General features: G+C 39.8%; 4 non-coding genes across 4 annotated transcripts; all 4 read left to right on the top strand.

The window, feature by feature from the left end:
- The first annotated feature begins 31,295 nt into the window (after positions 1-31,295).
- trnaf-gaa (transfer RNA phenylalanine (anticodon GAA)) lies at positions 31,296-31,368 on the top strand. Its single transcript has one exon. It is a non-coding gene; the product is annotated as a tRNA-Phe (tRNA).
- A 4,719-nt stretch (positions 31,369-36,087) lies between these two features.
- trnaf-gaa (transfer RNA phenylalanine (anticodon GAA)) lies at positions 36,088-36,160 on the top strand. Its single transcript has one exon. It is a non-coding gene; the product is annotated as a tRNA-Phe (tRNA).
- A 4,719-nt stretch (positions 36,161-40,879) lies between these two features.
- trnaf-gaa (transfer RNA phenylalanine (anticodon GAA)) lies at positions 40,880-40,952 on the top strand. The gene has a single exon. It is a non-coding gene; the product is annotated as a tRNA-Phe (tRNA).
- A 4,711-nt stretch (positions 40,953-45,663) lies between these two features.
- On the top strand, positions 45,664-45,736 carry trnaf-gaa (transfer RNA phenylalanine (anticodon GAA)). The gene has a single exon. It is a non-coding gene; the product is annotated as a tRNA-Phe (tRNA).
- Positions 45,737-72,089: the final 26,353 nt, after the last annotated feature.

Genomic DNA, 72,089 nt, shown 5'->3' with positions numbered 1-72,089 from the left:
CACGGAACTGGTAGTGAACACTGTCCTTCAAGTGCATATAAGTGCATACAGTGTTTGAGCCTGCAATCCAGTTCATTACCCTGTCCAACAGGCTCCCAGGTTCCCCTCCACATCTTCCTTGTCAGAGATGAAAATTGATATAAAAAAAATGGGGAACAGTTGAAATGACTGAGCCAATACACTGCACATTTCACCTTGAATACTTTTGGTTACTTTTTTGTTCTTGGCTACCATGCTTTTTTAGGGATTGATTATCTCAAACATTGATTTATCTAAAATAAGCAAAGACCTGTTCTCTCTTGCTGCATTTTGCGGGGTGTTTTGTTTTTTTGTTTTTTTTTCCAAATGAAGCTGTTGTTTTCGTTTTTGGTGGGTTTCATACTATCCACACCAGCTTCCAGGTTTCTGTTCTTTTACATACCAAGCAATCAGCTTCCTTTCTCTTTGCTACAGCGCACCTCTTTTCTGTCCACACCTGCTTGGCTGGTAGCTCTCAGAAGCCTTGCCTTCCTCACCTGTGCTTTTCTGGTTGCGGTGGCCATATGTGGGTCTGGATGTGACTCTGGAGACACATCCTCTCTCCACAACAGCCCGCACACTCTCAGCGGGGGAAACATCCCACCCAAAGAAGCCCACCAAAGTGACATTGAAGCCAAAGCAAACAGCATCACCAAAACTATGCAAATGTGGAATGACCTGGTGGGTATTCTGCCAGAGAGAGGCAATAGAGAATATCAAGCTGATCTGGTAGTCTGGAAGCAACCACCAGATGGCTGTTGCTTCTGTTGGCCTTTTGACTTCCATCAACATCTACTCGGGCAATAAAAAGAAATGGTGTACTGGGAGGTAGTAAATCTTGCTAATCAGTACTTGTTTTTGGCCTGTGAAAATACAAACAAACAATACACATATTCAAACACTTCTGAACTACAATTGCTTATCAGGATTTACACAGGCTTATGTTCTTAATACCTCTTTGCTTACAACTTCATCAAAGCGGTTTTGTGCTACAGTATGTGCAAAGTCTACTTTCCCACACAGTTCACATCAGTCTTGGTTCGTCCTGCTGGTTCTTCATGTCTGTGAATGTGAAAAATCAAACTTTTTTGCTTGGCTTCAAGCAGTGATCCTTTGATTGCATCATTCATGATTCATTTAGGATTACAACCAAGTGGTTCAATATCCAGCCAGAGGTGTACTCAAGTGAGGTAATAAAATGAAATTATTAATGTAATAATATGATGGCAGGAATTGTAAAAGACCAAATTAGGCTTCAGAAGTAAGCAGGAAGTGAGTGACCAAATATGGCCTCTGTGGCAAGTCCGGGATTGAGGCCAGGATACCACCTAAAGATACAATTTTAATAAAAAATGGTTTTGTAACTTGATGAAAATGTATAAAGATTGAACCCACCTGAGACTGTTAGACATTCTGTGGACAATACCTCGTCTGTATGCAACATTGAGCTCAGAATAAAGATGGCACCGGCTATTCCCTTCAATTAATTACTGCCTCTATATCTTTATTTTCTATTTAAAGTGTACTTGAGAAAAGAACTGGAATGTGGGAAAAATCTAGGAACCACACAAGAATGTCTGGAGGTAAAAAGTCAAGGCTGCATAGCCATACCTTAATGTGAGAAATCCTCCATTTCAGAGTCTGCTGTGTGAGAGTCCTGTGCCTTTTTTTCTCTAGCTTGGAATAGGACTGTTGCTTCTGCTTCTTAAGGTTTTCAATCAACAAGGATGGTGGCTCCACCTGCAATGAACCATGAGCTTGTTATATTGAACTGCACAAGACAGTAAATTAACTCTTGTATTCATTCTGTATGAAGTGCGCCTCACTTGAGATGTCAGCCAAAGTTTAGCAGTAAATATGGTTATCTGCAGTTAAGTGTGTTGCTATTGATAGACATCTTCAGCTAAAAATAAGTCTTCCTTGACCCTACTACACCAAGCCCAGATACAACACAGACATGCATGTGCTGTAATTGGCTTCAAAACATTCAATGAACTTGTCAGCAATATGGTCCAGATTCCTGCAGCATGTGACATGCGTCTGCACGCATCCTCCCCCCACAGTCTCTGCCTGGCTCCCCCCACCCTCCTCCACCCCCAGTTTGCTCTCTCGTACTGCCCACCAGCAGCTAATGTCCGCCGCCGCAGCGCAGCACCTCCCACTGTATGCTGCAGGCTCCTCTGTGTGCCTGTGGTAAAACCTCGCCAAGTTTAGTGTTCTAGCCACTGCACTCCCCTCCCCAACTCACACATCAATCTCAGAGGCAGATGGATTCCTGTCTCCCAGCCGCATCCCAACTTTTTGACCAGTGCACATACTTGGATAAATGTTCTCTGTGAATACAAAACAGCAACATTTGTCTAGTGTACCGGAGACCTCTTGGAAGTTTTGTAGACAGATGAGGCCGGGCTGTGCTAGCTGAGAGAGACGATATTTGAGCTTGAATCTGACTAGCACATGCACAGAAGCATAGGGTATTATGAAGGCTCTGTATGATATCGTGACCCAAGGTTGAGCTTACAGTAGGTGGCCATATTGCCTCATATCAAGGGCAGTGTACGTTGGAAGACCATAGCAGAGATGTGTGACCGAACTATGTGCACGAGCGCATAACATGCCGCATTCCTTGTTTTCTCCCATTTTTGAGTGAAGCTAATTGATAGTGCCATCTGCCATCTCCTTTTAGAAAGCCAGTGCAGTGCCTTGGCTGTTGATGTGAGTTGTTTTGTCAAAGGAAAGAATTGAAAATGTGAGCGGTGATCTCCATGTAATACTTAGGCTTTAATGCCCTTTACCACTCATTCAGTGCTTGTCTGTGTTTGTTTTCAGTGTTACAGTGTGATTTTATTAGGTGAAATTTGTTTTCAGTCTATCTGCAGTAGTGCACTTAAAGGGCCAGGAAGGTTAGTGGAACACATTTGCTCTGCCTCTGACCTCACAATTCCACTGTAACAACAGTGTTCAATTCCGTCATTTAAAAAAACAAACAAACTTGGTTTGGTTTAAATTTGTTTAAAGATTTGTTTAAATTGTTTGCCGGTGTATGTGAGCCTGTTACAGTCTCTCTGACCCTCCACACCCATTAGTGCGTTCTTCCACTAGCTTCTCTCTCGTTCCTGCTTCAATATTCAAGGGAGGATTGAGATCCATTCAGGTCATTTTGCAGTCTTCAAAAAATGCATTGAAAGACATTCCAGTAGCTCAGTGGTGCACCTGCGCTCCACTCTGCTCCCCAGTTCGGAGGAGGAGCATTGGCTTTGATAGACTCAGGTTATCAGTACAAATTTACATTCAAGATTAGTTGTCTTTTACATATATATCCCCTCTCCTGCAATCATGGCTAATTAGCTGCATCTGTCATTGTAATTGTTTAATTTTTCATGCTAGTTCATTCACCCTTGTATTAGTGCCATGCATGTGAAACAGACTCTTGAAAGGTTTTCTTTTTGTATCTTGCATGCCTAGCATAATATATCTCCTTTTTATGTATATATCTTGGAAGCAGAAATGAGAAGTTCTAGTTTAGTTTTTTTTCAGTGTAAAAACTAAATGTTTTTGTATTTTTTGTTTGTTTACTGCTTTGAATATCTCTTTTAGGAGTGTCCTATATGAATGGCCATGTCTGGTGCTAGGCCCTTTACCTCTGCTGTTCTGTTTTATTCTCAGTATCGCCACAGTGGCCTTCCCTGCGTGGGACATCCCCAGCAGTACTCCGTCCAGCACACAGGACCCAGTACATTCTGCCCTGGGCTCTTTCCTGCAGACTGCCCACTAGCATATGGTGAGTTTGGACTTCCCTTTCTCTACCCCCACCTGGGAAACCCACATGCGTGCTCTCACCGATAAAGAGACCTTTCTTCTGGGTATTCCTGCTGGCTGAAACTGGTTTTTTGTTTGCTCTCTAACTGAAACCAGTGCTTTTTTTTGGTCACCACTAGTGGCAGGGCCTTCATACTATCCTGGCCAGACCATATACACCAAATCTCCATCCATAATAGTGCATACAGCTCAGCAGCCTCCACCCACTAAGAGGGTAAAGAAAACAATGAGTATTCCCCCTGCCTCAGAGGTGAAATTAATTTAATTGTGGATTGACTAGATGCAAATAACTTGCTGTTCGCTAAGATCCGTATCCGAGACCCTAACCAGGATGGCAAGGATATCACAGAGGAGATCATGTCAGGAGTAGGCATTTGCCAGAACACAAGCCCACCAGTGGGACGTCCCTGCACTACCCTTACTGCTCCACAGGTAAGCCATTCAGTCCCACAGCCCGAGCCCCTGATCGGCTGCAGACCGCTGCTTCGCGTGATCCACTCCACAGGTCAAAGTACTCTCTCATCTAGTCCTCCCTCATAATGAGCTCTGAGCTGATTGTTTGGTTGTTTGGCTGGCTTTCATTGTCTTGTCCCATTAAAAGCATCATACAATCAGCAACAAAATCTGATGGTGTAGTTTGATTTCCGGCCATTCTCTCTTCCTTATTCAGTGGTTCGGTCACACCGTTGACCCTCCTCCGTCATATTTGACTTGTTCCAGTAGCTTGTGTGATTGTGGCTGTTCTGATTTAAGAAGGCTTCTCAGATGTGTTTTGATGTTCCGACTTGCCGTGCCTATTCTTTCGTCTGCCTCCATCTTAGTTCTCCCTCACAGCCACTCGAATCCTCCTGATCTTCCCTCGTGTTCCCTCTACACAGACAGCCCACGTAAAGGCCCTGTAAGAACGATTCAGCCAAAGCCTGAGCACCTCAGCTTCTCTGAGGAAAGGCCTCTCTGTAAACTTTAATTATGCTGTGCTCACCCCCCCACCCTCGTTGCCATTCCCCTTCTTCTGCATGTGTGCAGTCTCTCTCTCTCTCTCTCTCTCTCTCTCTCTCTCTCTCTCTCTCTCTCTCTCTTTCTCTCTCTCCATCTTTTCCGTCTTTTGCTAGTTTTTATGTCCACACCCTCATTATCCTCGCATTTTCTACCTCAAATCCCAGCAGCTGAACAGCCAGGTAGCAGAGCAGGGGAATGTCAGTGTCGGCCTGGCCCTGGAGGCCCACTGTCCGGCGAAGGCTGCAAGTCCAGCAGCCGGAGAGGCGGTTGCCTCAGGCACGCTGACGCCCTCATTGCCTTCCAGCACTGCTGCTCCTTCAGGCCTCACTCTCCCAGGCCAGGCTGTTATAGAGGCAGTCCAGGCCTGTGGAGCCTCCACTGGGGCAGAGCTGAAAGAGACTGGGAAGGAGCCAGAGGTCTTGCTGGAGGATAAAGTGGAGCCCGTCTTACAGTCCAAGCTTAGGCAAAGCTTGAGTCAAGGTAAATAACCACATGCATGACATGCTATGTTAGGACACAAATCAGTCTGGTGTCTTTTTAGTTATGTTTTACAGCTATTAGTTTATCCAACACTGGAAGAACTGGAAGAAGCCAAAAGAGGACACTTCTGTGGGGCAGGCCCAGTGTCCTGACAGAGAGGTGATTCCTCTCTCCAGGTGCTCACTGTACCCCTCTCTGCATGCAGAGCCAGAGCTGAAGGATGGGAAGAGGCAGTATGATAGAGACTTCCTGTTGGCCTTCCAGTTCATGCCTGCCTGCATGCAGAAGCCAGAGGGGCTTCCTCCCATCTCTGATGTGGTACTGGACAAGGTAAGCCTGCTAAAACATTGGCCTTAGGGGACCTTTAAAACCATTCCATGGAGAGGGGCTGATGGACTTCGACTTGACTCTGTTGTTTTCTAGATCAAACAAAACAAGCTGCCCCTGCAGCAGGTGGGCCCTCGCATTATCGCCAGAGACCCAGGCTTCAACCCAGCCTCTGCAGACTTCCGCAGGGCAATTCCTGGAGGCAGGGGTGCACCGGTGGGTCTCTACGCTCATCCCTTCTCTTCTGTCTCTTGCACAAATGAATGAGCGCCTGGTCATCTTATGTGACCGAGGTCTTTGTGACATTGTTACCGCCCATAATAAAGAGCACCCATTCGTTGCTTCAGCTGCTCAGTGTAGGCCCGAGACGACTGTCTCCCCGGAAGATCATCACCAACGTGTCCATGAACGACGAGGTGCAGCTGAAGAAGGCCGAGAATGCCTGGAAACCTGGCAGGAAAAGGGAGAACACCCAGAACCCTGAGACCCAGAAAACTCAGGTCAGCACCTCACTCCGCCATGCCCTGTTTTCAGATTTCAGAGTCACAGCCTGTTATGGTGGGCTTGAAAGCTACTTAATTTTTTTTGCGATATGCTCTTCAAGAATTGGATATTTAAATTATAGAGTCGTTGTTTAATTGGGTGGGTGTGTGGGGAGTGTGCACGAATGTAGCTATTCAGGGGGACATTGGTTTCTAGTGTAAACAGGGGGTGTGATGATACTGAGGGCCAGATCTTGTGTGCTTGTTGTTCCTTGTGTTGATTGTGGTGTTGATTTTGGTGAGAGAGTATTGTAGATTATTGAAGTGAGGTGTTCAGACTTGAGTTAAAAAAGAGTAGTTTTGTTTTTGATGCATGCATAAAACTTTTGCCATTGCAATTCAGTAGTAAGTTTCTCTAGTGTGTAATGGTGCTTTCTTGTTTGTCAGTTCAGAAGTATGGTTTTCTTGGATTAATGGTGTATGCTTTGGAGGCCCTCTCTGTCCCAGTGATTGCTGATGTGTCTCCTAGCAGACACTGCTGGAGATGAGGACCGAAGGATATTTAGAGAGTGTGATAAAAGGTTGGCAGCTTCCTGCCAAAAATGTTTTATGGGTGTACTGTGCCATATGGCATGCATAGTTATCTACGGTGTTTTGTGTGAACAGTAGTGTATTCTGTGGATGATCTTGTATATATTATAGGTTAGCGCCCAGTGGTTGTGTTTAAAATATTCTTGCAAATTTGTGCGCAATTCAGCATTGGGAGAGATTGACAGATCTTCATTGCATTGTCTGGTCGGTAGGGTTATTATTGGATCAGATTTGGTTATTATGTATATATTATTTTGTTTGTAGGAGTTATATGTTGATTAAATCTGAAATTCTTGTAGGTAGTTCTAATGGGTTTTCTTTTAATTTGAATTTGGAGCACATGAGGGGTTTTAGTTGATAAGATTTAATAAACTGTTTGCTGCCAGTACTACACTTCTCGGAAAGTGTGATTGATGTATGATGCCTTTATCGGTCTATATAGTAAAGCTGAGTGATTTTTGTTCATGACAAAGTTCCAAATGGCAGAGTAAATATTTGGTGAAAGTGAGGAGTTAGTCATTATGTGGAAGAACTGCTGAATTTAACAAAAGATTGGGTTCTTTGTAATGGAAAGCTTAGTTGGTAGTCTGTTTTCCTCTCCAGGAGCTTTTCCAGAAGGTGCACAGTATCTTGAACAAACTGACACCACAGATGTTTAACCAGCTGATGAAGCAGGTGATGGACCTCACCATCGACACGGAGGAGCGCCTCAAAGGCGTGGTTGACCTGGTTTTTGAAAAAGCCATCGATGAGCCCAGCTTCTTTATGGCCTATGGCAATATGTGCAGCTGCCTGGCTATGGTGAGTAACATGTTCCCATACATTGCTGCTGAAGTTCCATACAAAAGCAAATGCCACACAGAAGTGAACTCTGTTTGAACCACTCTAAACTGACATGGAGCTTTAATCAGCTTCTATTTAGTAACAGAACTCTCAACACTGTCTTATACCCAAGTGTTTCTCCTACATGTCTTTCCTGTGTAGTTAAAAGTGCCCATGGCAGACAAGCCCACCAGCACTGTGAGTTTCCAAAAGCTGCTGCTGAACCGCTGTCAGAAGGAGTTTGAGAAGGACAAGGTCAACGATGATGTTTTGGAGAAGCTGCGGCACCAGCTGGAATCGGCCACTTCAGTAAGCAGCACTCCTGTCTAGTTTACCTGACTCACCAACCCACAGATCAGGAGAAAGGGGACTGAAATCGGCAGCAGTGCTGGGAGGCGGCCAGGTCGTTATCGGGTCAAAACGCGCTGTTTCTTGCTTTTGTCTTTGTTCTGGTTACTCCTTGCAAGGCCAGCAAGCGGGAGAGGCTGGAGGAGGATCTGGAGGAGGCGAAGGACAAGGCCCACAGGAGGTCCATCGGCAACATCAAGTTCATCGGGGAGCTGTTCAAGCAGCACATGCTGTCGGAGGCCATCATGCATGACTGCGTGGTCAAATTATTCATGAACCACAACGAGGAGAGCCTGGAGCGTCTGTGCCACCTCCTCACAGCCATCGGCAAAGACCTGGACTTGGAGAAGGCCAGGGTAAGCAGGCCGCGGGCCTGGTCTGGGTTGATTTAATATTCTCAGCAGATGCTCAGCACTTGCATCGGTTTATCTTTAATATGTCATGTAAAGGTTTACGGTGCATGTGTAGATGAGTGCTAGTCTGCAGTGCAGCGTCTGTGCACATTTTTCCGGATTTTGTCCATGATGTGTTTTTCACAGCAAGTACTTTACACAACAAAACTGAATGAAGATGTTTTGAATATTGTATCTTGACTGTCCATTTTGTCTCTGGTAGGAACAACAGTTGTAATGTTGACAGTTCAGTCACCACCTAGTGTGACAGTTATTTGTGTTTAATTTTCCTGGTCTTTTTTATTGTATATTTTTTTCTCCATGCACGCTTTTAACCAAAAAACAAGCATGTTGAAATGTTGTCTATAAAAGTTTTGCTGTCAGCGTTTTCTGTTGCTTGCCTGTTGCCTGCACTCTGACTACAGGGTAGCCAACTAATTAGGATCATCATCTATAGTGCGACTAGCATGCTGTGCTGATATCAGTGTATTATTAGGCCTTGGCAATGATTTTAAAAGTGTCCAAGTTCATGTTGTTTAGTGAAGTTGTCAGTGTGGTTGTTAGCTCTGCTCCTACTGCAGCTGACAAAATGAAAGGCTTTTATTCAGGACTGGTCAGCTGTTAGAAGGTTTTGCTCTCACAGCCTCCTCCACGTTTGCCGCCTCCTGCTGCTGCACCCTGGATTCCCCAAAGCCAAGTGCAGCTGATGACAGCACAGCTACACCCACAGTGGCAGTGAACTGCTTTACAGCACTGACCAACGTGCAAGGCAGCAGGGTTTACATAAGAGTCATAAACGTCTTGCGACATGAGTTCAGCTGAGAGCACACCTGATCAAATCGAAAGGGGTAGAATACCTGAAATTTTTCTACGTTTCTCTTACACACTCTCTCTCTCTCTCTCTCTCTCTCTCTCTCTCAGCCAAAAATGGATCACTACTTTAAATATATAGAAAAGACAGTGAAGGAGAGGAGGGGTTCCTCACGCATTCGGTTCCTGCTCCAGGACATCATCGACCTGCGACTGGTTAGAGACTCTGCCTGTGTTTGTGTTTGCCATTCCAGCGCATGGTGATGCAAAAGTATGCATCTGCTGATTTTGCTTTTCTAGCATAACTGGGTGTCGCAGCGAGTTGACCACGGGCCCAAGACCATTGAACAGATCCATCAGTAGGCCAAACTTGAGGAGCAGAGGAAGGTGCACCAGCAGCTGCTGTCCAAACACAACAAGAGGCAAAGGTGTGGCCCTCAAATCCATGACAGCCTTTTTCACCTGGCTGTGTGAGGCCGAGGACAAGTCCAAGGACAATTGACAATTGCTAAAAGACAATATAATAATTCAAAACAATAATAAAACTGTGTGACAAAGAAACAAACGTTCTGACTCTAATGTATTTTTGTTTTTTCCTTTATGAACTGCAGATAAAACTATATTTAACATTTGCAGATGTTCAAAACAAAAGGCAGAGGTGAATATAGAAATAGTATTATTTATTTTTATGTCATTCTTCCTTGGCTTCTCCTTAGTTCGAATAGGCTCTGCCCACTAGATTTCACTTTTTTTGTTTGTTTGGGTTTTTCCTAGGATTTTCACACCAATCTGAGTGAAATTGGTGTCAAAATATTTGCAAGAGTCTGAATCTCAATAATTATTTAAACAAAAACCTGACATAAAAATACAGCTGTCCTATTGCAAAGTAATATTAGTAGTACAAAGTAGTAGTACAAAGGTTAGGCTTTAACCTTAACTTTAACTAGCTGTAACTCCTGAACGACATGTTCAGATTTCATGAAATTTAAAAGACTTATACCAGTGTTGACTTTGAGGTAGCTTACCAAATGTAGCAGTTTTGTCAATATGGGGCATATAATAATATGCAAATAACTTTCTCAACAACTGCTCTTCTGATCAAGATGAAATTTTGCATACTGCTTCTGTAAGCAAGCTGGAGGATTGCTAAGGCTGAGTCAAACATTGGCTAATGTTTTTCAGGTAATTGGCTAATCATTTTTCAGTGGGCTTCAAAGGATGTAATGTAATTTAGTAAGAACTGGCTTCAGTGGATTGCTACATTACTTTGAATTTAAATATCCTACTGCTTTTTATGTTGCTGATGAACTGTAACACACTAGTCGTAGGACCTTTCTCCAATCTTCACAAATTTGGTTTCAAAATATTGATGAGACTGAAACATGTTGATATTTGTATGGAGTATGGCCCCTACATACCTATCAATCCTTCCAAGGTGTACTGATTCATTCAAAACAGCAGAAAAAAAAAATTAAGACTTCTTTGAGTAATTCTTATGAAACTTGACATGAGTATTGATTTATGGACTTTAAGCTAGCATGGCAATTATAGGACATTTTTGCCAACAGAGCCCCTCTGACATATGAAAAGGTATTTAAAAAAAAAAAAGTCAATCCCATTGTGTACCAGTTGTGCATGAGAAATGCAGTTTATACAGTGCAATACTTTGTGACTATTCCATAAAAAAGTTCAATACGTTTCGTAAACCTTTTTTTAGCCTGATTTTTGATACCTAAATTAGTTGGGCAAATGCACCTTTCAAACAAGTCAGTGACCTTTTGATCTAGAGATACCTTTTAAATGTAAAAAATGCAGATCTTCTTGTAAATAATTATCAAAAATATGTGTATTTAACTATCAATCCCCAAGAGCAGGATTTTTATTAATAGGCTAAAACTTAGCCATAGAGTGTTAGATTATCACCAAACTTCAATGGTGTATATGAACATACTGTGAATGCAAGTACATTTGGGGTGAACTGACCTTCTGGGGGAACTATATTTCTTAGTCATGTCGAATCAGAAAAAATATTTATATAAAGCAATTCAGCAGAGAAAATTGAGAGATTGGTTTCAAAATACAACATTCCTGGAAACAAAACCTCAAAACCAACCACAAAGGCTGGTGAACTTAATATGGGATGTCATCAGCAACCAAGTTGTGCAGATGTGATAAAATGATTGGACCCCTTAATTGCCACCTGCAGCTATAATAAATGTAATTCTAATGTATGTCATGAATTCCCTAGATGAAGGAAGTTAGACATTTCAATAGCAACACACCTCCCTTGATGGAATGACTGGGTACAGAAACTAGTTGACCAGAAAGGCCAGAAAAATAGCACAACCACAGCCTTCAAACCAGACAACAAACCTGCTTAATGCTGACAAAGTTTTATTTTTTTTCAAATACAAAATACAGACTCACTCTCAATAAATAACCATTTGATGAACTAATGCAGAATAAAAATTAAGACAGTGACAAAAGCTTTACTGTGGTTACTAAGCATTTAGGTTTGGGTGTTTTTAGGACTTGGTGGGATGGTTACGAGAAAATATTGGCATATTAGATAAGCAGAAAAATACTATGGATGGGTTCAACACATGATGTGCGTATTCATTTGACTTTGGATCTATTGGATCACGCCAATAACTTGAAAAGAAAAATGACCACCTGAATGCTAAAACATATAATGGAAATAAATGTCTTATGCAATACGAGAATTATGGAAATCGGGTCAGCTTTGGAATAGAGAGGAGCGTTAGGCACATACTAATAATATTAATACATTTTCAGAGACACTCAATATCCATCCTGCCAAGGACAGGCAGTGATCAGTGAACCAGGCAGCCAGTAAGAGAAATAAAATCACCAAGAAAGTCAAGCTTTTTGCTGTTTGTTTTCAAAAAAATGTCCTTGACAGAACACAAGATATGACTGAATGAGCAAAGTTACATTTATATAGAGCCTTTCAAAGAACATACAATGCTTTCCAATGAACACACACAGCTTCTACATTCAGTCACATGCCGAATATTGTGTTAAATTGTTAGTCAGTGGCTTACTGCAGGGTGACTGTGTAAAATGGGGAAGAGTAGCTCCACTCCAGCCTCCTCTATCTCACAGTGAGCTGTGTGTGTGTGTGTGTGTGTGTGTGTGTGTGTGTGTGTGTGTGTATGTATGTATGTATGTATGTATGTATGTATGTATGTGTGTGTGAGGTCTCTGGTTGACCATGGAGACGACTGTGCAGTCCTCATTGCTCAGAGTCAGAGTGTGTGTCTGTGTGTTTGCTGTCAGGTCCAGAGCAGAGCTGCAGGAGAAGTCCAGTCTGTGCTGCAGAGCAGAGAGCAGATCTGTTGCTGCTGCCCCCTGCTGGAGGTCAGAGACACTGTAGCAGTGGAGCAGCCTCAGCAGCAGCCTGTCAACACTGAGAAAACAAAACACACACACACACACACAGTGGCAGGGCAGTTAATTTCAGATTAATATAAATATTTCACCTGAATTTACCAATTACCATGGACTGTAATATGTTGATTACCTGACACAGGAGTCTCAATAAAACCTAAACAATGCTGGCACAAAATGACATCTTGGAAACTTTCCAAAACACACATAAATGTATATATAAGTGTATGTAAATGTATATAAGTTTTTATACCATGCCCAGTTTCCTGCTTATTTTCAGCCACTTTTTGGTAACTGCATTTATATTATGTCAAATGAGATTTTAATGCTTTCATTTCTGTGTATTAAGAAATGGTCAATTTATGTTATTTATCCTCATATGGAAAGATTTGCTTCCATATTTTCCATATTTCAAATTTTGTGGGAAAAAGATGTCTGGAGATTTTACACTCTCTTATAGCTTGCAAGTTATAGGACAGTGCCAGACCTGTGAAACAGTGCCACTTCATCCAGTGTTTAGATGATGTTTGATGCTTAGACCTCATTAGTCATATGCTAATAGTAACTTTGATACAATCTTCAATACAGTGTTGAATCAATGTGCTTTGCAATAGTGAGCTTTGATGCCTCAGTATCTAACATCCCATCACTACAGTGGAGTTCTACCATATGTATTCTTGCTCTGCCTGTTCATTTTCCATATTGTTCTCCGTTCCCGTGTTCTTAATATCTGTGTTATCTTACTTTTACCTCTGTGTTTTCTTCTTCCTGGTTAGCCTCACTTTGTTTTTTTGTTTCTCATGTATTCTGGTAACCTGCTCTTGGATAATGTTTCTGCTCCTCCTAATAAACAAAGTTCGACAACACGCTTGTGTCTTGCCCTGCCTGTCTCAGCATTACAGCTAATCTAAAGGTCAAAGGATAAACTTCACTGGCAGATACACCTATTTTTAAGCATTACAACGTATGTACACAGTTTTCTAATTACATTTACATATTAACAAATAAGCAGGCATCTAGTTTCTGAACATCTGAATATTTTCAAAAATTAGATTCTTTAAAAGGTGGGTTTAAATGATACAGCACTACAAAAAGCACGCCAACCATAGGCAACAAGCAATCCTTGAATTAGAATAACTTAATATTTCTGTATGTGGGCAAAATAATAATATGATTCTTAGTCGACGTTATTTTAAATCTTTTATTTAAAAATGAACACATTGTCTTTTTTCACCACTAGTCACTTTGAAACCATTTAAGCCCACTACACTCCATTTAAGATGACCTTAGAGTGTTTTAATGAGGAGTTCCTTCAAGTACAAACTTGCATCAGTTTTCACTGTACTGGCTGCAAGTAAGAAATTATGATATGCAAAATAAATGCTGTTTGATGGAATAAATGAATAACAAATATGAAGTTACAATGTGATCATAAAATGGCTTAGGCTAATGTGTCCATGTGTTCTTACAATCCTGGCAGGTGATGTGTGACTGGGGTTGGAGCTTCACTGAAACAGATGTTTTACATCTTGTTCTGGATTATAATCTGGCTAGTGGAATTCAGAGCCCTTTCCCCAATGGGAGAAAATGATTTTATTGTTTTATGTGAGATCATCCTGAGCAGACCATTCACAAATCAGAACAGTTTCCTGTGGCTACAGTGAGGACCTCAGCTGATACTGGAATATTCACCGACTGCTTTGATATGCTTATCTCACAGATTTCACAACAAAATCCCAGAATATCTACAATGTAGATGAGACAGGATTTGTCACTGGTCCATGACAAATCCTGTAAGATTATGTACCAGACTACAGGTGGAAGTGGGAGGGAACAGATAACCGTCCACATCACTGCGAATGTTGTTGGGCAGATTCATCATCTACAAAGGGAAACGGCTGTACAATTCTTGGTGTCAAGGAGGTCCAGACCGCAACCCCATTTTTGGATGGAACATGGATGGTTGGACAAATCTCTTCCTTAAACTATTCACTCAGATCTCAGACTGAACATTTCTCAGGGTTTTAATATTTGATGGTTAAACCTCGCATGTGACTCTGGGACTGGGGGACTAGGGGGCTTCTTAACATTTTTTCTACTCCTGAACCTCTTACTGAATAAATGTTGGGCTGTTAATTCTTTCAAAACTATACATTTTTAATATTTTGTCAATAAATCATGACATGATCTTACTTGGAACACGTAAATGGACTTAAATGGTCCAACTGTACCTATTAAGCTGATGCCAGACTTTTCACTTATTTAATAAAATATCTTTATTTATATTATAAAACAGACATGAACTAATAAGCACATTTTGAAATAAGACATTCATATTTAAATCAATTCAAAATCTATGAAAAATGCCTGGAAAATTATTTTGGCAGGCTTATTGCATACAGTATAGGAGTAAAGTTATGTTAATATGGAAAGGACATGAAATTCTATACCACAGCTATTTTTGAAAGAAAGACTTAATTCCTTTAAATCCTTTCCATACAATCCTAATTCGAAATCTTTTCTTCTCACATTTTCTTGCTTCCGAGGCTCCATTTGCTTCTTTTGTTGTCTGCTCTATGTCTTTTTGATGACGTTTCAGTTTCTTCTTCTCATGTGTCTTTTTCTCCTTGAACAGCTTCTTCTGTGCATTTGGTGTTGCCCTCACATCTGAGTGAAAGTACAGGGGAGGCAGTAGTGGACGGCAAGGCCTGTAGGGTTTGGATGATGGGGCTTCTTGGAGCCAGTGGGGCTCACCAGGTGCAAATCTGGTAGGCTGTCTGAGGGAGAGTGAGGGAAACCTGTTGTCTCGTGGTTTGGGAGACTCCAGGGGGAAACTGGGCCTTGGGCTTTCCAACTGTGAAAAAGCATTTAATTTAGCATCACTATTAAATACATGCATGTGCACACACTTTGATATACTATCAAAAATATAATGTAAGTGATATTGTAGTGCCATAGGCAATCCATTTGTTGATATGCCCTAACACATTTATGCTCACTATTTACCTGGACTTTAATTATAGTTCCTTATTTCAATCTAAAAGCATCTCCTGTGTATAGCAGAACATTGCTTCATTGGATGTGCACCGCAGTATAACTAAGTGTTTCACTTTTCCTACTTTCTCAAGCTGTGCTCTCAGCCTTCTCAGTTCAGCTTTGATCTCCACATTCTCCCTCTGCAGTTCTCGCACTGCTAGCTCGAGGTCTAGACCTCCAAGACACCGCCCCACACGTGCAGCCTTCCGTCGGTTGTCCTCCCATGTCTTTCTCCGACATTCACCCAGGGTCTCTTCCTCCTCCACCTTATGGTTTCCCATTTGGAACATGCAGAGACATATGACCCAGCAATGTGTATTCGGTCCCTAGAGATCTTCAGCCGACAAAGATTCTATTATTTATATATATATATATATATATATATATATATATATATATATATATATATATATATATATATATATATATATATATATAGTTATTCTGTTCTTCTCTGCGTTATTTCTTTCTTTTTCAATCTGAGATGCTGCAGAGCCTCATTCTAATCCCTAACAGGCAATCTCTATCTAAAAAGGGCCTCATATCAAAATTTAAAGTGGTGTGTTAGCTGTAACAGTCGCCAGCTGTTGATAACTCACTCTACGATGCGCGGACACGGTGGAATCTTCCAGCTGCTTACCGTCCTCCTACAAAACAGAAACCTGCTTAACACACTGATATCCAGCTCAACAGGAGGATGTCTTACAATGTAGGTCGGAGAATTGTGTGAATTGCTGCAACTAACTTCAAAAGGATGAACGCTGTTCTGCCAAAAATGCATCTCACTTTTGTAATCTTATCTTTTTTAAATGTTTGTACTACTGCTTGTCTTCTGTTTATTCTGACTAGCAGTTGCTATCACACCACGCGACTAGAATGTTATACGTATGACGCCGCGTGGTTACAGAATTCAAAAGATTACAGCTCGGACGATATTGAACGCGCGTTAAAATACGCTCATGAATGAGTTTAACAGACACCTGTTCATTTCAACACAATGGCAGAAATTACTCTGCTCACAGAGCTTAGTAACGCGTTAGAGGAAAATTCGCTGCTGCTCTTTAAAACACTGAGCGTTTTTCTTAAAACACATAAAAGGTGCAAGATCACGCGTTGTCGTGTGAGCACCTCAGTCGTAAAAAGGGCTGAGTTGTTATGAATGCGTTATGATCAAGAGTAGTCGGCCGTACTGCTGCGACATCCGGTCAAATCAACTGTCCTCTAAGAATCAGCGCAGTAGTATTTTTGGTAATAGCAGCATCTATGGACATAAACGGCGGCGAAACGGATGGTTTCTTTCTCGTCAACTTTATAGTCCATTACACTTGCTCCTATAGATCGGGATAAAATCTCCATACCAAAACCTCTGTGCATTGGCATGATGAAAATTTAGAGCACGCAAATCCTTCACTTCTGAAACAGTAGAAATTATGTAATTTTACACAGATTGAAAAAAACCTCAAAAAAACGTGTAAATATAGTAGGTTGGGGAAGTGTAACGATGAGCGGTAAGGAGGCGGACGCAGTGTGTGGAAAAGAGTGAGATTTATTAGGGGGCAAATCCAAAGTCCAGGGCCAAATTATTAACATGGAGAGTCCGAGAACTCATGATAAACTAAAGTAAAGTGCAGTGCACGAAGACAAACTAGGGATGCAGGCTATAATAAAGGGGCGAGGATAAACATTCAGGCTTATATTCACATGCACGAAAGCCTCGATTAACAAACAGCAGCTGGACTTACAATAAATAGCAACAAGACTAAACTAAAACAGGGCTTAAAAACATGGTCAAATGAGCATTAAACCAGACACAAGTGCAAATTATGAGGGGTGCAGAAAACGAAACGAAGGAATGGAACCACAACAAGGGAGTAAATCAAAACAAAGACACTAGACAGTAGAATTTAGCTGCAATTCTTTGTTTAACTTCAGAGGGTTAAATGGAGCTCGCTCAGATGATGGTGTTGACTGCTTCAAGGATTTTCACTAGAAGTTATATAACTGCAAGTTATATTACCGATGTCTAAGTGTATGCAGCGCAGAATTCTTTATTCGTAATGTAATACATGTCCTATTTAATTCTACAAGATAAACAGGTTGGAAAATATTTGTGTAAAATAGATTATGATTATTTTTGGAACATAAAGCCATGCAAACATTGTAAGTGGACATCAAGGAAAAATATAAAATAATAGAATAGTATAGCATACAGTTACAGGGTATGCCTGTTTTCATTGATTACTAGGGAAGCTCTTTGTCTCCCTCTTGTGGCCATTGTTGTCTTAGCCAACAACCATATCAACATAAGTGACATGAAGTTATAGAAATTCAAGTTATAGAAAACTATACAAATTCAAGTTATAGAAAACTAAAACGTATTTTTATAAACACGATTTGACAGTGTGTTTTACATATTCTGGTTGAATATGACATTTATGTGTACAAGATTATAAAAAACACAATCATACATTTACCTGATACTTATATCCAAAGTGACTTACGAGTGAGTATATCTTGAGCAATTGAGGGTTAAGGGCCTTGCTCAGAGAACCAACAGTGGCAACTTGGCAGCAGTAGGGCTGGAACTGGTAAGCTTCTGACTACATGTCAAGTATCTTAACCACTGAGCTACCACTGATCACTGCTGGGGGTAACCATAAATGTTAGAATTTACAATGTTGGTTACTAAACTATTTAAAAAACATTTTGGAACATTTATTTATTTCATTTCCCCTAACCTTTGACAGCACAGCTTTTCCAGACCTCTGTATGCATCTTCTTACCCCTTCTCTCTGCACACAAAAAATAAAACGCATTGAGAAGAGACTAATTGCCCAAAGGATAAAAAATAAAATGACATATATAATGATAAAAGGAAAAGGTAAATAGATAACAGTAGATGTGTTAATATAAATTCAAAAGTCGTCTAAACAGAACTCAATGCAATAAGTGTGTTTTGAGATGTTTTTGTTTTGCTGTTGGTTTGTTTTTTTTTGTTTTTTTTTGTTTTTTGCTTTCAAGTGCTAATGCCATTATGAGTTGCTAGACCATGAAGACATTTAAAGACATTTAAGGAATAATAAAATAATCTGATTTTGCTGTAAAAGACAGATGTCATGTTCACACTGTACAACTTCACTGCTTAATGTGATCTCCTGTTTACATCTGGCAGACACGCTTATCTATAGCAACTTACAGTTTCAACTATATTACAGAGCTAGGTCCATATAGCGGTAGGAGTTTGATTCAGTTCAGTTCAGCTCACTCAGACTTTCATTTCTGTTTTCTTGTCTTCAGGTTTTGTTTCATTGTCCCTAATAAGTCCAACTTGTGCTTGTCTACTCATGTCTCACTGTCCTCCTTTGCTTGATGTCACAACTTCATTGATACCTAATGTGAATGTTGAAAGTATCACATGTTCTTTGAGTAGGAATCAAACATCATCGCACTAATACACTGGACTGATAGTGGACTCTGCCGAGGTATGCCTACCCCTGATGTCGTGATGTTACTGAGCCTCATCCTGTCTCAGATGCCTTGGCTACTCCCATCATCCCCTGATGTCCCCTATTGTAACCCACACCACCTCCACCCCAACCAGCTACTCTCTGTTGACCTTAATGGACGTTCTCTTGTGACTTGGGTCTCGGACACATGCACACTATCGGGACAAGTCTAGAACCTCCAGAAAGTTGGACTAAACATTAAATGCTTATTTAATTTTTTCATTTATGTCTCTCTTTAAACAGCCAGAGGAGGATGGGGCCCCCTTTGAGTCTTGGCTCCTCTCAACGTTTCTTTCTAGGCAGCTTTTCCTTGCCACTGTCACCCTTGGCTTGCTTACTGGGGGCTTGGACTTGGACATTTGAAAAGCTGCTTTGTAACAACACCTGTTGTAAATAAAATAAAATAAAATAAAATAAAATAAAATAAAATTTTAGAAAGCACTTTATAAATAAATTTTGAGTATTTGATTTTTATATGTAATCTTAAAATTCATAAGAAAACTAAAATATGTTTTTTAATCATTACATTTTTTTCACTTAAAACAAAAATATAATTTGGATAGTCTCAATAATCTAATAAAATCAAATCTCATCATTACAGTGCCAACAATACATCAACATCACCAGACTTCAAAGCACTTGTCTGAGAGGAAGATTTGTATGCCTGTAATTCTGTTGTTGAAGAGCCTATAAAATCAAAATAGGCTTTTAAATTTGAAATTTTAAACTCAAATAAATACAGCCTTATTTTGAATGCCTAAACACACACACAGAGTTACCTCACAGTCTGAGTATTGTTATTGGTGGAGACAGTATCATAGATCCTCTTTGCTGACACATCAGTGATGTCATTGTGACTGAGGCTGAAATTAGATGGATTATAATTACCACATTGTTCAGGATTCCCAAACACACCTCCCTCTATTAAATCACCGTGTAGTAGTACAAACACCTGTAGATTTATAAATCAATTAATTAAATTAATGAACGAATGAATGAATAAACGAATGACTGAATTAGCAAATGAATGAATAAGCAAAGAAATAAATAGTATATTTGTGTCAGTGGACCTGAGTCATTAATGGCCAGATAATTATGCATTTTGACATTTTAAACAAAATATCATTTCTTTCAGTTCTTGTACACATGACTTGTTATCTATCAGGCATGAAACTGTAAATCATAAAGAGTCTGTTATGCCTTATTTCTCTTTTTAATGAGAACATGTGTTTCTACAAGCAGTCTGGATATTCTGTAGACCACAGAGGTCCATCCTGCCAAGTACAGGCAGTGATCAGTGAACCAGGCAGCCAGTGAGAGAGGTCGTCATTTCCAAATAAAATCACCAAGAAAATCAAGCTTTTTGCTGTTTGCTTTTGAAAAAAATAAGTCCTTGAAGGAAGACAGGATATGACTGAATGAGCAAAGTTACATTTATATAGAGCCTTTCAAGGAACATACAATGATTTACAATGAACACACACAGCTTCGATGTGCAGTCACATGCCGGATTTTGTGTTAAATTGTGAGAAAAAGAGTAAAATGTGTTATATCTATGTTAGTGTTCACTGTGGACTCAACAATCAAGACTCTCTACACATCCCTCCTCCCGCTTGTCCACTCACTCCAGGATGTGGGCTTTGTGCTGGTGTGGGAACAGCAGCTGCAGGCAGTGGTCAGTGAGCTGACAGTGGCTAAGGTCCAGTTCTGACAGCCCTTCAAAATGTTCCAGAAACAGCGCCAGTGACCTACAGGCCTGCTGGTCCAGCCGGGTCTGAGTGAGGTCCACCATCTTACCCAGAGCCCGGGAGGGAGCCACAGCGCATCTCACACACTCCATATCAGTCCCCACACAGAGAAGAGACAGGAACTGGAGCAGCATGGCTTTATTGCAGCTGAACACACTCAACATTCACCAACATGTAGAGTCACAAAACACTAACACACTCACATAACTACTAACATTAATGCAATTTACACAAATTTTGTTTCAAATGATAAAATTATTTCCCCTTTTCCAGAATGTTTCCCTAGTTTGTGTGGTGTTGAGTCAGTGGCTTACTGAAGGGTGACTGTGTGTAAAATGGGGAAGAGTTGCCCTCACAGCCGTGTAGAGTGAGCTCTGTGTGTGTGTGTGTGTGTGTGTGTGTGGGTGTGTGTGAGAGAGAGAGAGCTTGCTCTCTGGATGACCATGGAGACGACTCTGCAGTCCTCAGTGCTCAGAGTCAGTGTGTGTTCAAGTTCAAGCCTGAGACGGGAGACGTGTTAGAGCAGAGGCTCAATGCTCTCCAGCTCCGCCTTTGGTATGGAGGTGAACAGCAGGCTGAGAGAGACTGCTGTGCAGTGCTGGAGGGTGAAACACAGGGCAGCACAGTGGACAGAGTCCAGCTCTCTGCTGTTCAGGTTGATGCAGTTCTCTGCTGAATTCAACAAGCTGGACACACAGTGAGCAGAGCCAGTCTGATAGATCTCTCTGATGATGGACAGTACAAAGCTGGAGCTCAGACTGGGGAGAAGACACACACACACACACAGACACACATTTCCAGGTCTCATGCTGTACAGTATAATTTAAGTGTCTGGACTGTTACAAACTGTGTGAAGAATCTGAGCCACACAACACATGACTGTATTCTCTCACCTTCTGATCTGAAGTCTGGCCAGTACAGGCAGAAGGTCTCTGGGGTTTTGCTACTTAATGTTGGAAATGTGTAGTACTCCCATGAGCTGGTCGAAGCTCGTCTACTTTGCCGTAACGTCACCCATTTGCCTTGCTGTCTGGATGCGCACTTCTGGTGCTAGTCTTCTCTGTCAGACTAGCAATTCATCTACACTTCTCACAGATAAAACTGCCACTAATGACGAAGAATAAACATGCTGCATTCAGTGCTCTGAAGCAGAACATAAGTCATGATGAAAAAGCAAAATGTTAACATTACTTATGTTTGTGGTAGTTCCTTAGATATAGTTAGTGATGATAAAGTAGTTTTCCATGGAAGTTGCCAGTTTCCAGGTAGAAAGTAATTAAATCCAACGAAAAATTTGTTAAACAGATAGAGAGCAGTAAGAGCTAGTATGCTGAAACAGTTTCAAAAACAGGAAGCTTCTTTATGAAGGAAAGAGGTTCTTATGAACCTCAGCATTTTGACAGCAAGTATTAACCATGGCTATAAAACCATGTGAATAATTCAGTTATGGGATTAATCCACAAAATAGCACATCAAATCTAATTATTTGGCCAGTACAGGGTTATGTAATATTTCTTCATCTCAGCAAAATGCAATAGCTTGACTTCCTTAACTGATTAATAATTAAAAAAATATCTTTCTTGACTATACGAATATATCTTACCCATTAGAAAGATTAAAAATCCAGTCAGTGTGTTTCCTGGCATGTTAATGTAAAAGGCAGCTCCTAGTGGATTTGGGGAAAGATTAGTAAAAGATTTCAAGTATCTGCAAAGCAGAAAACTGCCTATTCAACAGGCATAAATGATGTGCTACAGAAGTAGTTGTGTTATTTGCATAGCCTAATTAATATGCATGCAGATCATGTTCTATAGTACCTATATTGTTATATTAAAATTTCACTATTGCTTTTTTGCTTCACAATTGTTACACATAATTGCCACACCCGATACAAGGATAGGAATTCCAATTTATTCATACTGGACAGAAGAATCATTAATGGCTGCTGAGTGAAGCACTTTCATTGAAAATTCATCCAATTAATTTTTTTTTTTTTTTTTGTAACCAGAAACAGGGCACATCAGCCAGGAATACATTCCAGCTCTGTTTTAGAACACTGGCTGTGATTCATTACATTTTGGCAATTGTGAAAACAAACTGGATGATACTTCTAAAAGTAATTGTGTTTGCAGTTTATTTGCACAGTTACATGAACAACACTGGTAGCATAGTCAACAGGCTTGATGGTTTTCCAGTGCACGACACTGTTATACCAGGGCTGGCCCAAGCCTGTGTGGGACCCTATGAAGAAATCTGAGCTGCCACTGACATAACATAGGTAAAAAAACAAATATAAATAAATACATGGTCTTTGGCACCCTCTTGGTGGCCCTAGCAGGCTCTCATTTTGCTTATATGGCAGGACAATTGTTCTGCTGTTATCCTATCTATCGAGCAGTCCTACCTAGATTTAATGCACTTATGTACATCACCCTTAGTCCAGGTTTCTGGTGTTTATTTTAGATGCATTTTTGGTTGTATATATTATAATTAGGCTACTGTGAACAATTGTATACCATATAGCTACAGCACCTGTACTTCACACACATGTAGTAATCGGATCTAGAAAGTTGCCAACCCTATTACAATATTAGGTTTATAGTATAATATTTGAATTAAACAGACAAAGCGTTAATCACAATCATTTGCATGATGATTAAATCTTGAACCAAAAATGTATCAGAGAGCTCTAGTGTTTTTTAGAGACACACACCCAATAAAACTGTGCTTGACCATTTCTTGCCTTCTATATCATTCTCTGCAGTTTACAGAGAAAGACCTGACACTGGGTAATGCCGTTGTCTATTCGAAGGCCAAAACAACAACAATCTTGGTTATCAAAGACTCACTCCACCCTGACGACAGCCTCTTCTTTTAGAAGCCATGAGAAAACCACCATCGCAGCTTGAGAGCACAAATCTAGCCTCTTAAGAGGTGTTATGTTCCACAGGCAGTTTGATATCTCAATGCGGTCCACATGAAAGCAATTTTCTTTCCATGATTGCAATTTGCACTTTTAATGCCTGATATTTCAGCCACTCATTTCTCTCACTACATGACAAAACTCTCGAAACCTTTCTCGAAAAGCACTGAATGTTATTCTAACCATTTATGGCCTTTCTCCATTCATGTACACAAAGTCCAGTATGATTCCAAATGTCATCAAAAGATATATCTGTTTGTAGCTGAACAACTTATACAATGCGATCTTTCTTCTTTGAGTAAAATGAACTTAACAATTGAAACATCCAAAACTGGCTGTGTTTCTTGCCAACCTACTGGTGTTTGGACATGTGGGATTACTTGCATGTCGCTTTCAATAGTTCAGTTGGTAGAGTAGAAGTTAAAACTGTCATTCTTAGGCTGTTGGTTCAACTCTGACTCCCACCAACTTTATGTTTTAATGCAGAATCTGTCATTTTATATGAGCAAAAAAAAGATTTTTCGCTGACTGGGAATCGAACCTGGGCCGTGGCAGAGAAAGCACTGACTACTAACCACTAGACAACCAGTTTTCAATGTCTGCACTCCTACTATTCTGATGTTTGGATGCATACTGGACTTGGTATGCATGAGTGGAAAAAGGCCATAAAGCGAGTTATTTATCTTTCTCTTTGTTCTACAAAAAAATGAAGTTTGCAAGAGTCAGGGCTCTTTTTTACCATCTGGGAAAAGAGGGAACGCTGGTGTCACTAACACATGAAAAGAGCTGTTATAGTATTCCCCATTTGTCCCCTTAATGTTTCTGACATTTTAGCCACTCATTTCTCTGTCTACATGAAAACACTCTAGAAAATTTTCTCCAAAAAGTACGGAATGTTATTCTAAGTACTCGGAAAATAGTGTTTTCCTCCCCCTTCTGACGCGTGAACTTATAGACGCCCTTGATTGCACGGTGTCTCTGTAATTAACAAGGGAGAGAGCGTATGCCACTCTCTCTCTCCCTAAGAGTACAGCCAATTATGCTCTTTTAGACTCCCAGCCACAAATGGCTGTGACACCATCAGTTTCAAAGTTAAACACAACTCCTATAGTACAAATAAAGCTTCACACTCACCTCAGCTGGGACATGGCAGACACTGAAGGAAACTCCTCACTTCACTCTCTTCATCTGACCAGTCATTAAGCTCCACTGGTTTCTTCACTGTTTGGAGTTTCAGTACTTCTAGCACTTGTAATATTAGAATAGAATCCCTTTATTTACTAAGGGTACACAGAAATGTACACAGGTAAACAGAAACTTACTGTATGTAAGAGTGCAATAGTTCAAAGCTGTATTAGTGCAGATAAATACAACTACAGTGCTATTGCAGCTTTTAATGCTGTTTCAGTATCAGGGTCTTCAGGAAGGCTCCACCTGGCAACCCTGAAGTGCCTTGCTATGCTTAAAACCACACACACACACACACACACACACACACACACACACACACACACACACGCACACACACACACACACAAACAAACACAAACACTCAACAAGGTGAGTTCTGCTTATTTGTTATTGGAGATTTGTTAAGAAGGCTGATCGCCATTTAAAATTAGATTTCAAACACTGTAATTGTTACACTGGTGAGTTTGAGGTAGAGATGCACTTTCATTAATACTGCTTACACTGTGTTTCTTTACAACACGCATGGACGTGGTGAAGCATGTCATATGCATGGAACACTACTACTCAGAGCATTGGAAGGTTGAAAACAGAAGCTATCTGGCTCACACAATGCTTTAAATGTGCCAAGGGAAATTCCAAGTGTGGCCATTCTTGAGTGGAGTGGAAGATAAATATGTTTTTTTTGTATTTCAAAGCAGCTGTAAGAGTATAACAGGCAGTTTAGAACATGTCAGTCCCTCCATGTAAATTGAGAGAAAATATCCTATGAAGATTGGACCAAGATTCCTGCAGAGTATTTTCAGCACATAGTGGAAACTATGCCAGAAAGAATTGCCGCAGTTCTGGAGGCTGGATTTCCCAGTTTAAGTTGGGAGTGGAGAAATTGCAGGCTGTTCTTATGGAGGAAGAACAGGATGGAATCCAGCAGACAAGTGAAGCGGCCCTGAAAAAGAAGATGGATAAAAACCTGTCGAACATTCTGAAAAAGATCGAAAAAGCAGAGGAAAAAGTCAGAGAAAAGGAGAGAAAGGTAATAGAAAAAGAGAAGCGAATGGAAATTAAAGAACGTAAGAAACTGGAAAAGGAATGGAAGGAAAGACGGGAGCACCGGGAGAGGGTGATGAGACTGTTCGCAATGTTGGAGGAGATGAATCAGAAACAGTTGCTGAAGCAGCAAGCCAAAGAGCAAAGAAAATCAGCCAAGGAGGCAGAAAAACGCCAGAAGGAGCTGAAAAAAGCCCAAGAACGTAAGGAGAAGGAAGAGATGAGAAAGGAAAAGAATGGGAGGAAAGGAAGAGGATGTTTGCAGCAATTGTGGTTCACTATGAATAGAAGATGAGGATAATAGACTGAACAACACACAATCATGATAAAAAAAATATTACAAACGTAAAGATAAAACACTGGATAATAAAACCATACAACATAAAAACCGATAAAACAGTGTAAAATATAAACAGTGAAATAAAAGTTGTAAGAGGGATAAAACTAGATTTACATTTGTTATTAAAAAAAGGTTTATGGTCCTGCCTGACCGGTCTATGGATTTCACAGTGGTAAAGTCATTTTCTGAATACACACCATATTATTGAAAATTAGCTGAAATAGCTCAATTGGGAGAGCATTAGACTGAAGATCTAAAGGTCCTGGGTTCAACCCTCTGTTTTGGCATCTGTACTTAAAAGAATTCATCATTGAATAGTTTTACTTTTTTAAGTATAATTCATAAACCTTTACATAGCATTCCTGAAAAATGAATGAGATATTCCCCTTTTTTACGTTATGGTTAGATGTCATTGTGTAATTGCGCTCTGTACTTTGAATTCCGTGAACTTAAACTTTTGTGGAAGTCGCGCTGCCTTACGAAATGTATCCTCACTGCACAGAGAGGCACTTGAACAGTGGCTTCTGCACAAATGCTTTTGAAATGTAGTTCATTACTTATCTGCTCGCCAAACAACTGGACAAGAAAAGGGTAGGTGTATATGTCCACAGTCCTTTCCAAATCCTCTGTGTGAACACTGATATACAGTATATATTTCTCACTTTGGGAGCACTGAACATCTTCCAGACATGTTTGTTCTTTTCCAAAATCTATTTCCTGTTGAGGTAATAACGTTTATAAAAGGCTTTGAAGCTCTTTGTAATAGGTGCAGAGTTGTGCAAGACTGAGTTTGAAAGCAAAAAATGAATAATGTTTCTGGGATATCTTAAGGTCAGAGACCTTTTTGATTCTGTACGTGCAGAACAGAGGCTCTGATGGAGGGGGTTTCAAGGCTTCTGTACAAGTCTAAGGAAGAGTACGCTGAACTGTTCCTGTGAGAAATACCTTCAATAGTGTTGCAAAAGATCTAAGTTTTTAATAGACTTGAAAGCCTCTTTGAGAGTTCTGTGGCTAAACAAGGTTTATTATCTTACCACGGGGTGATACTGACCAGCAACATCATCTTGCAGGTGTTTGGTGGTGTGAGTTGAGATCATCTTTGTTTAAAAAAAAGGAAAATCTTCCAAAGGGATATAATGGTGTCAAGCTTCAATTTGCATATATTGAATAATGTATGTTTGAACATTGTGGTGGAGATTTCAAACACTAGTATGTAAAGAAGGTGGGGCAATTACATAATCAGTTCTGAAAACTGTATAAAAAATGTGTGTTCTTTGTGTGATTGTTCGACATATTCCAGACTATGCTTCGTTTGTAACATTGAGCTCATAATAAACATGGGACTGACTATTCTCTTCAATTAATTCTGAGTCTGTGTCTTTATTTTCTATTTAAAGTGTACTTAATAAAATTACTGGAATGTGGGGAAAATCTATGAACCACACGGTATAATTCCCCACCGAGTAAATTATTTATTTTATATATGACATGCCTTATGTGAACGGGGCAGGGTTTAATGATAAACCTCATAGCAGTTTTTCTGTTGCTATGGAAAAAGGTCAAATGAGAACAACCTGCTGGGGATTTCCTAAAAGTAACGTGCATTTTTGACCTGCAATAATGTGGATTTATTTTTCATAAATATTCCTGCTTTTGATTTTAAAAAGCCATTTCGTCGTTACAAACATCACGGTTATATTTTGGAAGTTATTTGCAGTTCCATGCTAAACTAAAGCCAGTACAGGGCTTAGCATGGCAGGCCTAGTGAGTCTAAGTGGCTATCCTAACTATGAAGCTTCTTCAGTGTTATTTAATAAATGCCATGAAATGTAGCCTAAAATTAATTTGTATCCTAAAATTCCTGAAATAATTTTTTTATAAAATAGGTCCGTGAAATTAACTGACGTTCTTGTGAAATTAGTAGAGTCCTATTATAAGCGCCTTCCATTGCACACGGTATTATGACGTCACAATGTTGCCACGTGTCCTCACTATTCGGCTACAAATAGGTAGAAATAGATACGGTCATTTAACTAGACGACATACAAAGCTTTTAAACAATTTGTAACGTGTCCAAGTTGAGACAGGAACGTTCACTGACGGTGAGTATACATAAATTAATATTAGCTAATTATGCTCGTAAATTTCTTATATTATTCAATACCTGGGGGTATATTTACTGTCACATCTTAGGAAATACAAGGTAAACACAATTTCCAGATGCCATTTTTGCTCTCACAATAAGGGCAAGTTTGTGAAAGAGAATAGCACTATACAAGAGGGAAAGGCCTGCGGCTAGATAACTTGGTCATAGTCTAATTTTAATTCTCTAGCTATCCAGCTAGCTAACATTAGCCAGACTGTCATTGCAAAGATAGGCAAGTTGACCATATATAAATGTGTGGTTTGTGTGAATATAATTCTATTGATTTATGTATTTCACTGTCGGCGGGTTTTGTTTTCCTCTTTAGTCTGTAATCTGGTAGGAAATAGCGGACTGTCTTGCCAAAGTGAGTACCAGTAACAATTTTGCTTAGTAGCAGCGCAAATTACTTAGCAACGGTCATTACACGTTTTAAATAGGCGCGTGCGTCGCTACTGGTCTTGGTGCAACAGGCGTAAACTTGTCTGAAAATGATCTTTTAGCTTCTACCAGTTTAGCAATTAATCCCAATTGGTGCAACTGATCCATGGAGACAAGAATTCAGAGCGGGTGTCCAATCAGTTCTGGCGCCCCTCAAGTTCACGTCCCTTTAAGACATCAAATCCTCGGGCACGCGCGTTTACTGAAAAGAAATGAACTCCGACTGAAACAAGTTCATGAAAGGTGTTATGGACACACTGCTTAAGTCTGTCATCGGCGTTGAACAACACAAGGAGTATCGGCACCGTGTCGCTCCCAATCCCCGGACATCTAACGACACCTGCCCTTTATTACCTTGATTCATGTTCGCATATAAAGCCTCTTGTTTGGTATTCCATTTGCGAAGTTTCGTTTGGTACAGCGAGCGCGTTTGATCCCTGTTCGTACGGTTCCTGCCTTTTGGCCTATCGTGTTTTGGATTGTTTTATCTAGTCTTTATTCTGCCCAATAAAGCACTAAATGTGTAGTTGCGTTCGACTCCCGTCTTGCCCACTTCTCCAAACTAAAACTATGGTTTTATATATATATATATATATTTGTAGTAAAATTGTTTTCTATTTATTTTGATTGAACCATAATTCAAGAAACGTCAGTTGTACTGCGTTTATTAGCGTGACAACATATCAGCACGAACGTGTTCTGATTGTCATTAAAAGCATAATAGGATTATACACCAAAACAACACATTAATCGAATTATATTTAATAAATGAAGCAAAAACAAACTTGTGAAAGAAATACAAATATTTTGTTAATACACTTTCAAGAAGTTGTGGGGACAAAATCATGTATTTCACAAAGTGGTGAGGACAGTGTAAATTGCATCTATGGTTTAGGGCAAATGTAGGGCAATTATTGGCAATTGTCTTGGGTATTTCCAATGCTGTGTCTCATGAGCTGAAAACTAACATTGTTTACCATGTTCCACAGGTTTTAAACTGACGGGATTTTTGGCAAAACAGAATGCATGCTTTTAAGGTTAGTAGCAGCAAGTTCACACCTTTTTAGATACAATTTACATGCTGGACACCCTCCTATAGAGCTTGGTATCAGAGGTCAAAGCACATTGCTGTTTTGCAGGAGGATACTGAAACCAACAATATAGATGTTGGCACCATTCCCCCTCATCGCAGTTTGAGTTGCCCCTTGTTCCACATGGGACACCACAAGGCTGCGGATGAGGCAAAGCCAGGAGAGTGGCTGAGTAAGATGAGGGAGGAGCAGCAGACTCTGAAGAAGGAGAGAGATGTGGCAACATCTCCTGCAGATGTGAGTAAATGTATGATAAGATATTTTCATACAGAAGCCATTTTATGCATCATCTCTACTTTTCTGTTTATTTGTCTGGAATTGGTATTTTCAAAGCATCCCATTCTTAATGTCATGGTAACCAGAATGAAGTCATTTTAATAACATTCTATGTACCATGTAAGCATAATCTTTTCTCTGCAATATGAAACATTAATTTTTGTTAGGTGTACAGGTAGCAGTCTAAGCAGTCACAATGACAGCAAGCTTTTAGAGTGTGTGGCAGCAGTTGTCTGGGCTGTTATGAATAGGAGAGCTTAATTGTTGGTTAAGAGGTTAATTAATTGGTATCTGTTCCCTCAGAGAGGCTGGATTTCCCAGTTTAAGTTGGGAGTGGAGAAATTGCAGGCTGTTCTTATGGAGGAAGAACAGGATGGAATCCAGCAGACAAGTGAAGCGGCCCTGAAAAAGAAGATGGATAAAAACCTGTCGAACATTCTGAAAAAGATCGAAAAAGCAGAGGAAAAAGTCAGAGAAAAGGAGAGAAAGGCAATAGAAAAAGAGAAGCGAATGGAAATTAAAGAACGTAAGAAACTGGAAAAGGAATGGAAGGAAAGACGGGAGCACCGGGAGAGGGTGATGAGACTGTTCGCAATGTTGGAGGAGATGAATCAGAAACAGTTGCTGAAGCAGCAAGCCAAAGAGCAAAGAAAATCAGCCAAGGAGGCAGAAAAACGCCAGAAGGAGCTGAAAAAAGCCCAAGAACGTAAGGAGAAGGAAGAGATGAGAAAGGAAAAGAATGGGAGGAAAGGAAGAGGATGTTTGCAGCAATTGTGGTTCACTATGAATAGAAGATGAGGATAATAGACTGAACAACACACAATCATGATAAAAAAAATATTACAAACGTAAAGATAAAACACTGGATAATAAAATCATACAACATAAAAACCGATAAAACAGTGTAAAATATAAACAGTGAAATAAAAGTTGTAAGAGGGATAAAACTAGATTTACATTTGTTATTAAAAAAAGGTTTATGGTCCTGCCTGACCGGTCTATGGATTTCACAGTGGTAAAGTCATTTTCTGAATACACACCATATTATTGTAAATTAGCTGAAATAGCTCAATTGGGAGAGCATTAGACTGAAGATCTAAAGGTCCTGGGTTCAACCCTCTGTTTTGGCATCTGTACTTAAAAGAATTCATCATTGAATAGTTTTACTTTTTTAAGTATAATTCATAAACCTTTACATAGCATTCCTGAAAAATGAATGAGATATTCCCCTTTTTTACGTTATGGTTAGATGTCATTGTGTAATTGCGCTCTGTACTTTGAATTCCGTGAACTTAAACTTTTGTGGAAGTCGCGCTGCCTTACGAAATGTATCCTCACTGCACAGAGAGGCACTTGAACAGTGGCTTCTGCACAAATGCTTTTGAAATGTAGTTCATTACTTATCTGCTCGCCAAACAACTGGACAAGAAAAGGGTAGGTGTATATGTCCACAGTCCTTTCCAAATCCTCTGTGTGAACACTGATATACAGTATATATTTCTCACTTTGGGAGCACTGAACATCTTCCAGACATGTTTGTTCTTTTCCAAAATCTATTTCCTGTTGAGGTAATAACGTTTATAAAAGGCTTTGAAGCTCTTTGTAATAGGTGCAGAGTTGTGCAAGACTGAGTTTGAAAGCAAAAAATGAATAATGTTTCTGGGATATCTTAAGGTCAGAGACCTTTTTGATTCTGTACGTGCAGAACAGAGGCTCTGATGGAGGGGGTTTCAAGGCTTCTGTACAAGTCTAAGGAAGAGTACGCTGAACTGTTCCTGTGAGAAATAACTTCAATAGTGTTGCAAAAGATCTAAGTTTTTAATAGACTTGAAAGCCTCTTTGAGAGTTCTGTGGCTAAACAAGGTTTATTATCTTACCACGGGGTGATACTGACCAGCAACATCATCTTGCAGGTGTTTGGTGGTGTGAGTTGAGATCATCTTTGTTTAAAAAAAAGGAAAATCTTCCAAAGGGATATAATGGTGTCAAGCTTCAATTTGCATATATTGAATAATGTATGTTTGAACATTGTGGTGGAGATTTCAAACACTAGTATGTAAAGAAGGTGGGGCAATTACATAATCAGTTCTGAAAACTGTATAAAAAATGTGTGTTCTTTGTGTGATTGTTCGACATATTCCAGACTATGCTTCGTTTGTAACATTGAGCTCATAATAAACATGGGACTGACTATTCTCTTCAATTAATTCTGAGTCTGTGTCTTTATTTTCTATTTAAAGTGTACTTAATAAAATTACTGGAATGTGGGGAAAATCTATGAACCACACGGTATAATTCCCCACCGAGTAAATTATTTATTTTATATATGACATGCCTTATGTGAACGGGGCAGGGTTTAATGATAAACCTCATAGCAGTTTTTCTGTTGCTATGGAAAAAGGTCAAATGAGAACAACCTGCTGGGGATTTCCTAAAAGTAACGTGCATTTTTGACCTGCAATAATGTGGATTTATTTTTCATAAATATTCCTGCTTTTGATTTTAAAAAGCCATTTCGTCGTTACAAACATCACGGTTATATTTTGGAAGTTATTTGCAGTTCCATGCTAAACTAAAGCCAGTACAGGGCTTAGCATGGCAGGCCTAGTGAGTCTAAGTGGCTATCCTAACTATGAAGCTTCTTCAGTGTTATTTAATAAATGCCATGAAATGTAGCCTAAAATTAATTTGTATCCTAAAATTCATGAAATAATTTTTTTATAAAATAGGTCCGTGAAATTAACTGACGTTCTTGTGAAATTAGTAGAGTCCTATTATAAGCGCCTTCCATTGCACACGGTATTATGACGTCACAATGTTGCCACGTGTCCTCACTATTCGGCTACAAATAGGTAGAAATAGATACGGTCATTTAACTAGACGACATACAAAGCTTTTAAACAATTTGTAACGTGTCCAAGTTGAGACAGGAACGTTCACTGACGGTGAGTATACATAAATTAATATTAGCTAATTATGCTCGTAAATTTCTTATATTATTCAATACCTGGGGGTATATTTACTGTCACATCTTAGGAAATACAAGGTAAACACAATTTCCAGATGCCATTTTTGCTCTCACAATAAGGGCAAGTTTGTGAAAGAGAATAGCACTATACAAGAGGGAAAGGCCTGCGGCTAGATAACTTGGTCATAGTCTAATTTTAATTCTCTAGCTATCCAGCTAGCTAACATTAGCCAGACTGTCATTGCAAAGATAGGCAAGTTGACCATATATAAATGTGTGGTTTGTGTGAATATAATTCTATTGATTTATGTATTTCACTGTCGGCGGGTTTTGTTTTCCTCTTTAGTCTGTAATCTGGTAGGAAATAGCGGACTGTCTTGCCAAAGTGAGTACCAGTAACAATTTTGCTTAGTAGCAGCGCAAATTACTTAGCAACGGTCATTACACGTTTTAAATAGGCGCGTGCGTCGCTACTGGTCTTGGTGCAACAGGCGTAAACTTGTCTGAAAATGATCTTTTAGCTTCTACCAGTTTAGCAATTAATCCCAATTGGTGCAACTGATCCATGGAGACAAGAATTCAGAGCGGGTGTCCAATCAGTTCTGGCGCCCCTCAAGTTCACGTCCCTTTAAGACATCAAATCCTCGGGCACGCGCGTTTACTGAAAAGAAATGAACTCCGACTGAAACAAGTTCATGAAAGGTGTTATGGACACACTGCTTAAGTCTGTCATCGGCGTTGAACAACACAAGGAGTATCGGCACCGTGTCGCTCCCAATCCCCGGACATCTAACGACACCTGCCCTTTATTACCTTGATTCATGTTCGCATATAAAGCCTCTTGTTTGGTATTCCATTTGCGAAGTTTCGTTTGGTACAGCGAGCGCGTTTGATCCCTGTTCGTACGGTTCCTGCCTTTTGGCCTATCGTGTTTTGGATTGTTTTATCTAGTCTTTATTCTGCCCAATAAAGCACTAAATGTGTAGTTGCGTTCGACTCCCGTCTTGCCCACTTCTCCAAACTAAAACTATGGTTTTATATATATATATATATTTGTAGTAAAATTGTTTTCTATTTATTTTGATTGAACCATAATTCAAGAAACGTCAGTTGTACTGCGTTTATTAGCGTGACAACATATCAGCACGAACGTGTTCTGATTGTCATTAAAAGCATAATAGGATTATACACCAAAACAACACATTAATCGAATTATATTTAATAAATGAAGCAAAAACAAACTTGTGAAAGAAATACAAATATTTTGTTAATACACTTTCAAGAAGTTGTGGGGACAAAATCATGTATTTCACAAAGTGGTGAGGACAGTGTAAATTGCATCTATGGTTTAGGGCAAATGTAGGGCAATTATTGGCAATTGTCTTGGGTATTTCCAATGCTGTGTCTCATGAGCTGAAAACTAACATTGTTTACCATGTTCCACAGGTTTTAAACTGACGGGATTTTTGGCAAAACAGAATGCATGCTTTTAAGGTTAGTAGCAGCAAGTTCACACCTTTTTAGATACAATTTACATGCTGGACACCCTCCTATAGAGCTTGGTATCAGAGGTCAAAGCACATTGCTGTTTTGCAGGAGGATACTGAAACCAACAATATAGATGTTGGCACCATTCCCCCTCATCGCAGTTTGAGTTGCCCCTTGTTCCACATGGGACACCACAAGGCTGCGGATGAGGCAAAGCCAGGAGAGTGGCTGAGTAAGATGAGGGAGGAGCAGCAGACTCTGAAGAAGGAGAGAGATGTGGCAACATCTCCTGCAGATGTGAGTAAATGTATGATAAGATATTTTCATACAGAAGCCATTTTATGCATCATCTCTACTTTTCTGTTTATTTGTCTGGAATTGGTATTTTCAAAGCATCCCATTCTTAATGTCATGGTAACCAGAATGAAGTCATTTTAATAACATTCTGTGTACCATGTAAGCATAATCTTTTCTCTGCAATATGAAACATTAATTTTTGTTAGGTGTACAGGTAGCAGTCTAAGCAGTCACAATGACAGCAAGCTTTTAGAGTGTGTGGCAGCAGTTGTCTGGGCTGTTATGAATAGGAGAGCTTAATTGTTGGTTAAGAGGTTAATTAATTGGTATCTGTTCCCTCAGAGAGGCTGGATTTCCCAGTTTAAGTTGGGAGTGGAGAAATTGCAGGCTGTTCTTATGGAGGAAGAACAGGATGGAATCCAGCAGACAAGTGAAGCGGCCCTGAAAAAGAAGATGGATAAAAACCTGTCGAACATTCTGAAAAAGATCGAAAAAGCAGAGGAAAAAGTCAGAGAAAAGGAGAGAAAGGCAATAGAAAAAGAGAAGCGAATGGAAATTAAAGAACGTAAGAAACTGGAAAAGGAATGGAAGGAAAGACGGGAGCACCGGGAGAGGGTGATGAGACTGTTCGCAATGTTGGAGGAGATGAATCAGAAACAGTTGCTGAAGCAGCAAGCCAAAGAGCAAAGAAAATCAGCCAAGGAGGCAGAAAAACGCCAGAAGGAGCTGAAAAAAGCCCAAGAACGTAAGGAGAAGGAAGAGATGAGAAAGGAAAAGAATGGGAGGAAAGGAAGAGGATGTTTGCAGCAATTGTGGTTCACTATGAATAGAAGATGAGGATAATAGACTGAACAACACACAATCATGATAAAAAAAATATTACAAACGTAAAGATAAAACACTGGATAATAAAATCATACAACATAAAAACCGATAAAACAGTGTAAAATATAAACAGTGAAATAAAAGTTGTAAGAGGGATAAAACTAGATTTACATTTGTTATTAAAAAAAGGTTTATGGTCCTGCCTGACCGGTCTATGGATTTCACAGTGGTAAAGTCATTTTCTGAATACACACCATATTATTGTAAATTAGCTGAAATAGCTCAATTGGGAGAGCATTAGACTGAAGATCTAAAGGTCCTGGGTTCAACCCTCTGTTTTGGCATCTGTACTTAAAAGAATTCATCATTGAATAGTTTTACTTTTTTAAGTATAATTCATAAACCTTTACATAGCATTCCTGAAAAATGAATGAGATATTCCCCTTTTTTACGTTATGGTTAGATGTCATTGTGTAATTGCGCTCTGTACTTTGAATTCCGTGAACTTAAACTTTTGTGGAAGTCGCGCTGCCTTACGAAATGTATCCTCACTGCACAGAGAGGCACTTGAACAGTGGCTTCTGCACAAATGCTTTTGAAATGTAGTTCATTACTTATCTGCTCGCCAAACAACTGGACAAGAAAAGGGTAGGTGTATATGTCCACAGTCCTTTCCAAATCCTCTGTGTGAACACTGATATACAGTATATATTTCTCACTTTGGGAGCACTGAACATCTTCCAGACATGTTTGTTCTTTTCCAAAATCTATTTCCTGTTGAGGTAATAACGTTTATAAAAGGCTTTGAAGCTCTTTGTAATAGGTGCAGAGTTGTGCAAGACTGAGTTTGAAAGCAAAAAATGAATAATGTTTCTGGGATATCTTAAGGTCAGAGACCTTTTTGATTCTGTACGTGCAGAACAGAGGCTCTGATGGAGGGGGTTTCAAGGCTTCTGTACAAGTCTAAGGAAGAGTACGCTGAACTGTTCCTGTGAGAAATAACTTCAATAGTGTTGCAAAAGATCTAAGTTTTTAATAGACTTGAAAGCCTCTTTGAGAGTTCTGTGGCTAAACAAGGTTTATTATCTTACCACGGGGTGATACTGACCAGCAACATCATCTTGCAGGTGTTTGGTGGTGTGAGTTGAGATCATCTTTGTTTAAAAAAAAGGAAAATCTTCCAAAGGGATATAATGGTGTCAAGCTTCAATTTGCATATATTGAATAATGTATGTTTGAACATTGTGGTGGAGATTTCAAACACTAGTATGTAAAGAAGGTGGGGCAATTACATAATCAGTTCTGAAAACTGTATAAAAAATGTGTGTTCTTTGTGTGATTGTTCGACATATTCCAGACTATGCTTCGTTTGTAACATTGAGCTCATAATAAACATGGGACTGACTATTCTCTTCAATTAATTCTGAGTCTGTGTCTTTATTTTCTATTTAAAGTGTACTTAATAAAATTACTGGAATGTGGGGAAAATCTATGAACCACACGGTATAATTCCCCACCGAGTAAATTATTTATTTTATATATGACATGCCTTATGTGAACGGGGCAGGGTTTAATGATAAACCTCATAGCAGTTTTTCTGTTGCTATGGAAAAAGGTCAAATGAGAACAACCTGCTGGGGATTTCCTAAAAGTAACGTGCATTTTTGACCTGCAATAATGTGGATTTATTTTTCATAAATATTCCTGCTTTTGATTTTAAAAAGCCATTTCGTCGTTACAAACATCACGGTTATATTTTGGAAGTTATTTGCAGTTCCATGCTAAACTAAAGCCAGTACAGGGCTTAGCATGGCAGGCCTAGTGAGTCTAAGTGGCTATCCTAACTATGAAGCTTCTTCAGTGTTATTTAATAAATGCCATGAAATGTAGCCTAAAATTAATTTGTATCCTAAAATTCATGAAATAATTTTTTTATAAAATAGGTCCGTGAAATTAACTGACGTTCTTGTGAAATTAGTAGAGTCCTATTATAAGCGCCTTCCATTGCACACGGTATTATGACGTCACAATGTTGCCATGTGTCCTCACTATTCGGCTACAAATAGGTAGAAATAGATACGGTCATTTAACTAGACGACATACAAAGCTTTTAAACAATTTGTAACGTGTCCAAGTTGAGACAGGAACGTTCACTGACGGTGAGTATACATAAATTAATATTAGCTAATTATGCTCGTAAATTTCTTATATTATTCAATACCTGGGGGTATATTTACTGTCACATCTTAGGAAATACAAGGTAAACACAATTTCCAGATGCCATTTTTGCTCTCACAATAAGGGCAAGTTTGTGAAAGAGAATAGCACTATACAAGAGGGAAAGGCCTGCGGCTAGATAACTTGGTCATAGTCTAATTTTAATTCTCTAGCTATCCAGCTAGCTAACATTAGCCAGACTGTCATTGCAAAGATAGGCAAGTTGACCATATATAAATGTGTGGTTTGTGTGAATATAATTCTATTGATTTATGTATTTCACTGTCGGCGGGTTTTGTTTTCCTCTTTAGTCTGTAATCTGGTAGGAAATAGCGGACTGTCTTGCCAAAGTGAGTACCAGTAACAATTTTGCTTAGTAGCAGCGCAAATTACTTAGCAACGGTCATTACACGTTTTAAATAGGCGCGTGCGTCGCTACTGGTCTTGGTGCAACAGGCGTAAACTTGTCTGAAAATGATCTTTTAGCTTCTACCAGTTTAGCAATTAATCCCAATTGGTGCAACTGATCCATGGAGACAAGAATTCAGAGCGGGTGTCCAATCAGTTCTGGCGCCCCTCAAGTTCACGTCCCTTTAAGACATCAAATCCTCGGGCACGCGCGTTTACTGAAAAGAAATGAACTCCGACTGAAACAAGTTCATGAAAGGTGTTATGGACACACTGCTTAAGTCTGTCATCGGCGTTGAACAACACAAGGAGTATCGGCACCGTGTCGCTCCCAATCCCCGGACATCTAACGACACCTGCCCTTTATTACCTTGATTCATGTTCGCATATAAAGCCTCTTGTTTGGTATTCCATTTGCGAAGTTTCGTTTGGTACAGCGAGCGCGTTTGATCCCTGTTCGTACGGTTCCTGCCTTTTGGCCTATCGTGTTTTGGATTGTTTTATCTAGTCTTTATTCTGCCCAATAAAGCACTAAATGTGTAGTTGCGTTCGACTCCCGTCTTGCCCACTTCTCCAAACTAAAACTATGGTTTTATATATATATATATATTTGTAGTAAAATTGTTTTCTATTTATTTTGATTGAACCATAATTCAAGAAACGTCAGTTGTACTGCGTTTATTAGCGTGACAACATATCAGCACGAACGTGTTCTGATTGTCATTAAAAGCATAATAGGATTATACACCAAAACAACACATTTAATCGAATTATATTTAATAAATGAAGCAAAAACAAACTTGTGAAAGAAATACAAATATTTTGTTAATACACTTTCAAGAAGTTGTGGGGACAAAATCATGTATTTCACAAAGTGGTGAGGACAGTGTAAATTGCATCTATGGTTTAGGGCAAATGTAGGGCAATTATTGGCAATTGTCTTGGGTATTTCCAATGCTGTGTCTCATGAGCTGAAAACTAACATTGTTTACCATGTTCCACAGGTTTTAAACTGACGGGATTTTTGGCAAAACAGAATGCATGCTTTTAAGGTTAGTAGCAGCAAGTTCACACCTTTTTAGATACAATTTACATGCTGGACACCCTCCTATAGAGCTTGGTATCAGAGGTCAAAGCACATTGCTGTTTTGCAGGAGGATACTGAAACCAACAATATAGATGTTGGCACCATTCCCCCTCATCGCAGTTTGAGTTGCCCCTTGTTCCACATGGGACACCACAAGGCTGCGGATGAGGCAAAGCCAGGAGAGTGGCTGAGTAAGATGAGGGAGGAGCAGCAGACTCTGAAGAAGGAGAGAGATGTGGCAACATCTCCTGCAGATGTGAGTAAATGTATGATAAGATATTTTCATACAGAAGCCATTTTATGCATCATCTCTACTTTTCTGTTTATTTGTCTGGAATTGGTATTTTCAAAGCATCCCATTCTTAATGTCATGGTAACCAGAATGAAGTCATTTTAATAACATTCTATGTACCATGTAAGCATAATCTTTTCTCTGCAATATGAAACATTAATTTTTGTTAGGTGTACAGGTAGCAGTCTAAGCAGTCACAATGACAGCAAGCTTTTAGAGTGTGTGGCAGCAGTTGTCTGGGCTGTTATGAATAGGAGAGCTTAATTGTTGGTTAAGAGCTTAATTAATTGGTATCTGTTCCCTCAGAGAGGCTGGATTTCCCAGTTTAAGTTGGGAGTGGAGAAATTGCAGGCTGTTCTTATGGAGGAAGAACAGGATGGAATCCAGCAGACAAGTGAAGCGGCCCTGAAAAAGAAGATGGATAAAAACCTGTCGAACATTCTGAAAAAGATCGAAAAAGCAGAGGAAAAAGTCAGAGAAAAGGAGAGAAAGGCAATAGAAAAAGAGAAGCGAATGGAAATTAAAGAACGTAAGAAACTGGAAAAGGAATGGAAGGAAAGACGGGAGCACCGGGAGAGGGTGATGAGACTGTTCGCAATGTTGGAGGAGATGAATCAGAAACAGTTGCTGAAGCAGCAAGCCAAAGAGCAAAGAAAATCAGCCAAGGAGGCAGAAAAACGCCAGAAGGAGCTGAAAAAAGCCCAAGAACGTAAGGAGAAGGAAGCGATGAGAAAGGAAAAGAATGGGAGGAAAGGAAGAGGATGTTTGCAGCAATTGTGGTTCACTATGAATAGAAGATGAGGATAATAGACTGAACAACACACAATCATGATAAAAAAATATTACAAACGTAAAGATAAAACACTGGATAATAAAATCATACAACATAAAAACCGATAAAACAGTGTAAAATATAAACAGTGAAATAAAAGTTGTAAGAGGGATAAAACTAGACTTACATTTGTTATTAAAAAAAGGTTTATGGTCCTGCCTGACCGGTCTATGGATTTCACAGTGGTAAAGTCATTTTCTGAATACACACCATATTATTGTAAATTAGCTGAAATAGCTCAATTGGGAGAGCATTAGACTGAAGATCTAAAGGTCCTGGGTTCAACCCTCTGTTTTGGCATCTGTACTTAAAAGAATTCATCATTGAATAGTTTTACTTTTCTAAGTATAATTCATAAACCTTTACATAGCATTCCTGAAAAATGAATGAGATATTCCCCTTTTTTACGTTATGGTTAGATGTCATTGTGTAATTGCGCTCTGTACTTTGAATTCCGTGAACTTAAACTTTTGTGGAAGTCGCGCTGCCTTACGAAATGTATCCTCACTGCACAGAGAGGCACTTGAACAGTGGCTTCTGCACAAATGCTTTTGAAATGTAGTTCATTACTTATCTGCTCGCCAAACAACTGGACAAGAAAAGGGTAGGTGTATATGTCCACAGTCCTTTCCAAATCCTCTGTGTGAACACTGATATACAGTATATATTTCTCACTTTGGGAGCACTGAACATCTTCCAGACATGTTTGTTCTTTTCCAAAATCTATTTCCTGTTGAGGTAATAACGTTTATAAAAGGCTTTGAAGCTCTTTGTAATAGGTGCAGAGTTGTGCAAGACTGAGTTTGAAAGCAAAAAATGAATAATGTTTCTGGGATATCTTAAGGTCAGAGACCTTTTTGATTCTGTACGTGCAGAACAGAGGCTCTGATGGAGGGGGTTTCAAGGCTTCTGTACAAGTCTAAGGAAGAGTACGCTGAACTGTTCCTGTGAGAAATACCTTCAATAGTGTTGCAAAAGATCTAAGTTTTTAATAGACTTGAAAGCCTCTTTGAGAGTTCTGTGGCTAAACAAGGTTTATTATCTTACCACGGGGTGATACTGACCAGCAACATCATCTTGCAGGTGTTTGGTGGTGTGAGTTGAGATCATCTTTGTTTAAAAAAAAGGAAAATCTTCCAAAGGGATATAATGGTGTCAAGCTTCAATTTGCATATATTGAATAATGTATGTTTGAACATTGTGGTGGAGATTTCAAACACTAGTATGTAAAGAAGGTGGGGCAATTACATAATCAGTTCTGAAAACTGTATAAAAAATGTGTGTTCTTTGTGTGATTGTTCGACATATTCCAGACTATGCTTCGTTTGTAACATTGAGCTCAGAATAAACATGGGACTGACTATTCTCTTCAATTAATTCTGAGTCTGCGTCTTTATTTTCTATTTAAAGTGTACTTAATAAAATTACTGGAATGTGGGGAAAATCTATGAACCACACGGTATAATTCCCCACCGAGTAAATTATTTATTTTATATATGACATGCCTTATGTGAACGGGGCAGGGTTTAATGATAAACCTCATAGCAGTTTTTCTGTTGCTATGGAAAAAGGTCAAATGAGAACAACCTGCTGGGGATTTCCTAAAAGTAACGTGCATTTTTGACCTGCAATAATGTGGATTTATTTTTCATAAATATTCCTGCTTTTGATTTTAAAAAGCCATTTCGTCGTTACAAACATCACGGTTATATTTTGGAAGTTATTTGCAGTTCCATGCTAAACTAAAGCCAGTACAGGGCTTAGCATGGCAGGCCTAGTGAGTCTAAGTGGCTATCCTAACTATGAAGCTTCTTCAGTGTTATTTAATAAATGCCATGAAATGTAGCCTAAAATTAATTTGTATCCTAAAATTCATGAAATAATTTTTTTATAAAATAGGTCCGTGAAATTAACTGACGTTCTTGTGAAATTAGTAGAGTCCTATTATAAGCGCCTTCCATTGCACACGGTATTATGACGTCACAATGTTGCCATGTGTCCTCACTATTCGGCTACAAATAGATACGGTCATTTAACTAGACGACATACAAAGCTTTTAAACAATTTGTAACGTGTCCAAGTTGAGACAGGAACGTTCACTGACGGTGAGTATACATAAATTAATATTAGCTAATTATGCTCGTAAATTTCTTATATTATTCAATACCTGGGGGTATATTTACTGTCACATCTTAGGAAATACAAGGTAAACACAATTTCCAGATGCCATTTTTGCTCTCACAATAAGGGCAAGTTTGTGAAAGAGAATAGCACTATACAAGAGGGAAAGGCCTGCGGCTAGATAACTTGGTCATAGTCTAATTTTAATTCTCTAGCTATCCAGCTAGCTAACATTAGCCAGACTGTCATTGCAAAGATAGGCAAGTTGACCATATATAAATGTGTGGTTTGTGTGAATATAATTCGATTGATTTATGTATTTCACTGTCGGCGGGTTTTGTTTTCCTCTTTAGTCTGTAATCTGGTAGGAAATAGCGGACTGTCTTGCCAAAGTGAGTACCAGTAACAATTTTGCTTAGTAGCAGCGCAAATTACTTAGCAACGGTCATTACACGTTTTAAATAGGCGCGTGCGTCGCTACTGGTCTTGGTGCAACAGGCGTAAACTTGTCTATGAAAATGATCTTTTAGCTTCTACCAGTTTAGCAATTAATCCCAATTGGTGCAACTGATCCATGGAGACAAGAATTCAGAGCGGGTGTCCAATCAGTTCTGGCGCCCCTCAAGTTCACGTCCCTTTAAGACATCAAATCCTCGGGCACGCGCGTTTACTGAAAAGAAATGAACTCCGACTGAAACAAGTTTATGAAAGGTGTTATGGACACACTGCTTAAGTCTGTCATCGGCGTTGAACAACACAAGGAGTATCGGCACCGTGTCGCTCCCAATCCCCGGACATCTAACGACACCTGCCCTTTATTACCTTGATTCATGTTCGCATATAAAGCCTCTTGTTTGGTATTCCATTTGCGAAGTTTCGTTTGGTACAGCGAGCGCGTTTGATCCCTGTTCGTACGGTTCCTGCCTTTTGGCCTATCGTGTTTTGGATTGTTTTATCTAGTCTTTATTCTGCCCAATAAAGCACTAAATGTGTAGTTGCGTTCGACTCCCGTCTTGCCCACTTCTCCAAACTAAAACTATGGTTTTATATATATATATATATTTGTAGTAAAATTGTTTTCTATTTATTTTGATTGAACCATAATTCAAGAAACGTCAGTTGTACTGCGTTTATTAGCGTGACAACATATCAGCACGAACGTGTTCTGATTGTCATTAAAAGCATAATAGGATTATACACCAAAACAACACATTTAATCGAATTATATTTAATAAATGAAGCAAAAACAAACTTGTGAAAGAAATACAAATATTTTGTTAATACACTTTCAAGAAGTTGTGGGGACAAAATCATGTATTTCACAAAGTGGTGAGGACAGTGTAAATTGCATCTATGGTTTAGGGCAAATGTAGGGCAATTATTGGCAATTGTCTTGGGTATTTCCAATGCTGTGTCTCATGAGCTGAAAACTAACATTGTTTACCATGTTCCACAGGTTTTAAACTGACGGGATTTTTGGCAAAACAGAATGCATGCTTTTAAGGTTAGTAGCAGCAAGTTCACACCTTTTTAGATACAATTTACATGCTGGACACCCTCCTATAGAGCTTGGTATCAGAGGTCAAAGCACATTGCTGTTTTGCAGGAGGATACTGAAACCAACAATATAGATGTTGGCACCATTCCCCCTCATCGCAGTTTGAGTTGCCCCTTGTTCCACATGGGACACCACAAGGCTGCGGATGAGGCAAAGCCAGGAGAGTGGCTGAGTAAGATGAGGGAGGAGCAGCAGACTCTGAAGAAGGAGAGAGATGTGGCAACATCTCCTGCAGATGTGAGTAAATGTATGATAAGATATTTTCATACAGAAGCCATTTTATGCATCATCTCTACTTTTCTGTTTATTTGTCTGGAATTGGTATTTTCAAAGCATCCCATTCTTAATGTCATGGTAACCAGAATGAAGTCATTTTAATAACATTCTATGTACCATGTAAGCATAATCTTTTCTCTGCAATATGAAACATTAATTTTTGTTAGGTGTACAGGTAGCAGTCTAAGCAGTCACAATGACAGCAAGCTTTTAGAGTGTGTGGCAGCAGTTGTCTGGGCTGTTATGAATAGGAGAGCTTAATTGTTGGTTAAGAGCTTAATTAATTGGTATCTGTTCCCTCAGAGAGGCTGGATTTCCCAGTTTAAGTTGGGAGTGGAGAAATTGCAGGCTGTTCTTATGGAGGAAGAACAGGATGGAATCCAGCAGACAAGTGAAGCGGCCCTGAAAAAGAAGATGGATAAAAACCTGTCGAACATTCTGAAAAAGATCGAAAAAGCAGAGGAAAAAGTCAGAGAAAAGGAGAGAAAGGCAATAGAAAAAGAGAAGCGAATGGAAATTAAAGAACGTAAGAAACTGGAAAAGGAATGGAAGGAAAGACGGGAGCACCGGGAGAGGGTGATGAGACTGTTCGCAATGTTGGAGGAGATGAATCAGAAACAGTTGCTGAAGCAGCAAGCCAAAGAGCAAAGAAAATCAGCCAAGGAGGCAGAAAAACGCCAGAAGGAGCTGAAAAAAGCCCAAGAACGTAAGGAGAAGGAAGCGATGAGAAAGGAAAAGAATGGGAGGAAAGGAAGAGGATGTTTGCAGCAATTGTGGTTCACTATGAATAGAAGATGAGGATAATAGACTGAACAACACACAATCATGATAAAAAAATATTACAAACGTAAAGATAAAACACTGGATAATAAAATCATACAACATAAAAACCGATAAAACAGTGTAAAATATAAACAGTGAAATAAAAGTTGTAAGAGGGATAAAACTAGACTTACATTTGTTATTAAAAAAAGGTTTATGGTCCTGCCTGACCGGTCTATGGATTTCACAGTGGTAAAGTCATTTTCTGAATACACACCATATTATTGTAAATTAGCTGAAATAGCTCAATTGGGAGAGCATTAGACTGAAGATCTAAAGGTCCTGGGTTCAACCCTCTGTTTTGGCATCTGTACTTAAAAGAATTCATCATTGAATAGTTTTACTTTTCTAAGTATAATTCATAAACCTTTACATAGCATTCCTGAAAAATGAATGAGATATTCCCCTTTTTTACGTTATGGTTAGATGTCATTGTGTAATTGCGCTCTGTACTTTGAATTCCGTGAACTTAAACTTTTGTGGAAGTCGCGCTGCCTTACGAAATGTATCCTCACTGCACAGAGAGGCACTTGAACAGTGGCTTCTGCACAAATGCTTTTGAAATGTAGTTCATTACTTATCTGCTCGCCAAACAACTGGACAAGAAAAGGGTAGGTGTATATGTCCACAGTCCTTTCCAAATCCTCTGTGTGAACACTGATATACAGTATATATTTCTCACTTTGGGAGCACTGAACATCTTCCAGACATGTTTGTTCTTTTCCAAAATCTATTTCCTGTTGAGGTAATAACGTTTATAAAAGGCTTTGAAGCTCTTTGTAATAGGTGCAGAGTTGTGCAAGACTGAGTTTGAAAGCAAAAAATGAATAATGTTTCTGGGATATCTTAAGGTCAGAGACCTTTTTGATTCTGTACGTGCAGAACAGAGGCTCTGATGGAGGGGGTTTCAAGGCTTCTGTACAAGTCTAAGGAAGAGTACGCTGAACTGTTCCTGTGAGAAATACCTTCAATAGTGTTGCAAAAGATCTAAGTTTTTAATAGACTTGAAAGCCTCTTTGAGAGTTCTGTGGCTAAACAAGGTTTATTATCTTACCACGGGGTGATACTGACCAGCAACATCATCTTGCAGGTGTTTGGTGGTGTGAGTTGAGATCATCTTTGTTTAAAAAAAAGGAAAATCTTCCAAAGGGATATAATGGTGTCAAGCTTCAATTTGCATATATTGAATAATGTATGTTTGAACATTGTGGTGGAGATTTCAAACACTAGTATGTAAAGAAGGTGGGGCAATTACATAATCAGTTCTGAAAACTGTATAAAAAATGTGTGTTCTTTGTGTGATTGTTCGACATATTCCAGACTATGCTTCGTTTGTAACATTGAGCTCAGAATAAACATGGGACTGACTATTCTCTTCAATTAATTCTGAGTCTGCGTCTTTATTTTCTATTTAAAGTGTACTTAACAGACACCTGTTCATTTCAACACAGTGGAAGAAATTACTCCGCTCACAGAGTTCAGTAAAGCGTTAGAGGAAAATTCGCTGCTGCATTTTAAAACACATAAAAGGTGCAAGATCACGTGTTGTCGTGTGAGCACCTCAATCGTAAAAATGGCTGAGTTGCAATGAATGTTATGATCAGGAGTAGTCGGCCGTACTGCTGCGACATCCGGTCAAATCAACTGTCCTCTAAGAATCAGCGCAGTAGTATTTTTGGTAATATGAGCATCTATGGACATAAACGGCGGCGAAACTGATGGTTTCTTTCTCGTCAACTTTATAGTCCATTACACCTGCTCCTATAGATCGGGATAAAATCTCCATACCAAAACCTCTGTGCATTGGCATGATGAAAATTTAGAGCACGCAAAACCTTCACTTCTGAAACAGCAGAAATTATGTAATTTTACACAGAGAGAAAAAAACCTCAACATTAAAAACTGCTGTTGACGGAGTTTTAATAGTTCAACAGTCATCCTCTGTCTATTATACACACTGTACACATGTGAAATATCTGCCTTGAAATTACAATGAAATGACTTCTGGGCGCACTGAAAATTGTTATATACACACAGACACCCCCATACCAACATAAGCATAGTGCAACTCTATGTTTACGCACCAGAGATTGAGTGGGCAAGTGCGTATATATGCACGTTTAAATTATTATACACAAATGTAAGTAGTAGGCTATGTGAAAATGTTTCATATGTATGTACAAGTAGTGTTTCCCTGATTTCTCCCTAAATGGCCCCTCATAGTTCAGCAGTAATGAGGCTAGTTAGATTTTGCTCAGAATTAAGTACACTTTGGGATGTTATATGTATCACAGTCTCCGGTGAGCCGTACATGGTTAATCAATCCAGGTTGAGGTAGAGTCACTGCATTAATGACACATCTGTTTGCATTGCCAGTTGTTGCTATGGCAGCAATGAAATTAGGAAATTCAAAGAAAAACAACTCATGTACACTCTTGGAACTTTAGAACCCCATATGTCCTGTGGCCCAATGTCACACGTGAGGGGAATCCCATCAACACCTTTACAGATCAGTCTGTGGAAAGACACTGAAGAGGACAGAGGAAAAATGAGGTGTTTCTGGAGATGGTGTGCTGGACGCATCGAGGACGAATACACAGACACAAAGGATGTGGAGGGTAAATGTAAATATAATGCCACTCACACCTGCGGTTGCTGCTGCTACCACTCATACCTGTGGTTAAAATTCCTTTTTTGTCTTTAGCGCTGCATTGTCGCCTCTATCTCCCAATAATTCATAGTCGAGGCTTTAGAAATCAAATTTTTGGGTGGGTATATGCCATTTCCTGTTATTTGTGCAGAATACACACACTTTCACTTTGGAATCCACAAAGTTTTATAAATGAGGTCCCTGAATAACATCAATCTATTTCTACACTATATGGCTTTCTAATTTCATATGTCTGTCTGTGTTTCTGTTTGTCTCTGTGTGTGTGTGTGTGTGTGTGTGGTTCTGTGTCAGTAGTGGGGCCTGTGGCCCGATTGGAGTGTTTGCGGTGTGAGAAGGAGGAGTTGGAGAACAGTTTGTTGGAGCAGCTGAAGGAGTTGAGGTGGCAGAAGCAGAAGGAGCTGCAGGTTCTTCAGGAGATGCTGAAACACAAGCAGCAGGAGGAGACAAAGCTCCTGCAGAAACAGCAGGAGGAGGAGGAGCATAACAGGTCCATCAAGAGTAAGTAATGTATAGTACTATATATATTATATTTTATATTTCCTGTAGGAATTATGTAGTATATACAATCTGTGTTCTATATATATATATATCTATATATATATATATATATATATATATATATATATATATATATATATATATATATATATATATATATATATATTATATATATATATATATCCAGCAGTAATGATACTTGCTCTGGCAGATATGAAAATGGCCTGTGAACAGGAGAAGAAATCTCTGGAGGAAGAACTTGAGAAGCTCAGACTGCCACTGCAGGTAGAGATCCCTTATAGTGTCAGTACACATCCACCAGTACCTCAACCTTTCACTTATAGCAGCAGTACACATTCAGTACACATTCCCACCTTTCCATTGTACTGGCTGTAGTGATGATTCGTGTGTGTGTGCGTGTGCGCGTGTGTGTGCGTGTGCGTGTGTGTGTGTGTGTGTGTGTGTGTGTGTGTGTTATACCAGCCCATAGAGGAGGACATTATGAGTCTGAAAGTGGCTCTGGAGATGAAGAACCAGGAGATCAAAGATCAACACGATCATCTGGTAAAACTATATACTCTGTTTATATACTATATACTCTGTATGTAGTACCTGGTTTAACAATCACAATTCATTTTTACACAACCAATTTCCAACCTCTATACATATCGCTCGGAATTCAACAGACACCTGTTGCTACTGCACCTTTAAGACGGATGTAAGGTAAATGAGCTCCTTTATAATTGGCTGCCCTGTATTGTGCTTCATTCAAAAAGTACTCAGAGCTGAAATGCCTGAGAAAGGCAATTTAAGTGGTTGTGCTAAACCTCTATAGGCTGAATAGGCAGAGATAGGTAAATAAAGTGTTCTTGATTTGTTGGGTCTGGTGTCGGAGCTGTCTTACAGTGTGTGTGATGTACCCAGGTTCCTCGTCCTGCTATTTTGACAGCAGTGTGGGTTGTTAACAGGACTTGGTGTGGTCCTGTCCACCGTACTCCATTTGGGGAGTGCTGCGCACAAACAAGACAGCTGGAACAAAAGTTTTGGGTAAGTATTATGAGTTCTGGCGCAAACCAGTACTTTAATATGCTGTCCACGATTCCCCCTTTGCTCATATGGCTACGCCCATGAGCAATTCTGATTAGGCCCTGCATGTATGATTCAGGTAGGCAAGGTTTGCCCGTAGGTGTGTGCATCCAAGCACCATCGTACACTGTGCAGTCTAGTGTCACACTGTTAGGTGTGACACTCTTTGGTCCTGCAGCATTCGGTGTACTGCGTGTGGGACTAAAACAGTAAGAGGGGAGTATGCCACTATGGTTTAGGTAGCGAAATTATGGCTTGTGCTCGGTTTTGAGACAGCCTGTGTGTATTTCCCTTAATGATATGCCCCAAGAACGTCACTTCCTCCTTACAATTCTGTAATTTTGCTCTACTAGGTCAGTTACATGTGTGTTACATCTGAAATATTTCCATGAGCTTTTACGCAACATACTAAACAAAGGTTAGGAACAGGCTAAATCAAATCAGGCTAACTCTCAGCAGGTCAAAAGTACTTCAGACTGCAATCTATGACCTAGTATTTTATCAATTTTTATCCTAATTGTAACGCAGGGAGGCTTGGCAGCATACAAAAGAGGAGCCGTGATGCATACAACGATGTTTATTTAGAGACATGGAAGACAACGTAGCACTAAGGCTATCATGGGATCAAACACTGACAACGTTAACGTTTACACAAAAGACTTATATACGCAAACAATAACAACACAACGAAGAGCAGGCATGAAACACAAGGGGGCGTGGCCACACAGATGAACACACACACACACACACACACACACACACACAAGCAAACACACACGGGGAGACGTTTGGGGGAAAGGGCCGTACCGTGACAAGAATATGGTCACACATGCTCGCTCGCTCTCTCTCTCTCTCTCTCTCTCTCTCTCTCTCTCTCTCTCTCTCTCTCTCTCTCTCTCTCTCCATCCTTTCAGCCTTTGGGTTTCAATAATACCCCCAGGACAGACAGAATCACTATTCAAGCAATGTCATATTCTGTAATATTCTGCTCTGGCTCCTCCTACCTCTGCAATGACATCCTCAGCTTTTATTTCAGTGGGTGTTGCATAGCCACTCATAAATATAAATATGCCCCTGCCTGAGCTCCTGAAATTACTACAGCTTATTTAAAAAAAAACTAATGAAATATGCAATTGCTTATAGTAGATTGTTCAGCCTTTTATATTCAGTTATTCATGACTATGGTTAGGCACCCCTGTATGCAGTGATATCCGCATTTCAATGATTGTGCTCATTTTTGAGTATCGTGTGAGCTAGTAACATCTCAGCAAAAGAAAGGATTCCAAATGTGCATTAGTCTTTACAGCAACCTAAGATAACCCTTTTGCAGGAAGGGAACTGGTAACTATGCACACCCTCCATAATGTTCAGAAGATATTTAAAGTGCTGGACAGTTGAAGCATTATGTGTGCGCGTGCGTGATGTTATTAACGTGACAGTAAAAGCTCACCATTTTTAAACGGGGGTTGATCGACTTTCCACTTATGCAAGACTTATGTCAAGAGTACATGTCAAAAATTAGAGATGGAATGAGGGGCTAAATGCAACAGTCATACAAGGCATACAACAGTCAAAGGTAATGTGGAAACACACTTAGAAAACAAACTATAAGATCATGATTGTCAATTACATTAAGAAAACAAACAAACAAAAAATATATATAACTGTCATATAGAAACAGAATACAAACTGTCTTCCAAGATTGCAACATATTTACATAATTAACAAAATATGAATTAATTTAAATTCTAATTATTCACACCAATAATGCTCGGTGACTAGAAATCGTTTCTGGTTGTAGCTTCATGTAATCCTGTAGCTACCAGTCTCTTTCAGTGAAAATGGTCAGGTACATGCATGTTACATCTGAAATATTTCCATGAGCTTTTACGTAACATACTAAACAAAGGTTAAGAACAAGCTAAATCAAATCAGGCTAACTCTCAGCAGTTCAGAAGTACTTCAGACTGCAAACCATGACCTAGTATTTTGTCAAACATGTTTGTTATTACATTATCAGTGACGTAGCCTTGTTAAAGTAGATGAGGGCTTGTGCTCGTGAGAGAGTGACAATAAGCAGCAGCATAACCTTGTAGAGCAGCACCTGCTCCGAGTTACGCATACGCACCAACGGGTCTGTGTATCTCTGACTACAGGTAAACAAACTGGTACAGTGTACTGGCGTAAGTGCCATTAACCACTCTAAACTGGAGTTTTGAGTCTATATACGTGGAGGAAGGACAAGTAGTTAAAGAGGATTACGTCTCCACGTGTTGTGGTTGCTGGCGGTACTGGTCAGCGCAGGGCACGTGTGTCAAAGCTGGCCATACTCCTGTCCAGCGATCTGGCAATGCAAAACAGAGAGAGTGAGCTGCAACAGAGTTCCAGAGTTTTAACAAGAATTTTGATTTATTGACAACTCGCATATAAGAACAAAGTGAAAGATTTAGGATCATGCTTTTATGTTTCCAGGAGATTAACTCACCTGCCTTTCAGAGACGTGCAGAGCGGAACTTTCAAAAAGCTTATCAATGTGACGAGAATGTGAGGTTTAGGTTCATCTATGGTGTTACAGTAACAATGTGAAATATGGATATTGAGGTCAGCATCACTTAAGAGTGTATGTGTGAAACATCCTTGTCACCATAAATGTTGTGTTGTTACAAAATTAAGCAGTCCATCCAGTTTCATTTCCCTGATTTATTAGCAGCCTGTGCCCACGGTCTGACTCAAGTATTTTTATTTTTATTTTCTCCATGTTGTTTATAATAGGCCTACAGTAAGAAATCCTTTTAAAGGTGATCGCCATTTCTCCCACTGTATACTGTTGAAGCATACAAGTTTTTATTCAGTGAGAGATATGTCATTTATGGGGATTAGGTACAGCACGTTTTGTTCAGGACATTCGCGACGATATATGTGCTAAATGGGATTGTAAAATAACTAGCTAGCTAGCCATGTATTTAGACAGAACCTGAATTGTGTTACATCGGGATTTTTATCCCATGTTTTTAAGGCTGCGTTATGTACAGCCTAGCATAAATAAATACGCAAGAATGCAGAGCAGGAATAGTCCATAGTTTATTTTCCCTTCTATATAAGCCCGCAGGTTCATAGGTGACTAGCTTTTATAATGTCATGTGTAATTTGAGCATAATGGTGGAAACTACAAAGAACAATATGGAAAAAAAGGAGGGTTGTTTCCATAATTGCCCTTGAAAAAATTTATAAGAATTAAACTCTTGTTTCCCCCTCAGACAGTCTCCGGAGGGTCCCTCAAAAGCATGTTTATATTTAAGTTGCAATAAAGGACAGGACCAGCTATTCTCTTCAACTAATTCTGGAGTCTGCATCTTTATTTTTCTATTGAAATATTTAATCTTAAAACTATCTAATTGGGGATGGGTTTTCTGAACATACAGGCATCTGTGATGGTAATCCCTTAATATTAGAGGGGTAAAGTTATATTATCAGATAACTAACTAGATTGCTAGTTTTCTGTCTCTGCCATGGTCGATTGTACTTTCATCAGTAGGCAAGGTAACCCGGGTGCACTAGCGAGTTTTCCGTCATATCTGCCATTGCTTCAACAAATACAACGCAGCAAGTCCATTATTTTAGATCTGGTGTCTCACAGCAAGCTGGCAACAATTAGTTGGTTAAAAAATTATAGTAAATAAAGAAAATAAAACACTAACATGATAGTCAAGCTAGGTTCATTCGCAAAGCTAGCTAGCTAACGATAACTCAACAGAAAAATTAAAGTTCAGTGTCAGTCAATTTAGCCAAAGAGGAACAGATTTTGTCGCATTTTGTGACTGGCTCTTTAGACATTAATGTGGCAGACTACCTGAACGTCAGCCCTCATTTGTTCTGTTAGTTCAACCCTTTTAGCAAGTGCCGTCAAACAAGAGAATGGGTGCATTTTAAAGTGGTCAGCATTGCTATCCATTGGAGCCTGCTGTTTGATTAGAAAACCAGCACACACATTGTCATGTATGACCTATTTAACATATTTGTCCCAAAGGCATTGATCCACGGAATGCAAGGATCAGCATCGCATGTTCTAAACTATGCTTACTCCTTGGTCCACTGGAACGTTTAAGTGCGCACGTGCCGGTAAAGGGGAAAAGACAGCGTGTGGATTGCGTTTGGGGTGACTGTTACATAACATCTGTAGCCAGTGTTGAATACATAATGGAATTTAAATGGAATTTAATTAAATGGAATTTAATAAGCCATGGATGTAATGGAATTTAGTTAAATGGAATTTAATAAGCCATGGATGTACTAATATCGATATACCGTTTTTCTCCGCAAATACTAATTCCACCTTACTCTCTTCTGTTCACATTCCACTTGATCCGAAATAGTCCATACAATATGGGTAGTGCATTGTCCATACCAATCTGTGCATCTCAGATAGAAAAGAAAAAGAAGACCAGAGTCAAGAAATGCCAGTTCTTTACCCTGCTCTTCCGAGGACATTCTGGCAAAGCTCTGTCACCCAAGACAAAGCGGTCCATGAAGCTTGCCTCTGGCGATGGCCTGGATGGAGTTACTGTGAGTACCGTTATCAACCAACATGAGGACAAAAGACAGGAAGGTGTTGAGCCCACTGTTATCACTCATAATCCGGTTCCAGTTGTGAACTGTCTTTAGTGACGTTTCTTTAACCCAGTCTGCCACTGCGAGTAAGCCTGAAAGGCTGGGCCAGGCCAGCACTGAAAGCATGCCTAGACTGCTCATGCAGTCCTCCACCAGCGAGCTGCTCACATGCCTGGGTGCGTTCTTGTGCCGGCGTTGCTGCCTGCTGAAGGACCTGACTGCTGACGAGTCCGTGCAGTGGCTGCGCATTGTGGACCGCTACGTGACACTGACAGAATGGCAGGAGCAAAGCGTCCTCATTCCAGGCACCGTGGTCTTTCTCTTCATGCTGTGCCGTGACATCATTTCAGCTGAGGTGGCCACCAAGGAGGAGCTGCAGGCCGTGCTGCTCACATGCTTGTATGTGTCTTGCTCCTACATGTGTGAGGAGATCAGCTACCCAGCCAAAGCTTTCCTTGTGGAGGAATTTCTTTAATGCGAATCGTATGTAGGTTACCACTGCTAAGCTTCACCACTGTCAAGGTAAGACCTCGAAAGGACGCAGAAAATTATTTTAATAACAGCTTCTGCTGATTTATTCAATAACTGTATGACACCGTTTGAGTGTACGTACCGACTGAAAACAAACTCAAATTATTAGACACTCTTACTGCGTCTCCACATTGAAACATATCCGTTAGTTAGCTAGGCTGGCTAACTAGCTTAGCTTTATTAGCTAGCTAAGCTAATGGCGAAGAGGATTACGTTAAAGAACCCCCGGTCTACAGTTGTGCACATACAGGAAAATTAATGAATAGCATGGCAATACACGCATTTATTGAAACAGTTATGTAGCTAATATGTATTTGTAGTATGTGCGCCTGGCGTAGAAATGAGTCTTTGTTAGCCCATCAAGGCTATCTTAGCTAGGCTAGTTCGAGCAAGCTAAGTGCTGGTTGCTATGACAACGGGCTTGATGTATTTTGCGAGCTTGTCGGCTACATAAGACAAGTGTTTATTGCTTTACTGCTGCGGTGAACTGTTATTATTGTAACACTCTGCTAATGCCAGATGTGTAGAATAACTCACTAGTGATGTTTACTTCGAGACTTTGGCAGTTTTAAGATGGATAGAAAGCGAATGATCCAGCTAGCTGTCCTAGCTAACATGCAACCTTCTGTACATCCCGGGTACTCCCAGCCCTTATCAGGACCTCACAGTTCCCTTTGAGAACTCCCTGGTATCACGATCATAACTTTGGACAACCAGTTGCCATTCTCAACTCATGTTTCAGATTTCTCCTTTGTAACATACGAAGGATTCGCAGGAAGCTACCCAGGTGCTTGGCAACATCAAGTTCATCGGGGAGCTGTTCAAGCTGCGCATGCTGTCGGAGGCCACCATGCACGACTGCGTGGTCAAATTATTCATGAACCACAACGAGGAGAGCCTGGAGCATCTGTGCCACTTCCTCACAGCCATCGGCAAAGACCTGGACTTGGAGAAGGCCAGGGTAAGCAGGCCGCGGGCCTGGTCTGGATTGATTTAATATTCTCTGCAGATGCTCAGCACTTGCATCGGATTATCTTTAATATGTCATGTAAAGGTTTACGGTGCATGTGTAGATGAGTGCTAGTCTGCAGTGCAGCGTCTGTGCACATTTTTCCGGATTTTGTCCATGATGTGTTTTTCACAGCAAGTACTTTACACAACAAAACTGAATGAAGATGTTTTGAATATTGTATCTTGACTGTCCATTTTGTCTCTGGTAGGAACAACAGTTGTAATGTTGACAGTTCAGTCACCACCTAGTGTGACAGTTATTTGTGTTTCATTTTCCTGGTCTTTTTTATTGTATATTTTTTTCTCCATGCACGCTTTTAACCAAAAAACAAGCATGTTGAAATGTTGTCTATAAAAGTTTTGCTGTCAGTGTTTTCTGTTGCTTGCCTGTTGCCTGCACTCTGACTACAGGGTAGCCAACTAATTAGGATCATCATCTATAGTGCGACTAGCATGCTGTGCTGATATCAGTGTATTATTAGGCCTTGGCAATGATTTTAAAAGTGTCCAAGTTCATGTTGTTTAGAGAAGTTGTCAGTGTGGTTGTTAGCTCTGCTCCTACTGCAGCTGACAAAATGAAAGGCTTTTATTCAGGACTGGTCAGCTGTTAGAAGGTTTTGCTCTCACAGCCTCCTCCACGTTTGCCGCCTCCTGCTGCTGCACCCTGGATTCCCCAAAGCCAAGTGCAGCTGATGACAGCACAGCTACACCCACAGTGGCAGTGAACTGCTTTACAGCACTGACCAACGTGCAAGGCAGCAGGGTTTACATAAGAGTCATAAACGTCTTGCGACATGAGTTCAGCTGAGAGCACACCTGATCGAATCGAAAGGGGAAGAATACCTGAAATTTGTCGACTTTTCTCTCACACTCTCTCTCTCTCTCTCTCTCTCTCTCTCTCTAGCCAAAAATGGATCACTACTTTAAATATATAGAAAAGACAATGAAGGAGAGGAGGGCTTCCTCACGCATTCGGTTCCTGCTCCGGGACGTCATCGACCTTGACTGGTTAGAGACTCTGCCTGTGTTTGTGTGTTTGTGTTTGCCATTCCAGCGCATGGTGATGCAAAAGAATGCATCTGCTGATTTTGCTTTTCTAGCATAACTGGGTGTCGCGGCGAGCTGACCACGGGCCCAAGACCATCGAGCAAATCCATAAGGAGGCCAAACTTGAGGAGCAGGAGGAGCAGAGGAAGGTGCACCAGCAGCTGCTGTCCAAGCAAAACAAGAGGCAAAGGTGTGGCCCTCAAATCCGTGACAGCCTTTTTCACCTGGCTGTGTGAGGCCGAGGACAGGTCCAAGGACAATTGACAGAAGGATGGACACATTTGCCAACGTGTGCTAAAAGACAATACAATAATTCAAAACAATAATAAAACTGTGTGACAAAGAAACAAAAGTTCTGACTCTAATGTATTTTTGCTTTTTCCTTTATGAACTGCAGTTAAAACTAAATGTAACATTTGCAGATGTTCCAAACAAAAGGCAGAGATGAATATAGAAATATTATTATTTATTTTTATTTTATTCTTCCTTGGCTTTTCCTGAATTCAGATAGGCTCTGCCCATTAGATTTAACTTTTTTTGTTTGTTTGTTTGTTTGTTTTTGCTAATTTCATACCAGTCCTAGGATTTTCACACAATCTGAGTGAAATTTGTGTCAAAATATTTGAATCTGAATCTGAGTCTGAATCTCAATAATTATTTAAACAAAAACCTGACATAAAAAATACAGCTGTCCTATTCCAGTCTAATAGTAGTACAAAGTAGTAGTACAAAGGTCAGGCTTTAACTTTAACTAGCTGTCACTCCTGAAGGACATGTTCAGATTTCATGAAATTTAAAAGACTTATACCAGTATTGACTTTGAGGTAGCTTACCAAATGTAGCAGTTTTGTCAATATGGGGCATTATAATATGCAAATAACTGTTTCTCAACAACTGTTCTTCTGATCAAGATGAAATTTTGCATACTGCTTCTGTAAGCAAGCTGGAAGATTCCTAAGGATGACTCAAACATTGGCTAATGTTTTTCAGGTAATTGGCTAATCATAGAACTGGCTTCAGTGGACTGCTATAACATTGATTCTTGTAGAAATTACTTTGAATTTAAATATCCTACTGCTTTGTATGTTGCTGATGAACTGTAACACTAGTCGTAGGACCTTTCTCCAATCTTCACAAATTTGGTATCAAAATGTTGATGAGACTGAAACATGTTGATATTTGTATGGTATATGGCCCCTACATACCTATCAATCCTTCCAAGGTGTACTGATTCATTCAAAACAGCTGAAAAAAATTAATACTTCTTTGAGTAATTCTTATGAAACTTGACATGAGTACCGATTTATGGACTTTGAGCTAGCATGGCAATTATAGGACATTTTTGCCAATAGAGCCCCTCTGACATATGAAAAGGTATTTAAAAACAGAAAAATGAGTCAATCTCATTGTGTTCAAATTGTGCATGAGAAATGTGGTACAATACTTTGTGACCATTCCACAAATAAATTCAAAACGTTTCGTAAACCTTTTTTTAGCCTGTTTTTGATACCTAAATTAGTTTGTCAAATGTACCTTTCAAACAAGTCAGTGACCTTTTGATCTAAAGATACCCTTTAAATGTAAAAAATGCAGATCTTCTCGTAAATAATGCTCAAAAATATGTGTATTTAACTGTCAATCCCCAAGAGCAGGATTTTTCTTAATTAATAGCATAAAACTTAGCCATAGAGTGTTAGATTATCACCAAACTTCAATGGTGTATATGAACATACTGTGAATGCAAGTACATTTGGGGTGAACTGACCTTCTGGGGGAACTATATTTCTTACTCATGTCAAATCAGAAAAAAATATATTTATACAAAGCAATTCAGCAGAGAAAATTGAGAGATTAGATTTAAAATACAACATTCCTGGGAACAAAACCTCAAAACCAACCACAGAGGCTGGTGAACTTAATGTGGGATGTGATCAGCAACCAAGTTGTGCAGCTGTGATAAAATGATTGGACCCCTTAATTGCCACCTGCAGCTATAATAAATGTAATTCTAATGTATGTTATGAATTCAACAGATAAAGGAAATTAGACATTTCAATAGCAACACACCTCCCTTGATGGAATGACTGGGTACAGAAACTAGTTGGAAGGGCAGAAAGGCCAGAAAAATAGCACAACCACCGCCTTCAAACCAGACAACAAATCTGTTTAGTTCTGACAAAATTTTATTTTTTTCAATTAAAAAATACAGACTCACTCTCAATAAATAACCATTTGATGAACTAATGCAGAATATAAATTAAGACAGTGACACAAGCTTTACTATAGTTACTAAGCATTTAGGTTTCAGTGTTTTTAGGACTTGGTGGGATGGTTACGAGAAAATATTGGCATATTAGATAAGCAGAAAAATACTACGAATGGGTTCAACACCTGATGTGCGGACTCGTTTGACTTTGGATCTTGAGTATATGGCACAATAGATTTCACGCCAATAACTGTTGCAAAGAAAAACAACCACCTGAATGCTAAAACATTTAATGGAAATAAATGTTTTATGCAATACGAGAATTATGGAAATCGGATCATCTTTGGAATAGAGAGGAGCGTTAGGCACATACTGATAATACATTTTCAGAGACAAACATTATCCCTCATGTAGATAATACAAACTCGCTAGACCTAATGGTACAGAACCTATTATTAATACAAACCCACTAGACCTAATGGTACAGAACCTATTATTAATACAAACCCACTAGACCTAATGGTATAGAACCTATTATTAATACAAACCCTCAGCAAAACGCCATCAGAGGCACAGACCAAAAGGGTCAGGAAATAATTGGAGACAGCAACAGTACTAAAATGAAGCAAGTCTAAAATCAAAAGCAGACAGAGACAAAAAAAACAGGTAGCAAACAAAACACCGGGAAAAAAAGTTTCAGAAATGCCCACAATGAAAGGATGGCAAGACTCCACAAAGATAGGGGTTTAGGCCTCGGTAATGACTGTAGACTAATAGGTAGACTCACCTCTGAACCAGTTCTGGAAACGGTTAGAATTCAGAGGATCTTTGGCGGTTTTAGCTGGTGGTGCATCCAGGTTGATGAATGAGGGCAGACCTGACACTGAAAAACTGTCAAATGGCTAAAACAAAACAAAAAGTTTTAACTCATCTTAAGTGTGCAGCACCAAACAACAATCACTTTCCTCCAGTTCTAAGCCGGCTGCTAGGCGCCGGCCGAGGCACCGCGCCGGGTTGGACCCCGCCGGAGCCCTGACCGCCGATGCCCCATCCCAGCCCCGCGAGGGGGAAGGGAAAGAGACGGGGGCAGCGCAGGGTGACCGACGGGGGTCCCGACGCGGACCGTAGCCGGGGAGATCCGCGAGAAGGGCCCGGCGCACGTCCAGAGTCACCACCGCAACACCGCAGCCCGCCGCTCACCCAACCCGCCGTCCGGCGCGGCGCGTGGAGGTGCCCCGACGGCACCCTCGCACGCCCCAGAGTCCCAGGCCCTGTCCCGACCGACCGCGAGGACGGCAGGGAGGAGAGAGGGAACAGTGGGGACGACGAGGGGGAAGAGACACCGCGTGCCACGCTTTCAGGCGGGAGGCGGAACGGCGAGGAGACGGGACGGCCGCTCCCCCAGCCGTGGCTCGGTCCCAGCCCCGCTTCGCACCCCGGCCCGACCGACCCAGCCCTTAGAGCCAATCCTTATCCCGAAGTTACGGATCTGACTTGCCGACTTCCCTTACCTAACTTGTTCCAACATGCCAGAGGCTGTTCACCTTGGAGACCTGCTGCAGATATGGGTACGGCCCGGCGCGAGATTTACACCATCTCCCCCGGATTTTCAAGGGCCAGCGAGAGCTCACCGGACGCCGCCAGAACCGCGGCGCTGTGTTTTCTTCTTCCTGGTTAGCCTCACTTTGTTTTTTGTTTATCATGTATTCTGGTAACCTGCTCTTGGATAATGTTTCTGCTCCTCCTAATAAACAAAGTTCGACAACACGCTTGTGTCTTGCCCTGCCTGTCTCAGCATTACAGCTAATCTAAAGGTCAAAGCATAAACTGCACTGGCAGATACAACTATATTTAAGCATTACCACGTATGTACACAGTTTTCTAATTACATTTACATATTAACAAATAAGCAGACATCTAGTTTCTGGACATCTGAATATTTTCAAAAATTAGATTCTTTAAAAGGTGGGTTTAAATGATACAGCACTACAAAAAGCACGCCAACCATAGGCAACAAGCAATCCTTGAATTAGAATAACTTAATATTTCTGTACGTGGGCAAAATAATAATATGATTCTTAGTCCATGTTATATTTAGGCTCCATGTATGTAAATATATCTTTTATTTAAAAATGAACACATTGTCTTTTTTCACCACTAGTCACTTTGAAACCATTTAAGCCCACTACACTCCATTTAAGATGACCTTAGAGTGTTTTAATGAGGAGTTCCTTCAAGTACAAACTTGCATCAGTTTTCACTGTACTGGCTGCAAGTAAGAAATTATGATGCGCAAAATAAATGCTGTTTGATGGAATAAATGAATGACAAATATGAATTTACGATGTGATCATAAAATGGCTTAGGCTAATGTGTCCATGTGTTCTTACAATCCTGGCAGGTCATGTGTGACTGGGGTTTGAGCTTCACTGAAACAAATGTTTTACATCTTGTTCTGGATTATAATCTGGCTAGTGGAATTCAGAGCCCTTTCCCCAATGGGAGAAAATCATTTTATTGTTTTATGTGAGATCATCCTGAGCAGACCATTCACAAATCAGAACAGTTTCCTGTGGCTACAGTGAGGACCTCAGCTGATACTGGAATATTCACCCACTGCTTTGATATGCTTATCTCACAGATTTCACAACAAAATCCCAGAATATCTACAATGTAGATGAGACAGGATTTGTCACTGGTCCATGACAAATCCTGTAAGATTATGTACCAGACTACAGGTGGAAGTGGGAGGGAACAGATAACCGTCCACATCACTGGGAATGTTGTTGGGCAGATTCATCATCTACAAAGGGAAACGGTTGTACAATTCTTGGTGTCAAGGAGGTCCAGACCGCAACTCCATTTTTGTAACAGAACATGGATGGTTGGACAAATCTCTTCCTTAAACTATTCACTCAGATCTCAGACTGAACATTTCTCAGGGTTTTAATATTTGATGGTTAAACCTCGCATGTGACTCTGGGACTGGGGGACTAGGGGGCTTCTTAACATTTTTTCTACTCCTGAACCTCTTAATGAATAAATGTAGGGCAGTTAATTCTTTCAAAATTATACATTTTTAATATTTTGTCAATAAATCATGACATGATCTTACTTGGAACACTTAAATGGACTTAAATGGTCCAACTGTACCTATTAAGCTGATGCCAGACTTTTCACTTATTTAATAAAATATCTTTATTTATATTATAAAACAGACATAAACTAATAAGCACATTTTGAAATGAGAAATTAGACGTTCATATTTAAATCAATTCAAAATCTATGAAAAATGCCTGGAAAATGATTTTTGGCAGGCTTATTGCATAAAGGAAAAGAGTAAAGTTATGTTAATATGGAAAGGACATGAAATTCTAAACCACACAGCTATTTTTGAAAGAAAGACTTAACTCCTTTAAATCCTTTCCATACAATCGTAATACGAAATCTCTTCTTCTCACATTTTCTTGCTTCCGTGGCTCCATTTGCTTCTTTCGTTGTCTGTTCTATGTCTTTTTGCTGATGTTTCAATTTCTTCTTCTCATGTGTCTTCTCATGTGTCTCCTTGAACAGCTTCTCCTGTGCATTTGGTGTTGCCCTCACATCTGAGTGAAAGGACAGGGGAGGCAGTAGTGGACGGCAAGGCCTGTAGGGTCTGGATGATGGGGCTTCTTGGAGCCAGTGGGGCTCACCAGGAGCAAATCTGGTAGGCTGTCTGAGGGAGAGTGAGGGAAACCTGTTGTCTCGTGGTTTGGGAGACTCCAGGGGGAAACTGGGCCTTGCGCTTTCCAACTGTGAAAAAAGCATTTAATTTAGCATCACTATTAAATACATGCATGTGCACACACTTTGATATACTATCAAAAATATAATATAAGTTAGACTGTGATATTGTAGTGTCATAGGCAATCCATTTGTTGATTTGCCCTAACACATTTATGCTCACTATTTACCTGGATTTTAATTATAGTTCCTTATTTCAATCTAAAATCATCTCCTGTGTATAGCAGAACATTGCTTCGTTGGATGTGCACTGCAGTGTAACTAAGTGTTTCACTTTTCCTACTTTCTCAAGCTGTGCTCTCAGCCTTCTCAGTTCAGCTTTGATCTCCACATTCTCCCTCTGCAGTTCTCGCACTGCTAGCTCGAGGTCTAGACCTCCAAGACACCGCCCCACACGTGCAGCCTTCCGTCGGTTGTCCTCCCTTGTCTTCCTCCGACATTCACCCAGGGTCTCTTCCTCCTCCACCTTATGGTTTCCCATTTGAAACATGCAGAGACATATGACCCAGCAATGTGTATTCGGTCCCTAGAGATCTTCGGCCATCAAAGATTCTATATATATATTTTTCAATCTGAGATGCTGCAGAGCCTCATTCTAATCCCTAACAGGCAATATCTATCTAAAAAGGGCCTCATATCAAAATTTAAAGTGGTGTGTTAGTTGTAACAGTCGCCAGCTGTGTTGATAACTCACTCTACGATGCGCGGACACGGTGGAATCTTCCAGCTGCTTACCGTCCTCCTACAAAACAGAAACCTGCTTAACACACTGATATCCAGCTCAACAGGAGGATGTCTTACAATGTAGGTCGGAGAATTGTGTGAATTGCTGCAACTAACTTCAAAAGGATGAACGCTGTTCTGCCAAAAATGCATCTCACTTTTGTAATCTTATCTTTTTTAAATGTTTGTACTACTGCTTGTCTTCTGTTTATTCTGACTAGCAGTTGCTATCACACCACGCGACTAGAATGTTATACGTATGACGCCGCATGGTTACAGAATTCAAAAGATTACAGCTCGGACGATATTGAACGCGCGTTAAAATACGCTCATGAATGAGTTTAACAGACACCTGTTCATTTCAACACAATGGGAGAAATTACTCTGCTCACAGAGCTTAGTAACGCGTTAGAGGAAAATTCGCTGCTGCACTTTAAAACACTGAGCGTTTTTCTTAAAACACATAAAAGGTGCAAGATCACGCGTTGTCGTGTGTGCACCTCAGTCGTAAAAAGGGCTGAGTTGTCATGAATGCGTTATGATCAGGAGTAGTCGGCCGTACTGCTGCGACATCCGGTCAAATCAACTGTCCTCTAAGAATCAGCGCAGTAGTATTTTTGGTAATAGCAGCATCTATGGACATAAACGGCGGCGAAACGGATGGTTTCTTTCTCGTCAACTCTATAGTCCATTACACCTGCTCCTATAGATCGGGATAAAATCTCCATACCAAAACCTCTGTGCATTGGCATGATGAAAATTTAGAGCACGCAAATCCTTCACTTCTGAAACGGTAGAAATTATGTAATTTTACACAGATTGAAAAAAAACCTCAAAAAAACCTGTAAATATAGTAGGTTGGGGAAGTGTAACGATGAGCGGTAAGGAGGCGGACGCAGTGTGTGGAAAAGAGTGAGATTTATTAGGGGGCAAATCCAAAGTCCAGGGTCAAATTATTAACATGGAGAGTCCGAGAACTCATGATAAACTAAAGTAAAGTGCAGTACACGAAGACAAACTAGGGATGCAGGCTATAATAAAGGGGCGAGGATAAACATTCAGGCTTATATTCACATGCACGAAAGCCTCGATTAACAAACAGCAGCTGGACTTAAAATAAATAGCAACAAGACTAAACTAAAACAGGGCTTAAAAACATGGTCAAATGAGCATTAAACCAGACACAAGTGCAAATTATGAGGGGTGCAGAAAACGAAACGAAGGAATGGAACCACAACAAGGGAGTAAATCAAAACAAAGACAGTAGAATTTAGCTGCAATTCTTTGTTTAACTTCAGAGGGTTAAATGGAGCTCGCTCAGATGATGGTGTTGACTGCTTCAAGGATTTTCACTAGAAGTTATATAACTGCAAGTTATATTACCGATGTCTAAGTGTATGCAGCGCAGAATTCTTTATTTGTAATGTAATACATGTCCTATTTAATTCTACAAGATAAACAGGTTGGAAAATATTTGTGTAAAATAGATTATGATTATTTTTGGAACATAAAGCCATGCAAACATTGTAAGTGGACATCAAGGAAAAATATAAAATAAAAGAATAGTATAGCATACAGTTACAGGGTATGCCTGTTTTCATTGATTACTAGGGAAGCTCTCTGTCTCCCTCTTGTGGCCATTGTTGTCTTAGCCAACAACCATATCAACATAAGTGACATGAAGTTATAGAAATTCAAGTTATAGAAAACTATACAAATTCAAGTTATAGAAAACTAAAACGTATTTTTATAAACACGATTTGACAGTGTGTTTTACATATTCTGGTTGAATATGACATTTATGTGTACAAGATTATAAAAAACACAATCATACATTTACCTGATACTTATATCCAAAGTGACTTACGAGTGAGTATATCTTGAGCAATTGAGGGTTAAGGGCCTTGCTCAGAGAACCAACAGTGGCAACTTGGCAGCAGTAGGACTGGAACTGGTAAGCTTCTGACTACATGTCAAGTACCTTAACCACTGAGCTACCACTGATCACTGCTGGGGGCAACCATAAATGTTAGAATTTACAATGTTGGTTACTAAACTATTTAAAAAACATTTTGGAACATTTATTTATTTAATTTCCCCTAACCTTTGACAGCACAGCTTTTCCAGACCTCTGTATGCATCTTCTTACCCCTTCTCTCTGCACACAAAAAATAAAACGCATTGAGAAGAGACTAATTGCCCAAAGGATAAAAAATAAAATGACATATATAATGATAAAAGGAAAAGGTAAATAGATAACAGTAGATGTGTTAATATAAAATCAAAAGTCGTCTAAACAGAACTCAATGCAATAAGTGTGTTTTGAGATGTTTTGGTTTTGCTGTTGGTTTGTTTTTTTTGTTTTTTTTTTGTTTTTGCTTTCAAGTGCTAATGCCATTATGAGTTGCTAGACCATGAAGACATTTAAAGACATTTAAAGAATAATAAAATAATCTGATTTTGCTGTAAAAGACAGATGTCATGTTCACACTGTACAACTTCACTGCTTAATGTGATCTCCTGTTTACATCTGGCAGACACGCTTATCTATAGCAACTTACAGTTTCAACTATATTACAGAGCTAGGTCCATATAGCGGTAGGAGTTTGATTCAGTTCAGTTCAGCTCACTCAGACTTTCATTTCTGTTTTCTTGTCTTCAGGTTTTGTTTCATTGTCCCTAATAAGTCCAACTTGTGCTTGTCTACTCATGTCTCACTGTCCTCCTTTGCTTGATGTCACAACTTCATTGATAACTAATGTGAATGTTGAAAGTATCACATGTTCTTTGAGTAGGAATCAAACATCGCACTAATACACTGGACTGATAGTGGACTCTGCCGAGGTATGCCTACCCCTGATGTCGTGATGTTACTGAGCCTCATCCTGTCTCAGATGCCTTGGCTACTCCCATCATCCCCTGATGTCCCCTGTTGTAGCCCACACCACCTCCACCCCAACCAGCTACTCTCTGTTGACCTTAATGGACGTTCTTTTGCGACTTGGGTCTCGGACACATGCACACTATCGGGACAAGACTAGAACCTCCAGAAAGTTGGACTAAACATTAAATGCTTATTTAATTTTTTAATTTATGTCTCTCTTTAACAGCCAGAGGAGGATGGGCCCCCTTTGAGTCTTGGTTCCTCTCAACGTTTCTTCCTCATGCTCTAGGGAGCTTTTCCTTGCCACTGTCACCCTTGGCTTGCTTACTGGGGGCTTGGACTTGGACATTTGAAAAGCTGCTTTGTAACAACACCTGTTGTAAATAAAATAAAATAAAATAAAAATTTAAAAAGCACTTTATAAATAAATTTTGAGTATTTGATTTTTATATGTAATCTTAAAATTCATAAGATAACTAAAATTTGTTTTTTAATCATTACATTTTTTTCACGTAAAACAAAAATATAATTTGGAGAGTCCCAATAATCTAGTACAATCAAATCTCATCATTACAGTGCCAACAACACATCAACATCACCAGACTTCAAAGCACTTGTCTGAGAGGAAGATTTGTATGCCTGTAATTCTGTTGTTGAAGAGCCTATAAAATCAAAACAGGCTTTTAAATTTGAAATTTTAAACTCAAATAAATACAGCCTTATTTTAAATGCCTAAACACACACACACACAGTTACCTCACAGTGTGAATATTGTTGTTGGTGGAGACAGTATCATAGATCCTCTTTGCTGACACATCAGTGATGTCATTGTGACTGAGGTTGAAATTAGACGGATTATAATTACCACATTGTTCAGGATTCCCAAACACACCTCCCTCTACTAAATCACCGTGTAGTAGTACAAACACCTGTAGATTTATATATCAATGAATTAAATTAATGAACGAATGAATGAATAAACGAATGACTGAATTAGCAAATGAATGAATAAGCAAAGAAATAAATAGTATATTTGTGTCATTAATGGCCAGATAATTATGCATTTTGACATTTTAAACAAAATATCATTTCTTTCAGTTCTTGTACACATGACTTGTTATCTATCAGGCATGAAACTGTAAATCATAAAGAGTCTGTTATGCCTTATTTCTCTTTTTAATGAGAACATGTGTTTCTACAAGCAGTCTGGATATGCTGTAGACCACAGAGGTCCATCCTGCCAAGTACAGGCAGTGATCAGTGAACCAGGCAGCCAGTGAGAGAGGTCATCATTTCCAAATAAAATCACCAAGAAAATCAAGCTTTTTGCTGTTTGCTTTTGAAAAAATTAATCCTTGAAGGAACACAGGATATGACTGAATGAGCAAAGTTACATTTATATAGAGCCTTTCAAGGAACATACAATGATTTACAATGAACACACACAGCTTCTATGTTCAGTCACATGCCGGATTTTGTGTTAAATTGTGAGAAAAAGAGTAAAATGTGTTATATCTATGTTAGTGTTCACTGTGGACTCAACAATCAAGACTCTCTACACATCCCTCCTCCCGCTTGTCCACTCACTCCAGGATGTGGGCTTTGTGCTGGTGTGGGAACAGCAGCTGCGGGCAGTGGTCAGTGAGCTGACAGTGGCTAAGGTCCAGTTCTGACAGCCCTTCAGAATGTTCCAGAAACAGCGCCAGTGACCTACAGGCCTGCTGGTCCAGCCGGGTCTGATTGAGGTCCACCATCTTACCCAGAGCCCGGGAGAGAGCCACAGTGCGTCTCACACACTCCATATCAGTCCCCACACAGAGAAGAGACAGGAACTGGAGCAGCATGGCTTTATTGCAGCTGAACACACTCAACATTCACCAACATGTAGAGTCACAAAACACTAACACACTCACATAACTACTAACATTAATGCTATTTACACACATTTTGTTTCAAATGATAAAATTATTTCCCCTTTTCCAGAATGTTTCCCTAGTTTGTGTGGTGTTGAGTCAGTGGCTTACTGAAGGGTGACTGTGTGTAAAATGGGGAAGAGTTGCCCTCACAGCCGTGTAGAGTGAGCTGTGTGTGTGTGTGTGTGTGTGTGTGTGTGTGTGTGTGTGTGTGTGTGTGTGTGTGTGTGTGTGTGTGTGTGTGTGTGTGTCTGTGCGTGAGTGTGTGTGAGAGCTCGCTCTCTAGATGACCATGGAGACGACTCTGCAGTCCTCAGTGCTCAGAGTCAGTGTGTGTGTCTGCTGTGAGTTCCAGAGCAGAGCAGCAGGAGAAATCCAGTCTGTGCTGCAGAGCGAAGAGCAGATCTGCTGCTGCTGCCCCTTGCTGTAGTTCAGAGACACTGTAGCAGTGGAGCAGCCTCAGCAACAGCAGCCTGTCAACAAGGAGAAAACAAAACACACACAGACAGTGGCAGGGCAGTTAATTTCAGATTAATATAAATATTTCACCTAAATTGACCAATTTCCTCCAGAAAGTCATTTTATTCTGTCCTAACACACCTGAGGTAAATATCCATGGATATTGCTGATTACCTGACAGGAGTCTCAATACAACCTAAATGATACTGGCACAAAATGACTTTTGAGGAAACTCGTGAAAAACACATAAACATACATAAACGTTTATATAACACTCCCTAAACAGACCAGTTCTGTGTTAAAATTCTGATTGTGAGAAAAGTTCAAGCCTGAGACGGGAGACGTGTTAGAGCAGTCGCTCAATGCTCTCCAGCTCCGCCTTTGGTATGGAGGTGAAAAGCAGGCTGAGAGAGACTGCTGTGCAGTGCTGGAGGGTGAAGTGCAGGGCAGCACAGTGGACAGAGTCCAGCTCTCTGCTGTTCAGGTTGATGCAGTTCTCTGCTGAATTCAACAAGCTGGACACACAGTGAGCAGAGCCAGTCTGATAGATCTCTCTGATGATGAACAGTACAAAGTTGGAGCTCAGCCTGGGGAGAAGACACACACACACACACACACACACACACACACACACACACACACACACACACTTCCAGGTCTCATGCTGTACAGTATAATTAAAGTGTTTGGACTGTTACTAACTGTGTGAAGAATCTGAGCCACGCAACACATGACTGTATTCTCTCACCTTCTGATCTGAAGTCTGGCCAGTACAGGCAGAAGGTCTCTGGGGTTTTGCTGCTTAATGTTGGGGATGTGTAGTGCTCCCATGAGCTGGTCGAAGCTCGTCTACTTTGCCGTAACGTCACCCATTTGCCTTGCTGTCTGGATGCGCACTTCTGGTGCTAGAGTCTTCTCTGTCAGACTAGCAATTCATCTACACTTCTCACAGATAAAACTGCCACTAATGACGAAGAATAAACATGCTGCATTCAGTGCTCTGAAGCAGAACATAAGTCATGATGAAAAAGTAAAATGTTAACATTACTTATGTTTGTGGTAGTTCCTTAGATATAGTTTGTGATGATAAAGTAGTTTTCCATGGAAGTTGCCAGTTTCCAGGTAGAAAGTAATTAAATCCAACGAAAAATTTGTTAAACAGATAGAGAGCAGTAAGAGCTAGTATGCTGAAACAGTTTCAAAAACAGGAAGCTTCTTTATGAAGGAAAGATGTTCTTATGAACCTCAGCATTTTGACAGCAAGTATTAGCCATGGCTATAAAACCATGTGAATAATTCAGTTATGGGATTAAGCCACAAAATAGCACATCAAATCTAATTATTTGGCCAGTACAGGGTTATGTAATATTTCTTCATCTCAGCAAAATGCAATAGCTTGACTTCCTTAACTGATTAATAATTAAAAAAAGATCTTTCTTGACTATAAGAATATAGCTTACCCATTAGAAAGATTAAACATCCAGTCAGTGTGTTTCCTGGCATGTTAATGTAAAAGGCAGCTCCTAGTGGATTTGGGGAAAGATTAGTAAAAGATTTCAAGTATCTGCAAAGCAGAAAACTGCCTATTCAACAGGCATGAATGATGTGCTACAGAAGTATTTGTGTTATTTGCATAGCCTAATTAATATGCATGCAGATCATGTTCTATAGTACCTATATTGTTATATTAAAATTTCACTATTGCTTTTGTGCTTCACAATTGTTACACATAATTGCCACACCCGATACAAGGATAGGAATTCCAATTTATTCATACTGGACAGAAGAATCATTAATGGCTGCTGAGTGAAGCACTTTCATTGAAAATTCATCCAATTAATTTTTTTTTTTTTTTTTTTTTTGTAACCAGAAACAGGGCACGTCAGCCAGGAATACATTCCAGCTCTGTTTTAGAACACTAGAACACAGTTACATGAACAACACTGGTAGCATAATCAACAGGCTTGATGGTTTTCCAGTGCACGACACTGTGATACCAGGGCTGGCCCAAGCCTGTGTGGGGCCCTATGAAGAAATCTGAGCTGCCACTGACATAACATAGATAAAAAAACAAATAGAAATAAATACATGGTCTTTGGCACCCTCTTGGTGGCCTTAGCAGGCTCTCATTTTGCTTATATGGCGGGACAATTGTTCTGCTGTTATCCTATCTATCGGGCAGTCCTACCTAGATTTAATGCACTTATGTACATTACCCTTAGTCCAGGTTTCTGGTGTTTATTTTAGATGCATTTTTGGTTGTATATATTATAATTAGGCTACTGTGAACAATTGTATACCATATAGCTACAGCACTTGTACTTCACACACATGTAGTAATCAGATCTAGAAAGTTGCCAACCCTATTAAAATATTAGGTTTATAGTATAATATTTGAATTAAACAGACAAAGCGTTAATCACAATCATTTGCATGATGATTAAATCTTGAACCAAAAATGTATCAGAGAGCTCTAGTGTTTTTTAGAGACACACACCCAATAAAACTGTGCTTGACCATTTCTTGCCCTCTATATCATTCTCTGCAGTTTACAGAGAAAGACCTGACACTGGGTAATGCCGTTGTCTATTTGAAGGCCAAAACAACAACAATCTTGGTTATCAAAGACTCACTCCACCCTGACCACAGCCTCTTCTTTTAGAAGCCATGAGAAAATCACCATCGCAGCTTAAGAGCACAAATCTAGCCTCTTAAGAGGTGTTATGTTCCACAGGCAGTTCGATATCTCAATGCAGTCCACATGAAAGCAATTTTCTTTCCATGAGTGCAAATTGCACTTTTAATGCCTGATATTTCAGCCACTCATTTCTCTCACTACATGACAAAACTCTCGAAACTTTTCTCCAAAAGCACTGAATGTTATTCTAACCATTTATGATTAGTCCAGTATGATTCCAAATGTCATCAAAAGATATATCTGTTTGTAGCTGAACAACCTATACGATGCAATCTTTCTTCTTTGTGTCAAATGAACTTAACAATTGAAACATCCAAAACTGGCTGTGTTTCTTGCCAACATACTGGTGTTTGGACATGTGGGATTACTTGCACGTCACTTTCAATAGCTCAATTGGTAGAGTAGAAGTTAAAACTGTCATCCTTAGGCTGTCGGTTCAACTCCGACTCCCACAAACTTTATGTTTTAATGCAGAATCTGTCATTTTATATGAGCAAAAAAGAGGTTTTTCCCTGACCGGTAATCGAACCCTGGCCGCAGCG

This window comes from Electrophorus electricus, chromosome 10, assembly GCF_041902795.1.
Source record: "Electrophorus electricus isolate QZ-2024a chromosome 10, ASM4190279v1, whole genome shotgun sequence".
NCBI lineage: Eukaryota > Metazoa > Chordata > Actinopteri > Gymnotiformes > Gymnotidae > Electrophorus > Electrophorus electricus.
Note: the sequence above shows the minus strand (reverse complement) of the source record. Positions and strands in the feature narration are given on the sequence as shown.